We start from the raw sequence: 71,536 nt of genomic DNA, 5'->3' as shown, positions 1-71,536 counted from the left end.
CAGCTTCTGCTGTTTAACAAAAAGTAAGGAGTCATCGCCTACTTCTAAGCAGCGGTACCTGTGCGCGGGGAGAATATTGGATATCATGGGGCATTTGACCTTGCCACCAACATGACAAGATGCAAAAGTGGAAACAGAAGTTACAGAAACTGTTTTTAAGTAAAATGCAGTTTCCCACTACTGAAAACTGCTAAACCTTGAGACTAGTGGGCTTGAAGTGTTTAAGGCAAAATTTGCTTTCTTAAAAGAACAAAAAATGGTTCTGCTGTAGCTCTTAGGAGAAACTATTTGATCTGTGGATAGAACAGTACAGCTGAAGATAAACATAGGCAAAGGGTGTTTACCTGCTTTGAGACAACATAAAATGTCTTCTTCGTGGTCCGACTTGGAACACCCAGCAATTTAGATGGACTCATATTTGAGAGGGTATGGGGAAAGAAGGAGGATGCTTATGTAAGTGAGAGAAATGCATTGCCAGCCTCAGCATCCACAGACCAAAGTCTTCCTCTAACTACTCTGTGAATCCGGGGCCTTTTCTTGTCTCCTTTTATGACCCTTGTAGTTCAACATTAAGAAAATATTTATGCCTCAGACTTCTGGCATTGGACAGGTACTTGCAATATCAAGAGTAATTCTCACACCTTGGTGATATAATTCAGCTTCTGGTCTTGCCTTATGCCAGTATGGTTTTCCCCTTGGCTACACCAAAGATTTTGCAATGCTAGGGATGAGGTGCTGAAGAGGTGGTCAAAATTTTCAGGAGCAATGCTGAGATCTCATAGGTGGTAGCTGGTGTCTGTTCTTTTCATGATCAGGATCGCACTGATCACCAGTTTCAGATCTGAGAAAGAATTTAACCCCAGATCAGATTATCAGGGACAATGAGGGAATTCTTACTGGGGGGGATTACCCAGCTGCATTTCAGCCAGTTTCTCTAGCCAATAGTGCTACCTTGCTATGACCTATTCTCTGCCTACACTTAATATTTGGGGAACAAGAAAGGGCAGAGCAGAGGGAAACAACTGTAGAGAGTTTTAAATAGGTTACAATCTCTGGTCTTATCACAGGTAATTTGTAGTATTTAATAGCCCTGATATACAGGAGGTCACATGAAATCGTTTAGAAGTCCTGCCTGGATTCAGTTTCTAAGAATGTATTAATCTCTGCCTGGCATGGGAAAGATAATGGCATTTCCTTCAGTAGAACCTCAGTCAGTGCCAAGAGCAGAGGTCTGACTGTCATCAGATCAGCCAGTGAAAACAAGAGGGGTATTTGGTTGTTTATTTATTGAGTCATTCCAGCTTGATATTGGCATTATGCCAATGCATATAAGTTCCGAGATAAAGAGTTACTCCTAACGATACCAGCACAATCCGTTTCTCCCTATTACGGCACAGAAATCTAGTGCTAAATTAAATCCAATGCCAGATATGCAGGTAACCTGAACCTTGACTTTCAAAGGGAGAAAAGGTTCAGGAGACAAGCTGGGACAAATCCAGAGAAGGGTCATAAAAGTGCAATGAGCCAGATCCCTGCATAAAAGTTTTGCTGTCTTTCAACAGCCCAGCACAGATTTGAACTTGGAAAGGGCCAAAGGAAACTATTTAAACCCAGGTCCCAGAATGCAGAGTGAGCCAGTGGGATTGCTCAGGAGCCTGAAGTGGCATTTTTTTTATAGAGCAAACAACATAAAGTAAATAAGGGAGACTGACAACCCTCTGTGTACTCTAAAAGAAATCTAAAGTCCCACCGGTGTGCTCTGCTTGTCAGAGAATACAGGAGCAAAATGCAAGTGTGTTAAAAGGCTCTAGTCTGGAAGAACTTTTTTTCTTATTTAAAGTAATGAAATGGTTCAACAACCTTCTGAGAAGGTGAAAAATCTTGCCTGTCTACATTTGTAAGAGAAGCCTGAATTACCTGCCTTTCCCTTTAAGCATTTTCAGATACAAATCAAACACAGATGGCCCATTATGTTTATGACCTCACTGTCAATTGCTCTAGATAGTGCATGCATTAATTATTGAAATATTTTCATAGTATACTTCTTAGTGTTCACATTGTCACAGATAATTTCAACTTTCTGATTAGGAGATATAAACAGTGTTATTTATGAGAATTAATCTCTTGAACGCCACAAATATACTAGTCTTTTTTTAATATAATGGATCTAGCCTAAAAAAACAAGAAAAAAACAATCAAAAAAACCTGGCCTCAGTCCTGAAAGTCAACATTATGTTAACATTCCCTGCAATACATAAACGATGCCAAAACCTATTACAATTGCAGTAAATTTTGATTACCGGAGTTGTTTGTTATTTATGTCTAGAAGATAAAGATAATATTGGGAATAGCCCTCCTCTTTTCTGTGTATAAATTGCATCCATAAAATACTGTGTTTTTTAAACAGTAAAAAAAAACTTGATTGAGGTTTTCGAATTGTTGCAGCTATTCTGCTTCAAGAAAACCACCTTTAGGAAGTGAGCAGACAGTAGCATTTCTTTAATTCTCATTTACTTTCATTAGTTAAAACTCAGCAACTCTAGCCCAAGTCCAGAAAAGTCCACAGAGTGGCAAACGGCTCCTAGGGGTGATAAAGTAATCATTTTCAGAATAGGGTCATCAAAAACACCAGTTTCCCCAGAAACAGCCTGTTGAGTGAAAGTTAAGGCATTCTCCTAGAGGTAACATTTTAAGTTTACACTCTCATGAGCAAAGAGGAGAAACAAATCCAAACCTCCACTTCCTTGGGGATATAGAGGATAAAAGGTGGGGAAGGGTCTTTCTGCCAGATGTGTTTTGGGGAGTACCTTAAGAGCATTAATCAACGGCAGATCCCTTGACATCAAACCAGGATGCCCCTCGTGAAAAGCACTGGCCCCAGGCACAAGCTCTGCACTGCCCACTCATCGCTGGATCCACATGCTGGATTCCTTTAAAAAAAGTTTAACCTTGAGTTCCTATACTATTTTTTTTCCTCCCAGAAAATTAGATTCATGTTGTAAGAAACTCTTCCAGGTAGGGTCTGCCTTTCTCCAGCAGAAAAGCATAGAAATTTTTATTTCACTTGCTAGTCATTAAAAAAGCCAGCAGATCACTTGATGATTAAGGTTGCAAGAGGTATACCTGTTTTAAAAAAAAGCTGCATCTTATTTTACTTATACTTTTATTGCCTTAACATTTCTGCAAGACAAAACTAGAAAGGGAAGGCCAAATTTATGGGGTGAAGAATTAGAAGAGTTAATCCTTCCTAGAATATTCCAGATGAACAAACCAAAAACATGCCTTTTTAATATTACTATTTTCAGCAAACCCCTCCAATAAGCTGATACCATCCAAAACAGCAAAGGTAGAAGAAGGAGGGGGGGGTAAGAAGAGAAAGAAACATCTCATGGAAGTAGCCCAAGGGAGAAATAAGTTCATGACTAGCACATTTACACCTTTCTTGATTTATTTAAGGTACAAGAATAGTGTAATATGACCTGTTTGCTTCCTTAACAAGCATTTATATTTGCAGCAGATCAAGTCCAGACCCACTTCTCATGGCACAGACACCTTTCACAGCCCTACAGAAGACCAAGAGCAGAGACGTGGGTTCTCTACAGTTTCCCATAAGCATGGGGGAAAAAAAAAAAAAAAAACCCAAACACACCCCTGCTAAAACAGAACAAAAAATTAAAAACACCACTATTTTTAGCTAAATTTTGTAGTGAAACATCACTATCACCTTTAACCAAGGTCCCCACTTCCACACACAACCAGTAGGTAAATGGTGGTCTGGCTTCTTATAGAGCCCAGATTTGTTCTCCCCACCCCCAGGAAGAACCACACCAAACAGGGCAGTCGTTTTTGGGTACATCCATGAAAACCTCTCAAACAAAGATTTCCCATCCCCTTATGTTACTCTTCTCAAAGGCTCAACATTTGCTGCAGATGCTCCAGTAGCTGAAATAACTGAAAAAGAGAAACAGCTGGTAAATAAAAGCCAAAAATTTCCAGGACACCCCTTGTCTCATGAGATGAAAAATTTTAAGTCCTCCAAGGTCCCAGCATTCCTTTGGGCCATTTTACATGCCAGGTCCCAACTGGCTATAAATTCATTGCAGCCCCAGGGCTGTTCCCCCAGTGTGTCCTCTTCCTTGGTGGGGGTGGTCTTATGTGCTGCTTGGTGGGTGTTGAAAAGGAAAAGTTTTTTCTTTATCTAGGAAGGAAAAATGGTTTTGTGTAGGCTTTCTGTGGTACTGTTTCTATGTATAACTGCTCTTAATCCACCCTGTTTATTTTATTTTTTCTGAAATTTTTAGTGTTATGTATTGCTAGACCTGAGAAATAAAAGTAGGAAAATGAGGCTTCTTACTTTATTAGGGGGGTGGGGGGTGTTCTGTGGAAGGTCTTTAAGCTTTTTCTATAGCTTGAAGGGCTAAAGCTCACACTTCTGATCATTTCAGATGGGTGGTCTCTGTCAACTTTTCAAGGACTAGTACTTATGAGAGACAGTAAATATTAACTCTTCCTTTTTGTTTTTTCTTTTTATCTGTTTCTAAATAGAAAGTAGAGGCCAGCTTAAGCTTCTGTCCTCCTAGATAACTAGGAAGTGTACTGCTTAACTACAGCAGACCTTTGCTACTTTTTTCCTATGTATTGTGAAGAAAAGTGGATGTTCAGGAAAGGGCATACCCTCCTGAAACATGTTTGGGGCTAGTGGAGGCGGGCTGGCTGTGCAAACAGATCTTTAGGGATTTATGATGATCAGTTTTTCAAGCATTAGGAAAGCCTGAGAGCACATTATTTTTAAATGAGTTATATATTTAGCACTATGCCCACCATTCTTTCAGTTCTAATTTTAGAGGGCAGGGGACAACTCTGGCACTATTGTAGCCTTGTCTAAATTTAATATAGTTGAGCAGCTGATGATTATCGGAGAGATTGCCTTTTTGCTCCTTCAGGAATTTTTCACTCAAGAAAAAAAGTTGCTGTGTAGTACTCTGCTTAGGGTAGTGTACAAGCTGTTGTAGCACATGAGAAAAAGTGTGCTCTGAAGTAGTTTTTTAAGCTCCACCTCTTACTTCAAGTATGGACTTCAGTGACAGGAGAAGTCAATGAGGCTGGTTTGAACAATATTTTTATTTGCCTTCTATAGAAAGAGTAGTAACTTGTGCTGGTATATGCCAGTAGACCAGCCCTATCCCCTTTCTTGTTGAGTGCAGATGCCACTAGATAAAGAGCACAGCTAAGGGTCTTCCAGTTCACCAGTTGCCTTGTGGAAGAGGTGAAAAGTACTGTTCCCATCTGCTTGCCCAATGCCAAGGGTCAGGTGGTCCATCCAGAGCCATGGTTTGAAGACCAGAAGAGGAACCCTTCCAGTCCTGCGGTCTCTTACAAGATAAAGCCCCCCAGTTGGTTTCCCCAGTTACAGGCCTGGGTAAGTGTGGCCTTTAACTCTTACACAGGCTTCAAGATAGTCTAGACCTCATGTGTTGTTTTTCTTGCTGTGGCCATAGTGAGCAATATAGTCTTCAGCAGTGTGTCTCTGAATTTGTCAAAATATATGCTATTCATGTTTCATGGAAGCAGGGAGGATTTTTAAGTGTTCATAAGTGGTTAAAGGCAACATACACAAACACTTCAGCATCAGAGGCAAGCTTAATCTGCATAACACTACAGTGTCAAAGACTCATTTTAGACAAAGGGTCTTTAATGAAAAACGCTCTAAAAAGAGGCCTTGCAACTTCCTATAAATATTGGGCTTTCTGCCTTCCTTCTGAGATACAGTAACAGCCTCAAGAGGGATTATTGATGCTGGCAAGTTTAAGCAGTCCTCAGAAGTTCCTGACACTGTGTACAGCATTAGATTTTTGCATATGGTTCCCCCCACACGCACTTAAGTGTTTTGAGGTTGGGGTGACTGCAGGGCTCTGAGAAAGCAAGATTGATAAAGCAAAGCAATCGGAGTTATTTCCTATGCATGAAATTGATTAAATGCTTCACTAAATGGCTTATAAATTTGGCTCTCATATTTCTGTCACCCACTGCAAAGATTACAGAAACTCCGTCTATAACCATGTTGTATACAATACCAAATTACAAAAGGTTGTAAAAACTAATGTTTTGTTTAAAGTTTTGAGCAGGACCATATGCCTTTGGTGACCTTGGGTAAGCTATTTTAATTCAAAACATTTTAAAGAGTAGAAGAGAAGGAGAAAAAAAAATCCATCTGCATAACAAAACCGAACTAACACAATTTAATACTTAGTATGCTGCATATCACTTTTACTTATTGCCAGAAATGCTGAATCCCCTTCTACCAGAGTATTCTAATTGTATAGGTGCTAAGTGTATGTGGCATGAAACCTAGAAGCTCAGGTTTTCCCGGATTGAATTTGCTTTTCTTATTTTATGAACTTTGTTATCAAATCTACCTGGGAACTTAAGTGGTCCCCTTTACTCTAGAATCCATGTGCATCAGGCACTAGTGGTTTTGACCTTATCAGACCCTTTAAAGTGAAACTTTATTGATTTCTGCCTTAGCATAGAGTTTCATCACCTCCCAAAACAGGATGAGAAACTGAGGCACAGAGACAATGAAGAACTCAAGATGCCAAAAGCAGGTATGAGCCCAGATCTGCTTGCTTCCCTCTCACATGGGACAGCCAAAGGTCTTCCTGCAGCTTGGACGTTGAGGTATAGCTGTATGAGCCCAGTCAGCTCCTGGAGATCTACTGGGACAGTATTAATTTCCTGACCATGCCTGGTCACATGCAGTGTCCTGCACGCATTTGATAACAGCTGCTCGTTACACCATTATGCTCTCTGTCCACAGCAGGATAAACTTTTGGCCAGCTGAGTCTTCTGTTATTTTAAAATCTTGTGTTGGCTTATGCCTTGGCTGTCCTGGTGTAAACATCTGATTTGGAAACTTGAGCTCAACCAAAGCTATCTGATTGTAGGGAAGGACATTACTTGTAAAGCCACAGATATATAGTTAACCACACTAAAATAGGTAGATTGCTTTATAAATCCAATGAAGACTTTTCTCCTGACAGTCATAAATAAAATTGTACAGGACCTTTTTAGATGCAGCTCCATTTTACAGATGGGAAAACTAAGGTTCAACAAGCAAACAGGCTAAATTCTCTGGCAAAGCTTGAGGCTGAGCTCTGGCTCTTCTGCTCCTCAGTGCTTTAAGAACTCAACCATACTCTCCTTAGCTATACAAATAAAGACCTTAAACCATTAAATGTATGTACTGAAGTGAAGCTCACAGCAAGCAAGAGTGAATTGGCATGAAATGTAAATGTAAGCATGTGAAAATAATCCCTGTGTTTTACCCATAAATGCCTGTTTTCTACAGGAAAAGCTATGTTCTACTATAACATTTACAAGCCATCTTGTCCCCAGCAAGGATTAACATTTGGCATCGAAGTACAGGTCTGGCAAAGAGCTGCCAGTAATGTAATCTTTTTTACAACCAATGACATGCTTAAAGTCTTGATGGACTTGACCTCTGCCCATTGCTAATCCCTAACTTTCTTGCCCATTCAGATGTACATCTTTAAAGAGATGGCACTGAATGCATAGCAAACAGCTAAACTTTGACTGCAGGTGAAATAAGAGCTTCCCAGACAAAAACACTGGGCAAAGGGAAGTCTGAGTGTCCCTTACCCAGCCTCATGCTGGGGCTTTTGACATCGTCGTGTGGGGGAAGAGGTGCCTGCTCAGTTATACATGTGCAGTGACTTTGTTCCTGCCCAAATGAGAGAACACACCTTTTGCATGAGAGGATGTACTGTATTTGCTTGGATTACAGGAGCACTGAAAAGCCCTACCTATAATCAGATTATTTATGCTCAGACTGTCTGAACAGTCCTTGATCCCAAAGGATAAAGCTAAACAAAGTAGATGAAGCTTGCATGGAAAAATGAGGTATAAGGAGACCTTATATTCTGCTGAATTGGTTTCTTAACTCCTAGTTCAGGCATTTGGTTGAAAATCCAAAGTGATAGATTTACACTATGTTCAAAGAAAATATCAGTCAATCTGAAAAGATTCCAGCTGTTGGTTTTTTATTTGTGTGACAACCAGTCCTGGGACACATGCCAGTTCCTCAGATATTGCTGCTCTACAGCCTAGTTATTCTAACTTCTGGCAACTGGTTATTTGACCTCTTGGTGGCTTGTCATTTTAATATCGCTTGCTCTGTGGATAATCTAGCGAGAATCCCTCCTTTATAATGCAATAGTCTATACATGGTAATTGGCCAGAACACTGAAGTATTGTGCTGTTAAGTCCAGTCTTGAGCTACAGCTGAGGAGTACTTATTGTGGTTGGGAAGCACAAAAATATGGTTTTGTCTCTTGTTCATGAATTAGAGGTCCCCAGGCACTGGGAGAAAAGTCTAATCTTTTCTATGCCATGTGTTATATACTGGGTTTGGATCACTCTCTAAAGCCATGTGATAGCAATCTCCTCCCAGATGAGCACAGTGCTGGCTCCAAAGGACTTACAAAGAGATCAGCTGAGTAGCATCAGCCCTCACAGCTTTCACTGGCTTGTGGGTGATGAGTTACATCACTTCTGTGTGAGAAACCAGTCAGGTGTAAGAATATTATCTATATTCCTCTGCCCCATTACCAGTAATTACAAAGAAGCATAAAAGCCAGCAGAGTGCTCTATATCCCATTGAGATCCTCCAGTGAGTAGCCAGCACTGCTGTATAAGGGTTGCTCTTCATTAGTTTCCAAAGCAGCCTAAAAGCATCTCAGAAGAGCCTGGTGTCTCTACACAGTCTAATCTTCAGGTGCTGTACTCAGTGGAAAAAGCAGGCAAGCAATCCGAACAGGAGAGGCAGCCATACATCTTTAATTTAAGGCGATATTCCACTGTAAGCCCTTTGTCCACCTTGAGCAGTCAGAGCACAGCCACAGATTTTTCCAGCAGCCTGGGAATCGGATCTTAGAAAATGGTGTACTCAGTCTGACATGGACTTAAATAGGTTTCAGAATAATCCATTATGCATCAAGTGTTTAATCGACATAATTAATATTTTTAAGGGGAGCCATTTACACTGTAAGTTCTATACACATTATTTACAATTTCAACAGTAACAGTTAATGCTCTGTGACAAACTATATTGTTTCCAGCTTGTTATCCATTCATAACAAGGTCAATCTATTACCATTATTTTTGTGAATGTAGCTGTTACCTTGAGGCAAAAAGTTAATTATAAATTACAGAGGAGGAATTATTGAGTTGGTTTTTTAACTGTATTCACTGTAATGTATGGCAATGGTGCTATTTTATGAAACATTTACGTTTAAAAGCACTTTGTTATTCATATCAGACATGCTGGACAAATTCATTTCCAAACTTTTCAAGAACTTACTCAGTGGGAAAGGAAGAGCCATTTGAAAGTATCCAGCTGAACACTTCATAACCATTGCAGTTAAAACCAGATGCAGTCTCATCTATTTTTCCGCTTTGTCTGAGACTGGTCCCTCTCCCATTACTGTCCAACACAACTCTGAGAAGCAGGAGCAGGTTTGATTGTAATTTAGAGTAGCACTTTAGCCCTTAGATCACAAAAGTAATCTGTAAGAGATGCAACTTGAGATTTTACTCAGCCCCTGATACACAGTAAGTTCACACGTGCCAGTCTGGTGTCTGAACTCTTCTACCTCCCTACTTTTGCACAATTTTTACTGCATTGGCTGATGCCCTGGCAGACCAAGTTAAATTTTACATTTATGCACTGCCTTGTTTGCTCCCACCTGACTGAAAGTCAAAGGGTATGTGGCATCGCTGCTTCCCAGATCACATTAACAGTTGTCGTTCATAGCCACACAGAAAAGGATGGAGAACAATCATAAAACATATAAAAACATGAAAATCATAAAACAATCATAAAATCAGTCTTTCCCACATTTTAATGATGCACCTCAGGGCAAACCCCGTGAGCTTTCCATTAGATCATGGACTTGTCCATCTTAACAGACAATGGAGAATTGACACCATTTAACTTCAGTCTAGACAACCCTTCTGCTATGCCCACAGATACAGCAGGTCTGTCTGCCGCGTGGATGTCCACCTTAGTTGTCTTGTGTATATGTAGTTTGAATTAGATGACTTTGTAAACTGCATTTTACTATGGCTTCGATTGTAACACTGGCATTGAATCTTCACAATCACTTCCAGAATAACAGAAGACAAACCCATAAGCACTGAATCCTTTGAGCTGACTAAAGGAAGCAAGAGGGTGATCAATGATCAGACGCAGAAATGCATTTCCAGTAGCACATAAATACTAAAGGTATGGTAGCATTTTATTTTCCTTTCTTTACTGCAGAATAGCTAGGTGAGAGCTGTTGGGATATTTGCCTAAACATCCTGTAAAAGATATTTTCTAACTTCTCAGTCGTGAGGTTTGTGTAGTACACTAGGAACATTTGGGTGAAAAGAAATTTATTTCCTCTGAAATTTTATGGAGCACAATTTAAATTCGTTAGACTCCATTGTTCCAACACCCAGCTGATCACTTGAAAAAAAAACTATTCTTCCCCAAGTCCTAATGAAAAAGAAATTTGTCAGGCTTATGTCTTCTGTTTCTTCCAAATCTTCCAGGATTTCTTTTGCCGCCTGCTCTCAGAAACTTCTAGGCATTGTCAGGTATGAGCATATCTAGCTTGCGAAGGGTTAAGTAACACTATTTCTACGGCCTCCCGTTGCTGGTAGCGTGTTCAAAGTGCACAAAGCTCAAGACGTGCATTCTTCGTCCAATAACTTGTCCAGTAATTGGTATATTGATTGCTAATGTCATCATGTTTTAGTATATATAAACCCTCTCACTCTATCATACAGCCGCCAACAATCCAAGAAGTCATTGTTTATTCATTGTAACTCCCAAACTGGCCGTGTCAGATTCTGCTTGAGGCCTTGCTGATAAAAATCAGCAGATGATTGGGCACACACATTCTTGACATGGCTGACCCATGACATCTTAGGGCCAGCGGGGAGCCTGTCATTATGTGTACAATACTCTTCTTTCTTTCCCCTTATCTATTCCCAGATGACTTTGAGATTTTTATTAACTCATTAATGACTGAAGATGTCATTAAAGAAAGTGGGGAGGAGGAGGAAGAAGGATATTTTGTTTGTTTGTTTAAAAATGGGGAGCACCAAGCCATTGGCTCCGCACAGGGAAAGGCGGAGGAAGCTTAGACAAAGCTGAAGTCTATCCAGAGGAAAAGACCACTGGCTCGTGAGGATGGCTAAAGCTAAGCTTTGAAGGGAGAAAAAAAATATTAGGCCGTATTAGAAACACAACTGAGGAAGGAGGGATGATTTCTCTGCAAAAAGAAATAGAAAAAAAACCAGACTGGTCAGGTTTATGTAGTACAGCCAGTAGTCTTTACAAGCACAGACGGGTATCTTCCTGGCACTACCTAGGTGTTCAAATACTTAAGTATTCACTCAGAATGAGTTCTGTGTTCAGGGTTAGCACTTTATCACATCTTTAAAAGTGTAGTGTTTTATATAGGGAAATAGTATCTGCTTTTTTAATTTTTCTTGTAAATATGTCAATTGAACAGCTACTGAACAACATTATATAGCAATCACACCTGCAGTTCTTTTCCATTTTGGGTTTTTTTTTGCATCTTAAGTTTGTGAATTCCATCTGTAAATGTTGCAAACTACTGAATATAACTTTTCAGACTTCTACTATATGGTCAGGACCTGATTGCATTAAAATATACATTTGGAGCAGAATTATCATGAGTGTGCTCACAGTCTGCTTCTGATTCTACAGCAGTCAGTCACTAAACTTCCCCTGAATTCAGGATACACAGCTCATTCCACCTTATAGGCTTTTCTCCCATTTTAAAAACTTGTCTATATTTCTTAATTTTTTTGAAACAATCTCACAGCCAATATTTTTATTGGAAGCTGGATTCGTGTGACAAAGTTGTCTTTTTCCTCAAATTTGGGTGTTTCCTATCATTTAGAGGTCTGTTGGTTTAGAACCAAGGACTTAACATTTTAAAGATTGCAATTATTTTATTTTAATGATTGCCATTTGTGCATTGACTGAGGAACAGTGAATGCTTTTCTGTCTTAGGCAGCTGCCCTCCATATGGTTGTTGATCTCAACCTAGAAATCTCTGACGTGATTGTAGTGGTGCTGGATGTTAAAGTGACATCGAGCTAGATGTCATCTGCATGGGCTAGCCTTTAATAATCTTTGTTTCAATGTCTTTCTTTTTGATGAGGTGAATGGGAGAAAGATGAGCCTGTTCCCCTGAGGGGCCTGCGCATCTTGGTATAAAATAATAGAATAAGCTCCCTGGATGGAACCTGTGAATTACTAAAACTCAAACAGAAATCTACTTCTTCCATCACATAAACTGCAGATAATGGCCCAGCAATCAGATATATCAACCTGACCTTATAGGCTGACTATAGTAAGTTTTAGAACTCCTAACAGGAGTTTGAAAAAAAAATTAATTATGGCATATTGTTTCTGACAACTCTCTGTTCTCTCCACTCAATAGATGATCCAGATCACCTGGGTCATAGAGCAAACATTTATTCTCAGGAATAATGACAGTATTTGCTGTGTCCTGAATCCTTGCAAAGGCAGTGGACATTTTCTGCAATATTAGAAGTTGTGGTTTACTGCTTTGAGAGATTTCTTTTCTTCTTTTTGTCTCCTGATAATTAACAGAACATCATTTGTACTGCAGTGGGAGTTGGGGTTCTCCGTCAAAGGTCAGGGCCTTGTACAAGGTGCTGTCTGGGGCTTTAAAAAAACTACATATATATAGAACACCGATGTTTTTGAAGAATTAAAAAAAAAGCAAGAACACATTAGTACGTGCTGGCCTAATCAGCTATGCCCTGTTTAATCAAGGTATGTCATTTACCTAATGCACCTCTTTGAGAGGAAGCTTTCCTTTCTCCTCACTTTCTCACACTCAAACTCTCTTCCATTGAGTCCTGAAGTGGGAACCTGTGATGAATCTTTGGATAATGGACTGTTGCTTTGACAAACTACTCCTCTAGTGAAACACGTGCCTGTCTTGGCAACAATAATAGCAAAGTGCAGATTTTGTAGAAGAAATAGAGTCTTTGAGGGCTGCAGCACCAGACTCTGAGTCTATAAATTGCTGGACTGGGATGTTAGATGCCTTTTAATATTTTCAAACATCCAGTAGAGTAATGAAAGAAATGTAGGACTATCCTGATGTAAGACCTCAGGAGAGTTGTTTTCAGAGATCATGGGAGCTCACAACTTGTTTAAGAACATGAAGTCCTATCCAAGTAATAGCTGGAAATAAGTTGCGTGATTTTTCTATCCCTAAAGACAAATTCTTGTAATAGCAAAAGTGTAAAACCCAACAAAGAGAGGCTTGATACTTTCAGATACTCCAGCCACTTCATAGCGGGGAAAAAAGACATACTGACAGTGAAACTATTTGGGGTAAATAATGAGGACAGACTTCTCAGAAATAAACTGGCATGGATTTGGCCATGAGATGTCAGATTCGTAACTTGGGAAATGAAAGCCTCTATATACTAGAGAGCAGGCCCTAGCCCAGCAGTGGCAATTCAGCCTTCTGAGCCACAGGGATTTCTTTATAAGCAGTGGTATATTAAATGTGGAATCGGGTAGGCCAAAGGGACAGCAGTAAAACAGAGACAACGTGCAGTGACCAAAAATGAGCTAAAGCCAGACACTAATTACTTTGCTGTAATTTTGTTTTGCTTTAGAATTGACTAATATCTCTTGCCGCTGGAAGGTAAACACTTTTCCTATCACTTAGGGTTTACATCTAGTATTTTTTTTTTATTTTCAGTTTAAGTGAAGCTGGAGAGAAAGCAGTTTTTGCCTATTTATCCAATTTAGTACTTTTATCAGTGAAAGATGGGGGGTGGATTTTTATACCGTGCACATAGCTGGAGTGGACTGAGGAAGAGCCTTTTTAGACAGGCCTAGGTCAACAAAACAGATTCATCCATCACATCTGCCAGAATGGAAAGATAGTTGTCTCAATGCTCGGTCAACCCGAGACCTTTCTGCTGAGTCAACTGACAAGATTGTAGATATGTGTGACAATGAGGACACTTATCCGGTAGTAAGCGGCCTGAAGACCACCTACACATTTGGCAGTGGGTCTTCAGCTTAAGAAGCTCTAAACTCTTGAACACTAGCATATTGCTATTTGCAGTCCTCTTCTTGAGAATCATTACCAAAAACTAAACCAGAATAAGATGAAATAACAAAAGGATGTGATTCTGAGGTGATAATGGTGGAAGGTGTGAGTCAGTAGAAAGTACAGTAAAGAAACCCATGACAAGTCATGATAAATGGGTCGTTATAAAATTCATGTTTAGGCTGCACCAGTCTGGGGATAATGCCATTCGTCATGGCAACACTGGGGCACTAATGAGCCCTCATTGCATATTCATGGCTTTGGCGCCTCTCTTCTCTCTCTGCCTCCCTCCCACCCCGAACCAATGCCTGGTAAATATCTCCACCTCAAGCTGAAACTCAACTTAGGCTGCTTTTTTTTTTTATTTGTTATGTTGCAGCAATTACACTGTAAAAGTGCTGCACAAGATTGATTGCTCTGATCTGTAGTTCAATTGTAAATTAGAATACACATCCCCCTGGGGACACACGGCCCCTATTTGTGATTAAGAAAAAAGCCCCATAATAGACTAATAGCTAAAGTTCTCTCTCTTTTACTTTCAGGCAATTAGCTTGATGAAATGGCCTCTTTTTGTGTACCCTGGAAGTGTAAACCGATATCATAATGAAGTATATGATGTTTATTCTATTATTTTCACCTTGCCATGTATGCAGGAATGCATAAATAATGGCTGCTTTGTCTAGTACATTTACTGATTCAGAAGTAAACTATGTCTTAAAGATGCAGCATATGATCCTGCAGCCTATGTTAAGCTAGGCACCATGACTAGTCCCTAAAAAACTAATGTTCTGCCTAAAGAAGCTGGCGTCCATTTTTAGTCAGGTGATTAAATACTGTTAGCAAGACACTTTCATTTCTAAAGAACCTTAATTGGAAAAATCCTCCTAATAACCTTGTGAGAAAAATAAGGTATCTCTGTTTTACAGAAAGGAAAACTGATGGGAGATGCTGAACACATTACACAAGCCCACACAGGACCTCGGTAAGTGCTGAAGAAATCTTAGTTCCCTGAACTTGGTTCAGGAAATTAGAAGCTCCACTTTCTCTCTTGTAAAGTGTTATTAGTGCTCTCCTGGATGGTTCATGGAGTAGCTTTGACCATAACTTGCCTCAAAGATGTAAAACTCTGTGGTGTCACAGTTGCCTTCATTCCTATGTGACACATATGGTTAAAGCTCTTCCACATGAATCCAAGGTGGATAGGGTCATGCTCATATTCGGTATCAGTGTTGGATGTTGGCTTTCCCAAGGCTCAGTTTAAACTGTCAGTCTGAACAAATGAGTCATGTTGTGCAATAGCTTTATAACACCATGATGGTGTTCATGCAGTTGAGCTCAAGATAAATATCTGGGAAGAAGACTGCAATATTTTGATGGCTCTTGGCATACCTGCTTTGTGACAAAAGGTGCTTCTACATCAGCATTTCACTCTGGCCCAGGAGAGTGCACTTTTGATGTGAATCTTCCAAATGACCCTGCTTACCCTGCCCCACAAGGTGAGGCAGTCTTGCAGCACGCAAACGGAGTTCTTTTGTGTGAAATTGAACTAGATGATGTGGCCTGGGAGCTCCAGCAGCTAACGGAAATTCAGTCCACAGGAGCATGCTAGAGCTAGTCCAAGTAAACCTCTGACATGCAGTGACCTGAGGCCAGTCCCTGCTCTTCAGTGCACAGTCTAGACCTACCTTTATTTGCTTATTTGCTAAGCGAAGCAGGGTTCCTGTCCAAGGCGTTATTATGAGAAGCTCAGACAGCGTGGCAGGGAGGACATGTGAAATGGCCTGAAAAACCTGTGTGAGGAAACGCACTGGTTTATGTACAACTCATCAGCTTATCTGCAACAGAAATATTTTCATTTAGTTTAACTTCTGTGTGAGAGAAGTTCTGCAGGGGAATATAACAGTCCAGAAATGTTTTGCTAAGAAGCTCTACCAGTGCAAACCTTTAAAAGGTAACACTGTACATGGCTACAATACCATATTCTGTTTAAACTTGTTCATCATTGTCTTCTTGCATGACAGCCCTGGCATTTAAAATATGTTAGGGGTGACACAATACTTTCACCTGGTGCAGACATATATCACTGGAAGGATGTTCTCATAAACAAAGTGCTGCAGGCTATGATCTTATCATTCTCCTCTTCCTTCTTCTCAGTTCAGTTCAATGACAAACACGTATTTCTCTTCTTTGCTCCAGTTTCTGGCCTAGAGAAGCCTGGTGTCGGAGCAACAGGTGGTGTTGCACATCAGGAATAACAAGTGGTAGTGGTGGTCTGGTGGGGGGAAAGCAATGGAGAGGGCAGCAAACATGCATCGAATTTTATCATGCTTTGGCTGGTGTACCAATTCCACACAGTGCTGCAATTTTATAGCGTCAGCAAAAGTTTACTCCTGTGCATGCCTGCACACGTACATTTTTGAGAAAGACATAAAGCAAATTAGAGTGTTCACATGTAATTAGCTGACTATTAGTGTGGTTCAGCTGAGGCAATAGACAGACAGTAAACTTCAAGATAGCTCACAGATAAAAGGACTGAGGGTGTTCTGGAGAAAGCTGGAGGTAATAGTTCAGAAGAGAAATTCCTGACAAATTGAGTAGGCATCTAAAGATGTTCTTGCCCTACGCCATTAGCATGGCACGGTGTAGCTATAGAGGTCTTCCCTCTCCCCCCTGCAAAGCTTAACCCTTCCTGACATCCAGGGCTCTTTCTCCTTGGATACCCCACTTTTAAATTATTAGAGAATTAATCATAATTTGCAGTTTAAACACATTAGTTTAGACTAAAACTCTAAAATTACTTGCTCATGCTTCCTGCCCTCCTCCTTGTAACAGCATATGAAACAGACGTTATAACCCTTGCAGAGGCTGGAAAACCTCCAGTTATTTATCTTAGGAGTATAGATGACCAGGTCTAGTAAAAACGTTATCACTTACCATAAGTAAGCATCACACTTAGAAAGCAATGCAAAGTGTGTCTGAGTTCAAATCTTTGCAACATCTAAGAAAATGGAGGTATTTTAGCAAATCTTTGTGCTAAATGAAAATGTAGTTATATTTTTCCCTCATTTCATAGCTAGCAGGGAAGTGCTTTTTTCTGTCCTTTGGGAGTTTCCAAGATTTTGGGTTTTTTCCAACTAATTCTCTAGCTAACAAATAAGCTGCTTAAAAAAAAAAATCACTGAGCCATTTGCTTCTGTAATTTCAAAATATTTCATTTTTTTCTTGCATTTGTAAATTAAAAATTAGAACCAAAACATATTTTAAAGCAAATGCTCATTTAGAAAAATATCTACTGGGACACTTGCAATGATTTTGAAATGTCTTTAACGTCTTTTTTTCAGTTGATAAGTCTCATGAAAGCCACCTTCCAAGCCTGTTTGCCTGTTTGGCATTTTCCAATACAAAGTTTTCATGGAAAACCCCATACATAATTCACTTGTATCATCAGTTCAGTATCTCAGGGTATTCTTGTTTGGGATGGCTTCTGAGGAGAGCTAATTGAGAACTTCATGCTCTGAGTTGATCCAGCACTGGAAATTTCAAATACTGCTGAAATTATCCACACTTCTGAGCATATGTTAATGTTAAAGCTTACATTTCTCAAGGCCTGTATGCCCACAGCCTCTTGTCCCTCCCACTACTCTCAAACGGGACTGATCTAAAGTCTGTTGAAGTAAAAATTTGTCATAGGTTATGCACAACTTGCACACCATTTCTTTGCCAGTGCGTGAACTCCGCAACAAGTCTAATAGGACTCCATCCTGCAAGGAAAAGGCACACTTGATAGAGGAAATTTTCTTCGGTTCTGTCACACCAGGCAGAATTCACCAAAAAGGCAGAAGAACTAGCACTGTTGGGGTGGGTAAAGCCATAGTCACTAAAGAACACGCTATTTTTTGCAGGCAAGGAATCATTTCTCTGCATACAGCTAGCAACATTTGGTACATAGGAAGACTTTAACTCCCAAAGAAAATTATCACTTCAAGTTTTAACGCTTGTTTGTTCGAGGCTTATGTAGCCATTTGTCATGAATAAAAGTTGGAGTAAATTCTCTGCAGAAGCTTTGAATCAAGAGTGCAAGACTGTGTGGATGTTTCGGTGCATCTGGAAGGAGGGAACCTTCTGCTGTAGATCTGAAGTGATGCTCAAGGGGAAGAACAGCACGTACGAGGAGGAGAGCCAGCATGCCGGTGGCCAAGAGCCTACCACTAGAGATAAAGACTGGGAACTGTGTCAAGGTAAGGGCCCTCACAAGCCACTCAGCAAATGCTTTCTTCCCAGCTCTTGCTCCCTGCTTACCTTCTTCCCAAGGCGCGTCCTGTTTGTTGTCCTCATCCCACTCTGCAAAATGGCAGGAAATCTGAGTTCCTCTTTTCTTAAAAAAAAAATCTGAGAAACTGGAGAAAGGAGCAAGCTTTCAAACAACTGTTTTTCTTGCCTAGAGGTAGCTGTGCTGGGTTAGACTAAAGGTCCAGCTAACCCCTTACCACATCTGTGGCAGACATCACTAGCAGATAGACAGAAAATACCAGAAGTCAAACACAAACTAATTCTTCTCCTGAGGTCTTTTCCTTGTTCCTGTCACTCAGTGCATTACAGTGACTGACAGCAGAAGTTACATAAAACAAGAATGTTTAATGGTATCAGAGGAACTACCTTTCATGAACTTCTAGTTCTTTTTTAATCTGATTATATTTTTGGTGTTCTGTGGCAGAAAGTCCTGCAGTTTAATTGTGCTGCATGACAAACATAAAATTTTGTTCACTTTAAACCTCTTTTGCAACTTGTACTAACATAGTGAGTAAATACTCCCTTCTTCAGAACATTCTTCATAACATTTATCATCATATAAACCTCGGCCATCTCCTTCCAAGGATTTCTAAATTTACCTACTTTTTCCTTGTGTGGAAGCAAATACGTACAATTACCCACAAGACAACCCCTATCAAACTGAACCGTTGTTACTGAGACTGAAACTCTTCCAAAAATTAATTATTTAAAATAATCCAAACAGTGCAAATATCTGAAGATCAGGCAGATCTATAAAACCTGCCCGCGGCAAAATCATGCAATTAGAATCATGCTCGTAAGTGTTGGAGTCTTAAAACATTAATAGATCATTTTAATGGAAGGAGTTATTAAAATTGTATTTGATTTGCTTTATTACAACACTGAATGCACTATGGAAAACTGAGTTCATGAGGGAAGTTCGGTACTAAACAGATTCTTATTATCTGAGAGGAACTTTAAAATAGACAGTGCTTTACAGTTCTGTCTGAATTTTTTTTTTTTTTTCTCTCCTAAATTGATAAGAACTCCTGTTTTCATATTAGAAACTGAAAATCAGGAGGATAAGAAAGTAGCTGGAGAGTGAAATAAATCTTCAGAAAAGTAACTTGAGGAGCAAAAAATCCTTCCCAAACTAATCTTCATCATATATTATGTGTGTTGTTCTGATCATAACCACTATCAAAGTCCCATGAATTGCAAGGTTACTGTAGATAATTTAGGAAAAGGTTGCCCCAAATGTGGAAGCAATTATACAGAAATTCATTCATGACTCATTAGTAGGCATTCCTTGTTTTATTTCTGTTACAAGTAGACTGTAATTTCTAGATCTCTGACATCTCTTTATTGGGCACTTACCCTCCCTGATGTGTTTATAAAATTCCCTATTTCATTAGTGGGACATCACCAGCAAAACTCTGATGTAAAGCAGAGTTTGTTGGGGTCAACGGAATCATTTCCAGCATTTCCAGCAGACTCAGGCATAAACCTGCAAGGGTTAAACATGTGTGTGTGTATATATATATATATATATATATATATATATAAATGACTATAATCACAAAGTGGAGGAAGGAATACAGTGAATTTGTTCCGTAATTGAGATATTTTTAGTTTTGTATTCTTTAGAATCCCTGTAAATGTATGTCATTCATGCCTAGTTGTCGAAAACAGTGTTTAGGTGTTTAGACTTGAGTTGATTTAATCCAGTACAGAAGTATGCTCTAAATTTTTCAGAGCAGTACAAATGTACAAAAATGGTGTCTTCATGTTGAAAAGCTCTGTATCACTTAGAAGAACTGTGCCAATAAATTAAGCAGAGGAGAGTATTTCTATTCAAAATAGCAAGTGTCCTGTAAAAAAAAAAATCTCTGTCTTCTGAACTTAAAATATAGTTTAAAATGCAGTGATCAGATCCTTAGCAGGTGTAAATCATCACAGAAATGATGCTGCAACACTTTACATGATATTACCAAATTGTCTTGCTGGTAATTAAGAATATCCTCTGTGGAACAAGGACCAATGACAGGAGAAGGAATAAGCTGATATTGTCTCAGCACACGTAAGTGGTAGACAGAAATATTCATGTGCATAATCTTACACCTTGCCTGCATGATACCCAGTGGGCTAAAGTAATAACATACAGAATTATCTTGGAAAAGGCAATTCTCAACAGAAACTAAACATCTTATGAGTTGTCTGTAAGTTTCTCATAATTATATGTGGCAAAAATGGAAATAAAACTAATAGGCATGTACTGGGAAAATGTTTCCTTAAACTTTCTTTAAAAATCCAGGGCATATTATAGTCAATTGTTTTTCAAGACCATTTTTTCTGTATTTCATTCCAAGGAAATCAGTATCTCTTTCCCCATTTCTTTTCATGGGTTTATTATGTCTATATTCTACAGCCCAGGGAAAGAAATGTAATTCTTATTACTCAGGAAAGTAATGAAGTCATTCTGATGAAACATGACAAACTTCTGCTCTGAATTTCTGGTGTAAATTTCAGCGGAAAAAAAGACGCCTCAATTCAATAGCCACTTCCATGAAGAGCCATATTAGCCACCCTGTCTTCTACAGCACAGTTCTTTTAACATACAAACATAATGAGTTTTTTCCAGAATCAAACTTTTTTTAAAAAAAAGCAAGTGCTTCTCTTCTTCAGTATTAGAAGTGCATCTTTTCTGATCCTTGTGGAAATTATTTTTAGCTTCCTTAAGGAGATGTTCATTTTGAGCAGCATAGTCTCAGGGCTGGGATCTCAGATGTTCACGAAACATTCTGACCCATGTGTTCTGTTAATGGCTTTCCCCAGTAGGCTATGGGGTCTTGAAATCGCTTGGGTTTAATTCAAATTGAGTCACTATGTGGATGGTAGGTCTAAATTCCATGTAACAAAACATACAGCTGATGACTAAATTTTGGATATTAAGATCAGTTTTGGTTCCACTACCCAAAAAAACTTTAGAAATAGTCAGCTGAGGTAGGAAAACTACAGTGCACAGTGGTGAATGATGATTGGATGCATGTGTTCAAAATGTCCTATAAGTCCAGAATAAGCAGAATCATGATGTCATAACCAGATGACATTAAAGGACCAAATATTTACCATACATAAAGACAAAAAAAGTCTGTATAGTTTATTCATGGGAATTTTTGTTGCAGATACCAAAGGCTATTATAGATTAGCAGAAATCAAGAATTAGGGGGGGGTGTATATATATATATATATATATATATGTTAATCTTTGATCTCATGTAAAACATGGAAGGCAGAAAATATTTTGTTTTAGATGTCCCTGAGCAGGAACCATTATCTAGGCATCAAGTGCAAACACATTACAATCAGAAGACTTTTTCAGAGGTATGAAAAAAATTCCACTAAGAGCAGGAAGTAGAAATATTTGAACACTTGGAGCCCTCAAAACTAAATCTGGATGCCTCTGTGTAAGGCAGGCTCCAGCAGCAGCGTCCCTCCAGGAGCTCTGATCAAGCAGTCTCATGGTCTCAATACCTGTCCAAGCAGGGACACACACTGAACATTAGCATCTTTCTGAAGCTGCTTAATGTATTGGGCTCTTTTTTTAACCTGTTGGTAACCTGACTTCTCTTGTATCATGTAACATGGAGTAGTCTAGCCTTTTTCCTTATTAATATAAAATATACAAGTATCCACTTATGAAGACTAGCAAAATGCTGCCTGCCTGTTGTAAAACAGCAAATATTTTGTACAGAGGGAAAATTCTGACCTGCCTACTAAATAAGAAGCACAAACAGTTTCTTATGTATGGCCCCCAGTGAACTCATCCCATTTTGTGTGTATTGGAGCTTTGCAAATCTCCAGAGTTTTGTGTTTAGCAAAGCAGATGTGCAAATGGAGATCCTGGTGACCTCACCTCTGAGAATCAGGCCTTTGACATACATTACTCTCCTGCTGACAGCAAGAGAAGTGCGGATCAGTTGGCATTTCACACCTGCAACTAATGTAGAAGTTGTAACGATATAAGTGAGCATTAGGAATAGAAGTGATGCTTTGGACACGAACCAGCTATATTTAACAGGAAAGGTGCAAATCCACATTACGACTCAAGATGTGTATTAGCTGCAGCCCTTCTTTAACCTGGAAAGAAAGAATTATATCCAAGGGAACTTACCTCAAAGAGTTTCTCTTTCCTTTGGCAGAAGTGATGATTAGGCTAAAACTGGCCATTTGTTTTATCTGTAGTTGGGGAATATATGGTTTAGTATGTACAGCTTCAGCTGGTAGGCCAGTCTTTTTTCAAGGTCCTGATCTACTACAAATACCTCTTCACCATCAATAGAGCAATGAACCTGGAGCAGAGCCGAGGACCTTGCCCAGCTCCTTTGGTCTGGACTGAGCTGGCCTGGAACATCTCAGGGAGAATGAGACCTTGCTGAGCATCCCAAGTTTTCAATCCCCCCTGTGCCTTGGGAGGTCTGCACTTTCAGACAGGCTCCTGGGGCCAGGAATTACAACAGCTTTTCACCCACTATTTTCTTGTTGGTAACATGCTCTGCACTGCTCCTTTGGCCTTTTGGACTTCTGATGCTGCAGTGTGTATTTTCATCTAATATTCATCACTGATGGATTCACTGAAGCAGATCTATCATCTGCAGAGTATTTGGGGTTGGGCACATGCAGGACAACTGGAGGATCGAGCTCAGCCAGCATGGGGTTATGAAAGGCAGGTCTTGCTTGACTGACCTGATCTCCTTCTGTGACAAGGTGACCCACTTAGTGGCTGAGGGAAAGGTTGTAGATGTTTTCTACCAGATTTTAGTAAAGCCTTTGACACCGTCTCCCACAGCATCTCCTGCAGACACAGGCTGCTTGTGGCTGGGCCAGGGGTGCTCTGCCCAGGGCTAAAGGCTGGCCGGCCGGGCGAGCCCAGAGAGCGGTGGGGATGGAGTCACATCCCGCTGGTGCCGGGCACACGGAGTGTCCCCAGGGCTCAGCGCTGGGGCTGGCTCTGGTTCATATCTTTATCAACGATCTGGATGAGGGGATGGAGTGCACCCTCAGTACGTTGCAGATGGCACCAAGTTGGGTGGGAGTGTTGATCTGCTGGGGGGCAGGAGGCTCTGCAGAGGGGTCTGGGCAGGCTGGACCCACAGGCTGAGGCCAGTTGTGTGAGGTTCAACCAGGCTCAGTGCTGGGTCCTGCCTGTGGGTCACACCAGCCCCACACAGCGCTGCAGTCTGGGGTGGAGCTGCTGGGAACTGCCCAGTGGGAAAAGACCTGGGGATGCTGGCTGATGGCCAGTTGAACATGAGCCAGCAGTGTGCCCAGGTGGCCAAGGAGGCCAATGGCATCCTCGCTTGTATCCAAAATATTGTGGCCAGCAGGACCAGGGCAGTGATCATCCCCCTGTACTCAGCAATGGTGAGACCACATCTTGAATACTGGAAAGTAGGAAAGATTTTCTTATCCAGAATAACATAAGCTATAGATGAGGTATGTGTGAATACTTTTGTGTAACATGATTGTATATACTCTGCAAAATGTGTTTTGGATGTAGTTGAGAATAGTAGTGTATGTGACTCAAATCAGGTACATTAAAACATGTAGGAAGGTATAGATAAAGGCAAGAAAAGAGGAAAGAAAACAGATGTGGAGACAGCTAAAAAGATGACAGGTGTGACAGGCAGGATCAGGTAGGACAAATCCAAAGAGTTTATAAGAAGATGAAAAATGACTGTCTGGAATTGTACCTTTTGTATTTCACCACGATGAAGTTATAGTGCTTTTTCTGCTCGTGATGCAAACGAAGCACTGAAGTTCTGATTCCCCCCCCTCCCTGTGTAAGATGTCCTTTACACTGTGATGAGATCACTGGTGTATTAGTTCATGTTAATCTTTTCAGAAAGAAGCCAGGAACTGCAGTGAGGTCATGACTGCAGTAATGTCTAAAAGGATGGGTTTATGGAGGAAAGGAGAAATTTTCCTCTCATTTAGCAAAACTGTAACAGAATTTGCCATTCTCAAATGTGTTGGACAAGTTTGTCTTTTTTTGTCTGTTGCATGTTTTTGCTAAAGACAACCTGCTTCATACTGTCTTTTTTTTTTTTAAGTGTTGCAAAAGCCAACACAGCTTGCAGACAAAGCACCATGCTAGAGCAGTGCTCCATTTGAACACATGATTTAGAAGCATCTTTACCCGTGGTACCTGCCCAGCCACACAGTCAAGATAGAGGGGTAAAAAAAATCAGACTCTTGTGATGACCTGAATGTCCTCACATTAGACCTTCTGTATCATTCAGGAGGCAAATGCCTTACTGAGAGCATCCTTGTTCCCATCTCTTTCAAGGAGAAAAAACCTTGGGGCACCCCCCAGGGCCATGGTACCACTGTTTAATATGACATATTTGTGCCTCATTGATCAATGGAGTAGTGTCAGGCATGAATTTGGACTGTGACATTTCAGGCAATGGTGGTGATTTGGAAGTGCTGAACTTTCACTGTTAGTCTGATTTTTACCTTTTCCACTCTCTGTTTGCTAAGTGAAGTGACAAGACAATGATATAATTCTGAAAGGTCTTTAGATGGATTTAGTACTGGAAAGAAATATGTAGACAGATGGAATCATATGCCTCACTTTACCATGGCCAATGTATTGTATTTTAATGTCTTCTAATGAACTTTAAAATTACTCCCCAGTGTGCTTGCTGCCTGGGTCAGAGGGGTTATTCTGAGTTTGCTGTCTTCCTGGATTCTTAAGGTAATTCCCTCCGGATTTGTTGGGTCAACAACAAAGTGGTGATAACAAATACACTGCTGCTTTAATCCAGTGCTATGCTTTCTCTCTCTTTGCAATGTGGATTTGTGCGTACTAACTGTTACACTGCTCCTAGTTTAACAACTTCAGGGCATTAGTAACATGCAGCATAAAACCGGTTCCCCTTTCCTATCTAGAGACCAAATGTCCTGGATGATCTGTGTGACACAGCGGATGCTGCGCATTTAGTTTTGCTCAAAATGTTTAAGAGCTTTAGTTGCCCAGAGAGGAGCGAGAGATTAATGGCGTTCATTGATAGTGATGGGGAACTGTGTGCTCTAAATCCCATCGCAAGCAAAGAGCCCACCTCTACATACTACTCATATACATAACTACAGAAAGCCTTGCTATTTAAAAAGACTAATTAATAATGCTTAGTGGTCTAGATTTCTAAGTATGAATTGTCAGGGATTTCAGCAGGCTTAGGGAGGTGGGGAAATGGGTTAACATTACATTGTTTAAAATTACAGGGTTTACCATTGTTTAAAATGATAAGCAGATAGGGTTTCCACACCAGATTGGAGACATTTGTTCTCTTTTATTTGTACTAAAATTTCGGCTTGAACTCACATTGTCATTCTACCCAGACTGCTTCGCAGACGAGCTAATTTGTCTACCTGTGTTCCATTTTAGGCCTTGGTTTTAATTTGAGGATGATTCCTGCTAATACCAAAGACTGGATAGGACATCCATTAAAAGTCTACACAGCAATTGAAATGGAAAATTCCAAAAGAAACCCTATTAGAGTTTTTCTCCATCAAATCAACATTACAGACTTCTTATGCATTTCTTAATTAGACATTGATATTAACTGGACTGTTGCATGATTTAAATCTAGCTCTTAATCTCAGCTATTCTATGCTGCTGTAGTTTTTATGACATCCAACTAGCGACTGCTTTATGCATTAATCTATCTGGAAAACCACCTTCACATTTTTTTTGTCTTTTTTTAGAAGAATAAAGGCCCCAAGAAGGAAATGAAAGCTTTTGGGTTCAGCCATTAGTAATTTTCTGCTTAGTATTTGAAAAATTGCTTATTTTAATTGCTTCATAGAAGAAAAAGATATCAAAGCTAACGTTCTTTCTCTCCAAACTTTGTAATTATTTCTCTCAGACTCTTATTTGAAATGCCTTGAAAGGATTTTCATTGAAATGTAGATTTCTTCTCTTTCAAAAGTACTTTTATTCCCCCGTGCTTCTTTCTCTTTTTTTCCTAGTGACTTCCTCACTAGATTTAGAGCAAAATACATAGACACCAATCTCTGGACACTGTAGTGTGTGTCACACAGATGTCCCTTAAGTGCCATCTTCTTTAAACCTAACCTTCCCATGGCCTGGAGACTGTGCTGACAATTGGCCACGGGTCTTAGGCAACCTGGTATCCTTGGGCTTCCTCCACAGACAGTGAAGAAGTCATAGGTGTTAAAAAGGTTTGCTGTATCGGTCATGCTCATTCTGAAAATTCCTGTGTGATTTACTTTATTAATATCACTACCAAAATCAGGGGAGCCTAATGGAAAAGTTTTATAAATGTTAGTGAGCATGTCAGCCAACTGAAGTGCGGGGTGTGTGATAAAGTCTGAAGACAGGTAAGCCTTGTACAGTTTCAGGTTGTGTTTCCTGCATTTATCCCAAATATCCTAATCCAGGAAGGAATTTGCTAACCAAACCCTGTAGTTAGTTCTGCATTGTATTTAAACATCAGTAGCACAAAGCTTTGGGATCATGTTGGCATCATCAGTAATCCTTGATACAAATACAGCAATAGTAGCAAGAAGTTCTTTATTTCACCTACACATTTTCAGGGAACATTATTTACTAATAGATTATGATCTGGTCAAAATGATCTATACATTCATTACATCTAGAGTGGGCTTCCATAACTCACAGTATCTAAGAATGAGGCAAAACTCACATTTGTTTATAGTGCAGCAATTCTGCTCAGCAAAAAAAAGGTGCAGAGAAAATACTGTCCTAAGCACCTTGTGATCTGCTCTGAGTCCCAGGTGATTTCTCATGCCAGCTCAAAAACATTTTTAAGAGCCGCCGAAGAGTGGGGACCTGGCTGCCTCAGAGACTCCTTCAAAATATAGCTGTTCTCTCTGCAAATAAGTGGCCCCGCCAGCCTAGAGCGGTCACGGCTAAGGTTATCTTGTAGGGGGAATCTTCACAGTGGAACAAAACATTTTGAGAAAAGAAGATTGAAATGAAGCTAAAAGCATTCTCAGTATCAGATTTTACATGCGTTTTTTTACAATAACACAAAAGGAAGAAAAAGAACAAGAAAATGAGTTAGAGGAAGATGGAGAGAGAGATGGTCTATTAAGCAAAGCTACTTTTTTACTCTCTGAATTTACAGTCCTGATAGACATCTTTATTCAAAATTACTCATTTTTTATATTCAGATACTACAGTTTTCAATACTAGGTCCTAGATTTGTCTGGACAGATTACCCTCTTATTCCCACAATGAAACTTAATTATCCTTTTTATGTCTTCAGATACTTTCAGTCATTTCCTGAACTGTTTCTGGGGAACAGAGAGCAGCTGATGGGTCAGTCAGTAAAGCAAGTACTGTGCATCCCTGTTGGCCACACATTTTTGAAGGCAGAAGCCCTTTGGCCCCAGGTGTCCTTAGAAAGATTTTAAGCACTAGTACCTGTAATTTGCTCCGATCTACTTTTCTGAGCTTTTTTTTTTTTTTTTTACTAGGCAGAGAGTCATCATTTTCTCAGCACCTTTCTGTGTATTACTTGGAAGCATCCAAATCTGAGTAACTCACCTGGAATCTGTAGATGGGCATTTTAATGATTCATCTCCGAGACAAGAATAACCCCTCAAGAAAGCCAGGATGTCAATGAATGCATGGTTTAAAACACACCTTGCTGTATCACTGCTGTTGCAGCAGGAAGGAGTGAGTCTGAATAATTAGTCCAAATGACTAAACAAATTGGTTCAAAGCAACAGTAGTAGCACAGAGGGTCGTATAAATTGCTGGTATTGAGTGGTTACTAGACTTCAGGACAGTTCATTGGTTTCATCTGTAAAGAAACCTATAACACACATTATCCATTTTCACTACCTTCTGTGTCTGAGCAGAACTAACAAAGAGTAGTTAACACAGAAAGGTTGCATAAGATAACCCAAGCCTTGCAAGTACTAAAGAGAAAATTATAATGATTATCTGTTCAGTCTTTGAGAGCTATTTTTTAGCTCTTATTATTTTTGTCTCACTTATTCAAATAAGAATGTAAAAAAATGTTACAATAAATGAAAATATAAATAGGCTTAAGAAAATCACCCAGTTCATCAGAAAGTAGAGAGATAGCAGCACAACTGGTGTGTGTTATACAATCCTTTATGAATGAAATGCTAAATCCCAAAGTGCTGACCTGGTTAAATTATTTTAATATATAAATAAAGCAGGTGTTGCTGTGGTACACAGGTATGCTTTATTGGATTGAACAAGTAGTGGTCACATACAGTTTCACAACCAGGCTAGGATAAACAACAGACCTTGTATGGACTTTATACATTGTGTAAAACCCAAATTAAACAAATAATTCACTTACCCTGGAATAGTATTCATATTCCAGTCATATCTCTGCATGGAAGTTGCTTCTTCCAAACCCAGCTTGTGACCCCAGCCTGAAAGCAGGGAACAGGATGGTGCAGTATCACTGAGACCACATAGTCTGTCATACCAAAACCAGAGATTAAGACAGCACTGTGGAATAAAACACAAGTTTCTCCGTCACACCCAACCTACATTTTTTCCTGATGAGTTTATCACTCTTAATAATTTCCACTAGCCTGAGAGAACAGATAATCTGTTTTCTATAAATACAATAAATAGTGCTTCAAAGGACATGGCACTTATTCAATTCATTGTTTCAGCGATTCAAAATAAACATGAAAAGATGTCTAAGTAGCAGGATCCCGGGGTAGAGGGTCTCAGGCCGAGTCCCCATTTTTGCTGCTGCTGAGTTCTGTCACCTTAGACCTGTCGCTTCAACCTTCAGCCTGGGTGCATTTGCCTGCCTCCATAAAGCAGACAGTTAACACCTTTTATAGGGCTCTTACAGTACAGCTTACTGTACAATCTGTACAGTGCATGGCAATAAACTAGGTCCCGATCTCATCTGTGCCCTCGCTCTGTGTGACTGGAAAATGAGTGATAAAAAATAATAATAAGCTCTGAATAATTATGTATTGTCTTTATAGTGAAGCAGGCCTTGAGCACTGTGAGCTCTCCACTGGGAGAAGTCCCATTTAAAAAATCTCCCTGGCATAAAAATGAATCGGATCCTGTCACATGAATGGCCTGCATTTACTATTCTTTTCACTTACCTTCTAGTCGTTCATTTTCTGAGCTGACTTGTGCCTGTTCCCTGGTTGTCAGCAGGAACTGGGTAACAACAACTTGCTGGCAATAGAGTATTAAATAAACAAACAAACAAACAAAGGAAGAACTGCTGACTCAGCAGCTGCACTATTACAACCATTATGTAAAACAATCAAACAACAAATGCAACTTCTGAACATCATGTGATCCACATCACAAACAGCGAGGGAGAAAAGTGACGGAGGATTTTGACCAGTGCTAATGAATTTGGAACAATAGTGGCTTTTGTGATTGTAAGAAATTCAGGATGGGCCCAGGTTGAATTCTTGGTCTGTCTGAGCAGCAGACGTTCTCCTTCCTGTAACCATTGCAGCATTAAGCACTGGTTCCATCACCTGTAAAAAGGCAACCCTTGGACTAGCTCAATAGTAAGGACCACCCAACTATAGCCAAGAAAAACAGTCAGCATCTCAGGTCTAGGACATTGAAAAAGTCGGGAAGTTCAGGAGGGTGCTTCACACAGCTCTAAGTGTGATACCAGGGCTCCTTGTTTCATCTGGGAGATGAGGAAGGCACGTGCTGCCTAGACTCAGCAGCTCTTAAAAAATGTGACAGTTCATACCAGCTGCACCGGGTTTGCCCCAGGTGTGGGGCATCTCCCCCAGGACGATGGAGCAAAACAGAACAGGGCAGAAGCAGAAACACCACGAGTAACTTAATGAATGCTTTGGTGGGAAGAAGGAGAGATTAATTGTAGGGAAAATCTACTAGCCATTAAGTGTCCTGGAGCAACTATTGCGACACAGAAGCAAGTGAGTTTCTGTGTGGCTTTAAGACATCTGCCCTAAGGAAGCATTTGCAATTGAAACTGCATCCTCTTTTTCTTAACTCTCCGATTCACACAGGCCAGCAGTCGCCTTGCTAAATGAAATGCTTCTTTAGGGAGACCAGCTGGCCCCAGGGACTGGTAATGCAATATAGTGCCTTTCATCTCTCAGCCATGAACCCAAGTCAAACAGAGTTTGGTAAATGGCCAATAACCCTTACCATCCTAGGGGCTGTTTGGTGACCTGTGCGAAATGAGGAGGGTCATCTCTGTGTCTGTTTACTAGAAGGCAAGTGTCAACTACACCATAAAAAGGGACACAGTTACTACTCATTATCACCCAATTTAACATTCTGAAGCCAAAAGAATGAGCCCAGAAAATTCAGCCATTTTCTTACCCAACAATGGCGGTCCCAGTACATCAAGGTTTGAAGAACATTAATGAGGACAGTTGCATTGTAGCAAACCAGGCTGTGCCTCTCCTGCGGACAAGAAATCCAAATCTGATCTACTCACAGTGGCATGTGATTGCAGTACATCCCAGATCTACTTGGAAATCCCCAGGAAGAATGGTTTGGGTTTTCGGTGCAGCAGGCACTGAAGCATGGCCGTGAAGTTACAGAAAGCTGCAGACTTCGGCAAATCTGCACTTAGGGTCTTAAATAGACACAGGCAACCTGCATAGGGCCACAGCATCCAGCACTGACAGAGTTAATGTGCTGAGAACTCCGTCACTGGAAGGCTCTGTTCCCTCACCCATCATGAATATACTGTTCTGGTTACTAAAATAGCTGTATTTGGAAGGGTTGAAGGCCAGAAGCGCACCGCGGTACCCATTCTTGCCCTATGCACTGCTTGTTTTAAGGTCAGACCTTCAGCATCAGGAACCTGTTAGAAGAAAGAGGAATCACTTTAAAAGTTGTTGCCACTCTGGGAGTTACCCTGGAAGGTCCAAGAGGGGAAAGGGAAAGGCAGGGGCAGATAAACACTTAGCCACATGAAAAATCAGCTGCCCCTAATTGCAATAGATCTGCATAAAGCTCTGAAAGCCACCCAAAACTCCAGCCAGCTCATTCTTACTCATAGTGTTTCCAGTCACCACTACCATTTTGTAGCCCTGCTATGCCATAGCAATGATAAGGTCATTGTTGTTGTCAACTGTGAGTTACTGTTTAATCCCTACTATCTTGATTAATTGCATTAAATTGATATACCTATGTTAATTAAACAGAAGATGGCAGAGGCAGCTTTTACCTCTTATTCTTTTGTGTAGATCATTTCTCAGGGCTTCACAGGTTGTGGAAAAATAACAATACAGACACACCACACATCATATTTCAGCTCGGCTGATAAAGCTATTTTACTCACAGTGGTCCATGATTTTTTTTCTCATATCACAATATAGGCTTAATTACCAGGCTGCTGCTGCGTGGCAGCTCCCCTTGCATTATTTTTTTTTTATTTGTATTATTTGCAAGTTGTAATCATGTTTTTCTGTCATCCCCAAGCAATGTGCGTGCGTGCGTACAGGCAAATGCCAAGCCTGGAAAGGAAATTTGATGCGTGTCCATGAATTGGAGTTTTCAAACTTTGGCTGAAGATTAGTACATGTAAACATAGCTCTGCCCCCTTCATCTTGGATAATTGGTCACAAATGCTACTTGACACTTCTCAAATCAGACACTTTACATACTTCTGAGCATAGCTGAACTTTTTTGGCAGGAATTAATTTGCTTTGCAACTCAGCCGCTCATTCCTGGCTTGATCCCTACTCCAGTGATTTCAGTGCAATGTTCTGCCAGTGCGAGAAGCACAGAGGCAGGACCAGATCTGTTTGCTAGCGTTGACAAGCCTGGCTTTGTTGAATCCCTCAGAAATACAATTACTGCAGCTAATGTTCTGCCCTTTGCCAGCCTTGATTAACAATGGGATTTTTACTTTCGGGTCCCTCTTTCTATTCCAATTACTGTACAAGTTACATTGCATCAGGGGACGTCTCAGAAAAATGAAGAAGTCAATGTAGCATCACCAGAAAATGCAACTTCTGACACACCAGGACCCTTCCACAGCAGCATCAGCTTTATGGCAGATGCCTACAGACACCATCCGCTCCCAAAGAGATTGTCTCAGTTTTCTCCTGCCTCTCCTGCTAATGGTGCATGCTCCAGCAGAGAAGGAGAATCCATATCTGAAGTACCGATGAGGTTTGAAGTAGCCACGGAATTTCATGCTATTAAACTGCCTCCTGTTTACTCTGACATTGCTGTGTGTTTGCTCACCATGCACTGGTACTACAAGAGCTGAGCAGACCATATGCTCACTTAGAAGGGCTGCCAGGTCTCAGGGAGCATTACTGTGCCTATTCCAGGAGGGGTTTGGGACAAGAACACATTCCATAAAGGTTTCCACTAGGAATATTGTATTTTAGCTGGTGATCTGTTTCTGTCCAGCCTCTGAACTGAATGGCAGTTTATCAGCCTATCCATGTACATCTATGAATAATCAATGGAAAATATCATTCACCCTTTATTGTACTGGGATGTTGATAAGCTGCAGCATATTAAAACTGTTTGTTGGTTTGTTCTTTTCAGCTATTAAGCGGGATGTGCACCAGCATGCCCTCCTCATGCTGGTTGCTTCATCCAGAAAATGGAGACAAAATGATGGAACAATGTCAGTTCTAAAAGAGGGCGAAGGTTCACATGAGTTATTTTAGCATTATTGTCTTGCTCATCACTAACACTAAATCTGTAAATTAGATTGAGCTCCTACCTGCAGAAGTAAAGGATGAAACTTTGTGCTGTGCCTCTGGTATAGGCCATGAGAGGAGAAAATACCTGGTCATACCATCATGTTGCCTTGGTTCTCAGGGCTTCATATAACTCAAAGCACTGATGAGCAGAGGACAGGAACAGTCCACACAATGTTTCTCCAGCCTCTGGTAGCTTGCAGTGAGTGAGGGCTGAACCACCACCCAGTGACAGTCAGGGAACCAGCTGCATCAGCCATAGCTCTGTGTGCTTGGTCCCCACACTTTCCAATCATGGTCTCGTGATGGTTCATCCCTGGAAAGAAAGGTAGCTGGTGTTACAAGAGAGGTGGCAGATTCACTGTGGAGAGGCAAATGCCCTTATTGCCCCTGAATTTGCCATGGAATAATGCAACAGAAGACATTTCATGCTAGTACAGCTTGATTCTTACCTTAAATTAAAGAGGTGGAGACGTGTCTTGCTTCCTTCTATTTAACTCTGATACTGGAACCATTATGGGAGTGGTAGGTATAATATGTATAGGTGAACAAGGCACCAATTTGCAGAGATGCAACATAGATCTAAAGCCTGAGCTAAGGAGGAAGCTTAGTTTCCATTACTATTATGTATCACTATATAAATTTAGCTTTCAGGTCCTAAACATTTTAAAATAACGTGTCTAGTGTTAAAATCAAAGAGTATCAGAAAAAGTGAATTACAGGTTACAGGCCTCTAGTATTTGCAGTAAAAGACCTACTATCATAATTACACCTATAGAGTACTCATTTATGTTGTTATTAGGGGAAAAAATGGTAGAATTAGGATGTATGAAAAGAAAATATTGCAGAAGGGGAGCCAAATAATTTAGCTGGGACAAAGAACTATGATGGCTACTCAACACACTTCTGTTTTCAACACATGAGCTCACCGTGTGTGTGTGTGGACCTGCAATGCCCAGGGATTTAGGGAAAACCACTATAGGTCACTGATGCCTAGTACAACTGGGAACAAACCACAGCCCACAGAAAGGCCTGACCTCACACAGAAACCTCCAGCTTGGGAGCTGGATGCCTTTTTGTACCATAGTCTTTGCTAGGTGAGAATAGAAATTGCCCAAATGATTCCATGAGCTTGGTACTTTACAGACAAAAATCCTTCCCCACTGCCAATAAGATCAAACCTAGACTCTTGAACATTTGAAATGAGATTAAAACAAGATAAAAACATCTTTTTTTCAGGGGAAAGATGAATCTCCATTTTGGCTCATTATTTTGTGGTTGGGGCTAAGTGGCCATTATTAGTCCATAGGTACCCACTGCTGTAAATCCACTGCATTGCCTCCTGGATGTCATTCCCGAAAGTAAGTGAACTGTTGCTTCAGTGGCTGAAGATTTACTTGTTTAATGCCTGGTGTCATCAACAAATTCAGGCTGCAACGACATCCTACTTGTTTAAGCTAATACACAGCTTTGCACTCTCCTTGTTTTTCTCCCCATTCAAACTAATGGCTTAGTGTTAATGTCTACCATGAACACACAGTTTCCATGCAGATAATTAGAAGTCCGGCTGAGTAGATCACATTATTTAATGTATCATCATTATGTTTGTATTTTTAAAAGCATCTAAACAACATTATTTCTCCTGTAACTCCATCTCTTCAGTGCTCTGACACCAGGGATGAATTGTGCTATGCGTTTTGGTAAAGGTTTGTTTTCTAAAAAATGATGGAACCACTTGGAGTTTAAACCATTGCTGTAATGAGTTAGTAAGTTGTCCCTACTTGAGAAAATTCTTGTGCAGGAGTAAAATTCCTTGTTTGGCTGTGCTACAAGAAACAGGATGATATTTAATTATGACAATTCAAACTCATCTGGTTTCTCCAAGTGCAGACTATTATTGATTTACAGTACTAATATAGAAAAAGCGGAATTAAAAACCTGGTTTATTTAGAAACTTACTTATTCCTAAAAATGTCTGTTCAGCTCATTTTTAAATTTGATTTCTTATCCCAGGTGAATTATACTGCATTTCTGAATCTCAAGAACTGCTTGCGCCTGATAACAGCTGATCGAAGTACCAGCATAGGTCGGTCATTTTGATTGTAAGATTTTTGTTTGTTGCTTTATTGGACAGTGATGTTTGCAAAAGAGAGATTAAGAGCACCAGAGACAGAATTAGAGACCATGGTTAGTGCATGAGACTTAAGGTTAGTATAGGACCTTGGTCTGCAAGATCACTGGCAAATGAAACCATCTTGCAGGCAGAATCAATGGCTCGTTCTGAAAAAAAAAAATAAGGAAAATCCGTGCCAGTGTTTCAGCATGACAAATGAACTTAGGCAAGTTGAAGATAATCATGATTATTTAATATTCCACAGCTTTACAACTCGATACTCTGTGGACAAAAGATCAGAAGGCTGCTGAGTCCAAAGTTTTGAATCTTTGGGTCAATATGCTTCTCATGTCTTCAGCATTTAGTTTAATTTAGGAGGAAACAGTTCTGAGCTAAGATAAGATCTCAAACAAAATTGACGTGGACTCACAACATGGCCTAACATAACAATTTAATCTATCCTGTGCTCCCCCTGAAAGAAGGCTTAATAACTGTGGTATGATTTCACCTGCTGCTTCTAACATTTGCTCATTCTTTTTTCCTGAGCAAATTTGGATTATCAGATGGCAAGCATCTTTGTTCATGGTAGACAAACTTGAATTCATTTAGGATTAATAACAATGGGCTCAATACTGGATTCAATGGCAGTCTTAATGAATGGAGTCTTTAGAAGGCAAATATTTGTTTGTGTTAAAGAGAAATAATTAATTCTCAGTTTGCCTGGGTATGAGGTGATTTACAGCACATATCACAAAACAGTTTCCCTATGTATCCAGCCTTGGATGTACAAACTGCAGGAACATTCCCCAAGCCGTGGCACTGCAGATACAGGTCATTTTGACCTTGGTGTTTCAAAATCTGAAGTTTCACAATGAATTATTTGATGTGAGGAAAAATGTGTCTCTTACTCACAGCGTTATCTCAGGCCCTCTTGGTGATCTGACGCTGAGGAGTGAGGAGAGAGGAAGGTCCGCGTCGCTGCAATCCATTAGCACTCGTAGGTCAAGACAGGACTACTCAGATGGAGGAATCCAGGCTGGATCTCGATTTTGACCCAATCCTTAACATTGTCTTAGACATGGGCATCTTCCAAATTCCTGTGGGAAATCCCGCATTCTTTACTATTTTCCCTGTCTCTTGGGAAGCAACCAGGGCACACGCCACCGCCGTGCCCTGCCACGGAGAAGCTGGCTGAGCTGCCAGGCTGGGCTGCGCTGCCCAAAACCGAGTACCCACTGACCTCGCTAAAAATTAGCAGACTTCAGTAAATTTACCCTGCAGGAAATTTTACCCTGGAAAAACATCACCCACATTGCTAGAGTTTAGGACAACAAATTAGAGCTTTTCATATGCACTGGAAGCTTTTTTCCTTTTTTTTTCCTACCCCCCACCCCTCCTCCTCCCCCAGTAACATCCATTTGCTTAATTCCATTTGAAATCACCCAGGGTAGGCACCTAAATACCTAAATAATCTTGTCCTTCATGCCTGTCAACATCTTGAGGCACCTAACCACCTTTAGAGATGTGGTGTGAAAGCTTGTGAACGATGCAATCGAGGAGGGAAACAAAAGACAAGTATCCCTATTTGCTGCCCAAGAATCCACAAAGAATGCTGCTTCAGCTCTGCTCTGATTTCTAATTAGATTATGAGTGATGTAGGACTCTGAAGCCAAGCTGGAGTTTGTGCTAGCACTTTGCATGTATGAATGACAAAGGGACACCACTTTCATATTGATTTAAGCAAGCCAGTGGAAGAATGTTTAAACATCAAGTGCTTGATGCCCCAGTTTTCCAGAGCACCTGGAAATGTCAAATTAATTCCAGGTGTTCTGCCATTTAGACAGCTTTTACAGCCACACACACAAAATGTGGCTCCCAGTTCCACAAATAAAAACTGAGTGGTTTCTGCTCCTAATGCCTTGATAACTCTGACATATTGCAAGTTCTGGAAAGAATTTTAATCTACATAGTTTTTTAAATGGGGAGGGGAGTGAGGGGGGAGGGATTTTAAATATGCTGCATACAATTTGTGATGGTCATCTCTAAAATGCAGCTCCATTATCCTTTTCCATTTGGAATGAATGAGGCTAATTAATTTCAGGCCATACTTGATGAGGTCAGCACCATACGAAGGGTGCGTGCTAGACATTGCTAATCTCTTTCAGCTGAGAGTGATGAATTAAAGATGAAGCATTCCTTTGCAGGCCTAATTTAGAATGTATATCAAAAACCTACAGCAAATAATACTATACCCTACAACAAAGGAAAACTTGTTCTCTCAGGCTCCCATGTAGGGTTGATTTTAAAGGCATTTTCATTTCACTTTGGAATTCCAGCTGTGGATGGGTGAAACAGTTCAGAAAATTCAAGCTTTCTCTCTTTCTATTGCTTTTATGGACAAAAGTAGGCAAGGGGGGGCTAAGGGGAGAGCGAAACTAGTCAGTGTTTGATCCTGTATATACTGTGATTCTGACTGTATGCTCAACATTTAGGAAAGCTGCCAGGGTCTTGTGCTCCCCAAGTGCCTGTGACATGACACCCCCTCACACAGTGCACACTGAAATTTTCCTCTTGGGTTACTTTAAGTCTGAGGGGAAAGCTATCAAGTGTTCCATTTTGTTCAGCATCATCTCAAGGATGTTTTGTTGGACGTTGCAGGCTTTCCCCAGGAAGCAGGACGGGTCCGGCAGTTCTGCTGGGTCACCCAACAAGGACACAAGAGCTTCCAAGCCAACACGGAGCTCTATTTCTCCTTAAGGAAAAACACTTCCCTGTGCAAAAACGTCCCATCATGTCTAGGAGCGCAAGTAGCAAAATTTAACAGAAAAAGTCACCGCGAAAGCAACCACACCAGGTCTGGAAGCAGTAAAAATTGCTTTGGGGCTCTCAAATGTGCTGGTCTTGGGGCTCAGCCAAGCTTTGCCACCTTTCCCTTAGGCAAAGCCCCCCGTAAAGTCCGTAGGGGTTTCCCCCGAGTGAGGGACTGCAGGATTTGGCCCCATAGGCAGCAAGAAATTAACCTTAATTTTCATTTCAGTAAAACGGGGACTATGAAATCCTAATCCAGCCTCGGAAGGAGGCTGAAAACAATAGACCACTGGCTTCCCCACCACTTTGCTGTCTAATACCTGGCAGTTTCTTCAAATCCTTGACAGGTTGCTGCAGCGAGTCGAAGTTCCCAACTGGTGGCCATAAGCGGCTGCCGTCTTTGTATCCCAGTAGTCCTCATTAGAACAAAGCTGCTTCGAATTAAACCCAATCTACATGCCGAATCAATCTTTCAACCCTTTGATTGCTTCTGAAAATATTTATATTTCTTAATAATGCACATTTTGTCCCAGAGCCTGTGATTAAACCCAGACAAGGTCCGGAGAAGCCTGAAGTATATGTGGAAGGGGTTATTTTGGAGAGGAAAAGAAAGATAAAGAACACAGGTTTTTCCTATTGTGAAACCATTAGAGTGTATAAATCTAGCAATTGCAGTTGTATAAGCATCAGAGTAGGGTTGTAATAAATACAGATTGGAGTATTATAGTAACCAAATGGAGTTTATGGATTATGTTCACTAGTTCATATTTCTCAGCTACTACAATCTAACTAGCATCGTGCTGCACTCAGCTTTATTAATATTCCCTATTAATATTCTCTTTACATGTTTGTGGGGAAAAAAATGTTAGGAATCAGCTGCTGCTCTGTGTAAAACAAACATGTTTAAAGAATCATGCCCTCCAAAGAAAAAAACAAACAAGGGGATGCTGTAAAGTGACTGTGTTAGAAGGGCACGGGCTGTAGCTGGCTGTAATCGGCTCTGTTCTGCTTAAACTTAATAATTTCCATGTGAGTGAGAATCTGGCCCTAATGCAGGGCATTTGCTGCATTAAAATTAGGATGTAAAAATTAAGACAGTAACTGCTACTATCCTTTACCCAGGTAAATTTTTAAGGCGCTAAATAATAAGCTTTGGCTGGAGATGAGAAACACACAAAGGCTTTGAAGCTGTGCTTTGTGGTAAATAGCGTACTATTCCCTCCTCAAAAAGTAGCATACATCACAGGTAAGATAGATGGAGATGAAGGGAAGGATACATTCCTTGGCTGAGAAGTAGCCCAGATAGGGCCTGATCCTCCAGAGTGGGAATTTGCCGTCGATTAAGAAGGTGGCTGTGGCTGAGGACACAGATCAGATAAAGGCACTGTACCTGTCTCCCTCCCTAAACATAAATGACTGCCCTTGTCTATAATAAAACGGAAAAATTGACTTCAGAAAACATGCCCCGATAAATCTCCTTGGATAAAGTAATAAAATGCCTGGGTGGGAGGCAAAGAAATCCTAGAAACTAAAAATATATAACACTTATTTAATATCATTGTCATCATCAGCATCACACAGTAAATACAGCTAATACACTTTAGCAGTGGGCTGGTAAATGCTTGTGATAATTTTGCTTGTGACAGTTTCCCCGTTTATAAAGGCGAGAAGGAAATATTCTCAGTTAAAATATTATTAATTGATTCTTTCATTACATATTTCATTATATTAAGCTGTAATTTCCTAAATATGTTGAGAGGGTGGTATTATTATTATAGATATATCCTGAGTCTTGACAGCTATTTTGCATTAATATATGATTTGGATGCTCAGTCTCTAAGGTAGAGAGAAGGGGGTTTTTATCATCACCAAAAATAAGGGGAGAGGAGTGATGAAAAAAAGCGCTCATAAATAAGGACGGATCCAAAATCTAATGACATGTATGAAAATCCATCTTGGATCAGGCCCCCAGCAGAACCTTATATCGTACAACCAGTATTTTCTGAATATCTTCTATTGTTTGACAGCCTTGATTTCACACTAAACTTGAAGTTCATTTCCGAACAGAAGCTTTTTGTACAGAAACTTTAAATCATATCCCTGCGTGAACACACACATACCATAGAGGATATTGTCTTATTAAAGAGTTTAAGCCTAAAGGTGCATGCCTATTTTTAAAAGAAATTTTCTGATTGTAGATAACTGCTCAATTTGATTTAGTGTCCAATGATAGTGATGGGGTTGATAACTGAGCATTCATCGGTAATTCATCTTGTGCTAGTAGAAATTTACAGCAAAGCAGTGCTTTCCCAACACTGACAAGTCCTATTAATCTTCTTCAGACACATTTCAATAGGTGTCTCCATCTGTGCCCAACATCTAAACACTCTGGCATCACTAGGGACTTGGAGACACCTTCATTTCAGGTTACACTAGTGAAAATGTGATACTAGATTGTACTCTATTTTTAACCTAATTCTCTCTTTTCATTCAATTAGCCTTTCTTGCCTGCATTTTTCTACTCATGTGTAACATCCTTTTCCCAAGAAGAGCTTAAAAACGAGATTTAGTTACTTAAAGAGACAGAATTTGCCAGGGCAAGAGCAACCAAGAGCTTAATACATAAAAGCAGAATAATAAAGCTTACACATACAATTCAGAGACCGAAGCGCCAGCCACAAAACAGGTCCTGTGTAGCACGCCCACAATATTCCCCTCCTGATGCACCTCTTGCAGGCATTGTTTGGTTAGGACAGGTCTGACACTAAACACCGCATCTCCAGCTTCCCAAGTTTTAAAACAATTGCAGAGTATTTGGGGGTTGAAATCCAGCATGTACCAAAACATCTCTGTTTGTTCAGGCTGTACAGGGATCACCACCATACATCCCCACTTCGCTTTACATATACGGCTAATGCATGAACAAACACAGCGCAGCCAAATTACAGCAATAACATTTATGGGTGGATTATGTTCCAACTTCCTCACTTATTATTAAAAGCAAGTAAATTGCAAAGCACATGGAAGAGGTAGGGTGCAAATGCAGGCGAATTTCCACTCGGAACCAAATGTTGTTTTTTCACTTTCAAAGCTGCGATGAGTTTGCTAGCAGACGCAGCACAGCTTTAAAGCTTACACATTCAAAAATGTGTGTTTGGGTTCTTTTTTTTCCTCCTTACTCCATTTACGTTTGCCTTTCAAAGCAGAGCAGATGCACACCATTTGGATTTGGGTGGCTTCTACTTGCTCTGAACTTTCTTCTGAAAAGAGCAAACCGTGAGCCGTGCGTCTGCTCCGCAACTCGGAGGCAGTTTCAAACTTTGTTTCTGGCTTTATGAAGTTCTCTTGCGAGTCGTATTATAGATCTAAATGACCTTATTGTAGGTGGCAAGTTTAAATATGCCATATTAATAACTTGTTATCCAAGACAAATTAAGTCCTTATGTGTCAAAAGCACTCTGCTCTGGATTACCTACAAGACAAGTATTTATTGAATAAACGTAGGATCCAATTTCATTTTAATGTGACTGACTGTATGCTTCAACCCCTTAGAATGAGATAAAAACTCTCAAACCTATAACTGTGTTGCAACATTACACCTAACTTGTCTATTTCTATTATTGTCTTTTTAATGTGGGATATCAAAAGTGTTTGGGGTTTAGAAGGATTGTTATTATTATTATTGATATTGTTGTTGTTGTTATTATTATTATTGTTGTTGTTATTATTATTATTATTATTATTAAGAAAAAGGAGAGAGATAGAAAAAAAGACTGGCATTCAGCCTAAAGAGAAATCATTGAAACAAATTAATCCTATGCCGTTTAAATTGACATGGTAATCCATCATCAGCAAAGGGAAACTCTGAAAGCAATCTAGAATTTGCAGTGTTCTTTCACTGGCCCTCAGGCACAAAGACAGATAGTAAAAGAGGAAGAGGGGGGGAAAAAAATCATAAAAGTTAGCAGCACCTTAGCAAAGGGAAGGGCTAGAGAGAGCAGCTTTCACTTTTTCCTGCTTTCAACCACCCAGTTCAGAAAGCAACGCTGATTAACGCTCAGCCATTGCCTACTAACATTTACTTCTGTGTGTCAAATCATCTTCAGCTGCTGAGATATGAGCAATTTCAAATAGTGCAGAGCCCCCATCCTGTATAAACTCTACCATTGAAAACTCTGCCAAGCATCAGCTGGGGCATTTCTGCTTACAGAAGGCCTTTTATTAGCCTAAACTTGATCGTTCCAAATGGACAATAAATTCTATCTTCACAGCCCTGGAGAAAAGAGTTGTGCTATCCTTGGGAGTTGAATAGCCAGGATTTTCATAGAGCTAGCATGAAATAACTGGGGAGGGGGGTTTATTTGGGTTTGGGGTAGTTGGTTTTTTTTTTCTATCCCCTGCCTTCTCAGCAGGGCTGTCCACTATAATGTATGTTTCCCAAGGGTTTTTTCAATCTAGTTTTAAATATCTAAAGCGATGAGACTTTGTGCACCTTTAAAATTTTATTATACTTATGGTCAGAAGAAAACATAAACCTCTTGGGCTTTGAAAGCCCATTGCAATACAGCCATTATCCCCATAATGTCAACAGAGCTACAAAATTCTCTAGAAATAAACCTTTTAAGAACAGCTTTCCCTGCCTTATGTTTTCTTTTAAGGTCAGTGGTGCATCACTTTTTGGAAAGTGTTTCCCCTCTCTGGCCAGGTTTAGCAATCTGAAATAGAATGTATATTACTAAATGAACAGGTTTAATTTTAGACGCTGAAAAAATAAATAGAGAAGAGAGCGAGGCAGGAATAATACCTTCCAGTTAGAAACAGACATAGTAGAAAGAAAAAGTCAGAACTTTAGTGCCAGGGGCAAAGGGGTGAAAGGCTGGCTAATATGAACCATATCCAACATCTGCCCTATTTTAATTTAGCAGGGATAAAGTTTCTTCTTTTTTATTATTAAGAAAACTTTATGTGGCAGAGAAACCCATGAGCTATGTTATCAAAACTGTTTCATTGTCACACTGAAACTTAGAACTATTAAGAACTGGCTGGGCAAAGAGATAAAAACTCCCCTTCTCTCTCCTTTTATACTCTGTGACAAGCCTGGGCTCGGGTCCTGCTGTCTGGGATGTCCTTTTCATGTCTTTATGAAGTACTGCACTTGGGGCTGTGATATAAAGGGGAGGTTAATTGTTCAGGATGGGTCCAAATGATTGATTCCCCAGGTAAAATAAATAATTAAATAAATAAATAGATAGATAGATACCTAGATAAAGAAATAAAAATCCAGGGATTTAAAACAAAATAATGCTGCAAGGATGTTCGAGGTAGTCACCCTCAGAGATGAGCAGTGGTGGTGGTGTACAACAAGTGTGAAGAAGGGCTGGATGGGGGAGCTGTATGAGAAACAGCCCAAATTGCCAGGCTGGAACATGATCTTGCTCCATTGAAAAGTTTTCCACCTCGACAGTGCAAATTCTACCATAAAACAACAAAAGTATACTAAAACACATGTGAGTAGCTGTAGGAGCAAGAGAGCAAATTGGTTTCTGACAAAAGAAGGATGAATACCTTTGGATAATCTAAAGTTAGGATTTGATTGAAAGCATAACATTCCTTTAAGCATCAATATGCTTAGGATCCAAAATATGGTTATTTTATTACCAGCTAATGCTCAGATCAAAGCAAAACACTGTAGCTGGAAGGGACATTCTCTCTGGAAATAAAGTTCCATGTAATTATTTCCTATTAAAAACTAAAACTGGTCTTAGATTTAAAAATTTGGGCTTCCTTACATGTGATATAATGCAAGCTTGCCCAGAGAGAGCAAACGTGCTATTTTTCACTGTTTGCTGGTATTCCTTTGCTTTAAAGTTTTCAGTTTAGCTTTAACCCTTTGAATGTGAAAAATTCTCATCCAATTTATGTCAGTCAAACACAGGGGATTGTTTTGGATAATACTGACTAATTTCTTATAAACAGAAATTAGAATTTGATATAAACTAACACCATTTTTAATAAAAGTCTCCAGATGTCAGTAGGTGAAATATAAAGAAAATGATAGTGATTGATAGGCAGTTGAAACTTAAATATAAAATTGTAAACAAGTGGTTTACTTTTGGGTACAACAGCTCATCTTAATTCAGCTTGGGACACAGAGTTTGAAATATGCACCACCAAAATATTTCCGAGAAAGCTGCAACCTTTCGGAGGAGAGACATAAGAATGTATTTTAATTATGAGGTTATAAATATGCAATCTATTTATGTTTTTTTACCATCCCCTAATGTGGTACGTAACATCGTTCAGATACAGTTACATATCTATCTGTCTGTCTCTATTCCTGTCCAGGGTTTTGGGTTTTTTTTCTTTTTTTCTTTTTTTTTTTTCCTCCTGATAGTTCAATCTCTATTTATGTCATCTCTGAGGCAGGCGCTGGAAAAAAAGAACCTATCTATCTGTATTTATAAACAGAATAAATAGGGAATGGTTCCTTTTTACAAGGGGCTAGTATTATAAGTAGCAATATGAAATATTTAGACACATTATTTCAAGTTTTCCATCTGCTTCTGATTCTGCTAATAATTTTTGATCTGTCACTCAGAAATAAGAAAAAAACTTTAAAGAGTTCATTAGGACTGCAGAAAGGAAGAAGAGTCAGATATAAGGCAGCAATTATAATTTGGTTTTAACTTTTTTTTTTGCTGACTTCTCAGCTATATTGTTTAGTAGAAGGATGGCTGCAATATAATTCTATATTAAAAGCTTGTTAAATAGGGAAGGAGCTGAGACATTCAGCTGGGATATTGTTTGCTAGCTCAATTAGTATCCCAAGAATTTGAAAGTAAAATAAATCTATCTGAAGATCATATCTAAACATACTTACCAAAAAGTACCCACCTCTCTCAGCAGTTCACATATTTCTGCCTTCTGACTGGGAGGGAAAATAAAAAAAGGAAAAAAAAAAAAAAACAGGTCGGATGTATAGGTTAAGATTGGCGTATGGCAAGGTTTGTGTGAAATACAAAGAAACCTATATTTCACTCAACAATTCCATTGCTTAAACATATAGTTTAGAAGCATCTTTTCCTTAAACATGTGCTTCAATAGCATTTTCTTCAAAGGAACAATTCAATGTGTTAAAAGATTTAAGAACAAAGAATGTGCTGCAAAATGCAAATTCTTACAGTGTTATACTGTGTATGCAATTATGTATGTAGGCAGATAGATATAATTTGAGAGTTATTAACTTTCAACATCAATGATGTACCCTGAATCAATATAATGTAACTACCTATTAAAATATGAACCAGGTGTGTTACCAGGCAAATACAGTCTGAGAAGCTTTTCTAGATTTTTTTTTCTTTAAAGATTACAGCTTTACTATGGACAAGAAGCTCAAGAGATTGCTGCTGGTCCTAAAGATGGAGATCGTTTTGCTTTTTGCAATATCTGACATTTCTAGAATGTTTCATTTCCTCCACGTTTGGGAAAAAAAATATAAAAAAAAAAACCACAAAAAAACTCTGAAATAGTGTAAAGGGAAAGAATTGTCTCACAAAAGTCCATACTATTGTGCACCTCCCGGTTCATGGGAAAGAAAAAAGTTCCCTTTCCATTTTTCCTTTGGTTCAGGGGAAGGGAATGAAGGGAGCAGAAATCATTTTAAGCCTTGCCCGCCTTCCCTCCCTCCCTCCCTCCCCCCCCCCCCCCCCCCCGCCTTCCCTACCCCGGTCGGATCGACCCCTCTTGCTTGCAAATCCCTTTCTTCTGCCCTCCCTCCCTCCCCCAAACACACAGCCCAGCGCAGTTAACCTTGGAGCAGCGCTGGGGAGGGAAGGGTTAATGAAACCAAGCTCTTTACGACCTCCAGGGTCAGACTCTTCCTATCTGCAATCTAAGGAATTAGGTAAGGAGGTTATAAGATTATAGTGAAAGGAGTTATAGGCCCTCGTAGCCTCACACCTGAACATATTGGGCTAATCCATTGGGATTCTTAAAAATCGCTTCAGCTATGGAAAACTGTTAATTAGGCTGAGTCTTATCCCGAGGTTTCCTGTTGCATTAGTGATCCAGCCGAGCTGCCTGCACTCTATAGGCTCGCATGAAGTGCTCTTAATATGCCTATTTCTCTACACACACACACACACACACCCTTCTCCACAACTAAAAACAGTATCAGCCACTGATTTCGGGAGAAAGCAAAGTTTGGGTGGAATTCAGATTCAGACCGGGAGATGAACAAAAGTCACCCATCCCTCCCTCCCTCCCTCCACACCCCCCCCACCCCCGGCCCGGTCCCTGAGCCCTGGGTGCCTGGCAGGCTATTTGCAGCTGTTTCTAACTTCAGTGTTTGTTTACAGTAGCAAAATTAGCACTTGGAGGAGAAGTGAAAAGCTGTTTTCACATCAGTTTTACTCCTCGGTTCCTAGCTTTAGATGCCTTTCCTCCCTCCCAGCAATCAGCATCATTTAAAGTCCGGCTCAAACTTTCTCTCGCTCCCTTGACTTAGTTTTCTGCAGTCGCATCCTACTTTCTGCTAAAGAAAAATATACAGAGAGAAGGTAGCGTCTGAACACGGCCCAAACATCAGGATTCGGGGGGGGGGGGGGGGGGGGGCGGGAAGGAAAAAAAAAACAGGAGCATCCCCTAAAGCACGTATTTTAACGTCGCTTGGCAGAGCCCCTGCCCTGCTCCCAGCTTTCTGCCCTTTGGCACTCAGACATTTGCTTGTCTCCAGCACTTAATCCGTCGAGCCACCCCGGGCTGTACCTGAGCCACGGCTGAGCTGCTCCCTGCGCCCGATAAAATCCTGCAGCAGCAACTCCCTAACTTCAACACGTAAAGCACGGGCTGGTTTTAGCCTTTTTGTCATTTGCAGAAATACTGATTTTATTTTATTTTTTCTTTTATGCCACTTGTGGTCACTCTCGAATGGCAGTAATCTGTAGATTACATATTACGAGCCTTGTCATTACGTGGCTAAGATGAGGTGGTTAAACGCTAAAATCCATTTTACTCACCACATTTGCTTGAGGGGGGGGAAGGAGAGGGGAGAACAAACTTGGAGGAGAAGGATTTAAACCCCTGGCATCTGAGCTGGACGTGCCCTCGCTCCTGCTGCTAGAGGGCTGCCTGCCTGGTGGGCACGGGGGCTGGAGACCCCTCAACTTCACCTCCAAGTCAGGCGCCCGCTTGCTCCAGCCCTCGCCTTCCCCTCGCTCCTGAGCCTTTTGTCCCCGTTTTCGTGGTGTCTCAGCATTGCTCCACAGAGACGACTTTTCTCTGCCTCTCCTGGATTTGCTCTGTAGCATTTCTAGGCTCCCACTCGCCAGCTCTCCCCCCGTTTGCCTCCTCCATGTGTGTCCCTGATCCCTCTCCAGCTGATGTGATTCTTTAGAAATGTGGGTCTTATCCCGTCCCTACCTTTGCCGGGTCTGATTAGATATTATTTTTTCATTGGCTCTGCTACAATGGGTTCCTCCCTTTAATCTCTCGATATATTTTCCCCCTCCCGGTATAACCAAATCCATGAAATTCACAGCCTCTCTCTTTGACACGACTGGCTCGTCTAATCACTCCATATCGATTTCCCTAACTCTTTTCATCCAGCTGAAGACACATCTTAAAACACTCCAAGCCAGAGTGTGCTCTTTGCTTTATACACACTAATAAAATGATTTACCCTTCTCTCTCTGCTCTCCTCACAGGAGAAAATCGTTCAAGTCGCGGCTATTTGTGTGTGATCAGTAAATATTTAGTGTGGCGACATCTTCAGCTCCTCTCCTGATCAATACGCAACCCAACAGGAGGTGGACTATTGTCCGGGTAGTGACTTGCTGAGATCTTCTTCAGATGAATTCTTTGCCCCCCATACAGTCTGTTATGAGTTATCCTCGAAGGTAACCAGTGAAGAGAAATTGAGGCTTTAAAACCGTCTGTTTCTAACCTGTTTACCGTGACATTAAAGCGCCTAAGCACGGAATGGTTTATTCTTCCCCGTCTCCCACCTCCCTTTGGTGGGCTAACACATCCCAGGCGCTGCTGGAAAATGAGGATCAACCCGGGCAGCCGTCGCAAGGATGCTCCGCATCCCTGTACCCCTCCCATCCCCTCTCCCCCGACCCCTCCAGCAAAAAAACGTCCTGTCTCTGCGGTGCAATGTCACAATAAAGGGGCGAATCCCCCGTCCCACCCTGCAGCATCTCAAGGCTCTGGACTCGCTCCCACAGCTCTGCCTCGGCGGGTGGGTAACGAAGTGCCCAGGGATGGAGGGTGCCCCAGCAACTTCCAGCCCACCTCCCTCCTCCTCCTCCTCCTCCTCCCTCTCGCATCCCGCAGCTCTGCCTGCCCCAGGATCAGGCTGAGGCAGGGCTGGGGGCTGATTGCTTTTTTTGCTTGTTTGCCTGTTTAGGGGGTTTGGGGGGTTGTTGATTTGTAGAGGTTTTGGTTTGGTGTTTTTTGGTTGTTGGGTTTTTTTTTTTCTTTGAACTACACGGAAAAGCTGCAGTGAAGAAAAAAAAATAATAATAATGGAAATGGAGAAGAGCTTAAAGCCCGGTTCCTGTGGTTAACCATACACGAGAGCTTTCCCAGGGTGATAAAAGGGACAGAAAGAGAAGTTCGTGTGTGTATGTGTATGTTTTATCCTGATCTGTTATTTCACTCCTGGGAAAGCCTATGCCTCGAATAGGAAATATTTCCACTTGTAATTACCCCAGGACTGTGCTGTGTGTCCGCTGATCTCTGGCTAGCTGTCTGTGCAGCACACCCAGGCGAGACAGCTACGCCTGGTGTGCGTGTGTCTGCCTTTGATGCAGGGCTGGGTGCCTATACACAATAGATACACAGTTATATATCTGTGATGTGTGTGTGTTTACTCACATCATGTCCTGTAGCCTACAGAAGTGCCCAGCTATTTATTTTATTTCCGTGTGCGTGCATTTGCGCACAAGCTACAGGGCGAGGGCATTTGTCCCTGTAAGTGTACATTGCATGCATACGTGCTGCATAAATATATGGCTGTATATTACAGATGTGCGACTGTTATTCAAATCTAAAACCAGGTACATCCACCTGTTAACTTTGTTTAGAAACCACTTTCACTAATGGCTTTTCGCTAACTTATTCAGTCCCTTACTCGAGTATAGGAGGCAATGGAGGGGAAAAATCCATATGAAACCCTGCTTACAGCCTCTCTTCGAGAGGACACTTTACACACCTTGCCTAGACAGGGCTGCTATAGAGCGCTTATCTCTCGAATATATCTTTATACTAATGCATACTTAATTGGTCTGTCCTGACTGTCCATATAAAACAATTTAATTAGGGTGCTTTCTGCTTTGGAAAGAAAGGGAAAAAATCTGCCCAGCATTTATTGTATTTAGCACCAATACAGGCAGAAAATGTTGCACAAGTTTTTGGTTGAAAGAGCACCTATGTGTCCATTGAAGGGCGTTGATCCGAAAAGACAGAGAGGACAAGTAAAATCGATTTGAAGCAACCCTCTCTGTCCCTTTCACACCATTCAGACACTCCATTCCTTCTAAGACAAAGACCCAGCGCCTTGGGAATGCTTGGCAAAGGGGGGAAAAAGGAGGGAAAAAAAGGGGGGGGGAGAAAAAAAAAAGGCTTCAATCCCCCCAAGCAAAAGAGAGAGCTCTGAAATTCCTTCATATTGCTGTTATTTACCCCCCAAGATATGTTCGACTCCAGGATTTTCTTCAATTCGGCGTCTAACACTGCTGCTGCGAGGAATGTCCCTGGAAGGGGAGGAGGTAATTATGGCTATTAGTGCTGCGAGCCCGGCCTCAACCTTGGTCACTCGCAGGCTTTTAGGGTTAAAATAGCCCTCACCTCTGACCCCTCCGGAGCAAAGTTGTAGCTATCGCCACAAGTTGGGCCAAAGTTTTCAAATCCAGGGCTGGGCAACACCGGAGGGGGGAAACTTCTCCCTGGAATTATTTTTGGTTGGGATTTAAATCATCTTTAGTCTATTTAATTGCCTTTCCCTCCTCCTTTTGCCAAACAATCCCTTCCGGAAAGGTGGGGGGGGGATCTCCAGATGCCCTGCTTCCACTACCTTTCCATTTAGGTTTAATTTGGCAGATTGTTTTCAAGCATGAAAATGGTTATCATCAAACTGAATTACTAGGTCATCCTTTCATCCACGGATCTCAAGAATAAATGGGGGGTGGGGGGTGGGGGGGTGTACTCCCCCCTTTAGGCTTTCCCCACCATGACCCCTTCAGCTTTGCAGAAAAGGAGCGTTTGGAAAAGGGGAGAAAGGACGAAAAGCTTGAATTTGCCTCCCGTGCTTCCTGCGCACCTTCCCGATCCTCCTCTGCAAGGGGGGATTTTGGAGCTCGGGGCGGGGGGGCTGCAAAGCGAGGAGAGGAGGGAGCCCACAGATGCAATTGCCCCTCTGGCAATAATAAAAATTCATTCAAGTGGGCTATGTCTCCATCTTCCATGTACTGATTAGACTTAACAAGAGTGGAAACTTGTGTAGACCATATTTATGGTATTAACGAGCAGTTAAAAGATTTATCCTTCTTCTGATCAATATTGTTCGTGCCCGGCCCCCCCCCCGCCCGCCCGCCCCGGCCCTCCCCGAAGGCTGCAATGACAATCGCCTTCATACTTTTCCATCACCGATCGAGGTGGCAAAACCCTTTTGTAATTTTCATTAGCCCAGTAAACATGCAATTAACATGCAGCACTGTGGTTAACTTAATTCCTGTTTTAAGGCAAGGACAAGCAAGAAATGGAAGAGCGTTTGTTCCATTTGTCAAGTATGACACACTTCTTACCCTAACAGTTTCTTAAAATAAAAGCTCGGCTCCCCACCACCACGACCACCACCCCTCTTTCCAGAAACCCCCCACACTGATACACACACACACACAAAAAGGAGCAGGAATCCATTAGTTGGAGAGTATTCTCCTGCCAAAGGCGGTATAATGTATTCCAAATTTTCCCAAGCCCTCACTGTACTGGGGTCCCGTTCCCCCACCCACACCCCCCTGGAAGGGGGCTGACGAGCTGATATTTCTCGTGGGTGAAAGATTCAGCCTCCTCCTAACCGTGGCGTTGTGTTTTGTTTTTTTTTTAATAAAATAAAACTAAACGTGCTTCCCATGTCTAAAAGTTGCCATGTTTGTGAAGGGGGTGGGGAAAAATGTCTCCAAGGGTTTCAATTAGCAACAAATGATTATTGCAACGGATTTTTGGTAATGAAAAAATGTGGAGTACCTCTTTGGAGCTGGGATCTCAGGGGCAGTGAAAGAGAGAGAGAGGGGGAGAGGGAGAGAAGGAGAGAGAGAGAAAGAGATTGCTGATTAGCTCGGATTCTTTCCCAACTTGCTTTAGCGTGTGCTTGCGTTCCCTGCCGACCCTACACAGGACACTATATATTTTTTCCCCTTCGGTGCATGTGTTGATAGTTCAGCCTGTAGTTGTTTGCGGTTGGCTTTTTTTTTTTTTTTCTTTTTTTTTTTTCCCTCTGCCGGGGAGGGGGGGAGCTGGGGGAGGGGGGGGGGGCGCTGAAACCGGTCGCATCCATCCTACCCCCACAGTCATTAAGTTAGGAGATTTCCCTCTCTTGGTTTTTTTTTTTTCTCCCCAATTGGAAGGGTGGGTTGTGAATATTTTTCCTTTTTTTTTTTTTTTTTTTTTAAGTCTCGCCTTTCCAGCTCCAAACAAGGTGTAGCGAGACGCTCTTCCTTCTAAGGAATGAAATGAGAGACAAGGATCACTCAAAGACATCTCCTACCTTGGGCTTGGGGATTTTTTCTTAAAGGCGAGGCGCACATTCCTAAGCAGCAATGTACAAAGCCCCCCCTGAAATCTTGTCTGTGTAAAGTTAGAGTGTGTTCAGGATTTTTTTTTTCCTGTCTCCCAAGGCTGATCGCTAATAATACATCGAAAGCACTTCCCTTTAGGTTGTGGGAAATCTATTCCCTTCACCTTGCCTCCTTTTTTCCCCCCCTGAAGGCTGTAACTTTACTTTTTTTTTTTTCCTCTCTCTCTCTCTTTTTTTTTTTTTTTTAATCAGTTTGCACAATCGCTTAGATAAACACCAAGAAGGAGACTTCTCTTTAATTACCCAACGCACATCTTTCTGGGGGGCAAACAGCGGTCTGATTTTTTTTTTGTTTGTTTGTTTCACCTGCCAAACTAAAGGAGAGGTAGAAAAAGGAAGATGCAAGCGATTTGGGACCTTGAACAAGGCAAATATGGTTTTGGTATGTTTACTTATAGTTTTTTTTCTTCTTCTTTGACACTTTTTTTCGGGCAATGTGTTGTGATTCTTGTGTTTCTCTTTTAAGGAAAACAAAAAATCCAAAAAAGCAAATGTTAGCTAACGTACGTCTTAAACGATCGTTTCTAAGGTTACGTGGGTTGCTCTAAGGAGGGGAAGAGGGGAGGGGGGCAGACCCAAGTATGTGTAATTGCAGCACCATCAGTTAGCACATCCTTTAGCTAAATAAAGCAAGCAGCAAACAAACAAACAAGCGACCAAACCCAACGACCGGAATCGGCTTCCAGGTCCGAGGCAAAGCGCCTCAAAGTCATTTCCAAAGCAGCGTCCCGGAGACAGAGCCCGGTGGCAGCCGCCCCTGCCTGGGCTCCGGGCTGCTCGGGGGGAGCGGCGGACTGACCTGCTCGGGAGGGTGGGGAGGGGAGGACGAGTCTCTTAACTTAAGTGATAGGTATTAAACTGCACGGAATTGTGTCGCCGCGTGCAGCTGGCAGCATTTATTTAAGGAAGGGGGGAAGGAAAAAAAAAAAAAAAAAGGTCGGTGGTGAAGGTATAGCGCCGAGATCCCCTCTCCCCCTCCGGTCCCTTCTCCGGCTAAGCAAGTACAATGGAAAGAAGCTGGAATATACTCACCATCCGAAGGTGTGGTTGGCAGTTCGGCTGAGGCTTTAAGGCAATTATTTATCCTTTTTTTTTTTTTTTTTTTTTAAAGTATTACTGCAAAAGACGTAGATCTGACTTTAAGCAGCAAAAGTGTTTTGCTCTGACAACAGCATGCGAGGCACGGTTCCTCGTTTAAAAAAAAATAATCACAAAACAGGATTCTCTCCCCCCCCCCCCCCCCAATCCCTTACCACTGTCCCTTAAAAATACCTATTCAGTACAGCGCCCGCAGAAACCCTGATGCAGAAATCTTATAGTCCGGTCTAGGAGCGCCCAAGCCAATTAATTTTAAATCCTTAGGAATTAATCAGATTAAAATGTACAGAAGTTTCATTCTCGTATGCATACGTGAGCCAAAAGTCGTTTCCCTTTAAGAGATCCTTTTCTTTTAAAGTTGGATTTTAGGCAGATGAGGGACTTACACTAGGGGGCAGCCGGATACTGTACTTGCTCCAATCTTCAGCAATTTTTTTTCCTCTCTCCCAGCATATGCTCTGATTTAGCACTGTAAATTTTTCAGAGGACCCAACTCTGACAGCCCCTGGTGATTTTCAAAGTACCACAAGCCAGTGGTTAAAAATTGCATTGACTTGGAAGTTCAGAGGCACACAATAGGAGCCACTTTCCCTATTCATGGAACTTCAGTGTGGTGGAAGAGAAAAACACACACATACTACATTGAGGGAGAAGAGGAATTCATTGAATTCTGTTAGACGTAACTGCTTTCCACTGAGTTCAGAGCGAAACTCGGTATTTGTTCGATGCTGTATTCATATTGCGATTTAATCTAGAAAGAATTAGATGACTGTTAGGCAGCTTTCTGCCAGGAAAGCAGCTTCCCCCTCCTTCCTCCTCTTTTTTTAAAACCTAAAGATTTACACGGGTTCTATCCCCAACTCTATTTTAGCAAAATAAATCCTTCCACTCCCTCTCATTAAAATAAATTTACATCTGCAGTAAAATGGCAGGAGGGATACATCTGTTTATTTGGAAAACCAATACGGTCTTACTTTTAAAACAGAGCATTCCTATTGTCATTAGGCTCGGGGAAGGACAGTTGAAAATATCCCCCTTCTTTGCGAGGCGCTCAGGTTTCCAGCATTATTTAGCGAAATTAGCTGCAGTTCATTTTTACATTCATCTGTTCTGCCTCAACCCACTCGCACGGGTGTTTTCAAATAAATAGCAAAGCATCTAATGGTGCTAATAGATGTTATATTGCTGCATCCCTCGAAGAGCAAATAGTTAATCTGGGGCATTCTTCATTAATGCTTGAGCAATCAGCGTATACGGCGGCTTTTAAGCGTATATCAATGGCTTTTCATTTTTACGATCGTACGTTCAAACTATTAATATTGCACGTCCTGTTAAAACCGCTTTCTCTTCTGATTTCTGCATTTGTTAAGACGGCATTAATGTTTTTTCATATGGTGAATTAATCTTGTTTACTTTGTCAGGTTCGAGACAGGAAAGGTTAGTGTTGGGTTGGTTTTGTTTTGCTGGGGGTTTTGGTCGGTTGTTTTTTTGGGGTTGTGGGGGTTTTGGTGGGGTCTTTCCCCCCTCAGGAAATTCAACATCAGCAGCCATCTATGACCGTTCTGCATTTTGAACCCCTACCTTCTCCCACCCTCCCCGAAAGGTGACCTGATCGGCTCTGGGTTATTTGGAAATCGGGAGGCAGTTGCCCACATTTTAACGGGGAAGGATTCCTTTCCCCCCTTCCGTCTTCCCAGTCTCTCCTGGTCCCTGGTTTCGGGGGAAGGTTATATTTGCTCCGTCAGGATCAATGGGAATGCCGCAGCCTTGTCTTTGAAATTGAGCCGCAGCACATCTTCGCTCGTGGGGTCTCCACACCCCGAGTTTCCAGGCAGGACACTGACAAGTCTGGGTGCTTTGTACAACTTTCCCATCACCCCAGCACCTGCGGCTTTAGCCACATATATTATTTCTGCGGCAGAAGGGGGTGTGCATGTGGCAACATGAAAAACTGTGTGTGAGGAGGTGAGGGGCAATTAATCCTCCGCAGAGTCGCGCACAGGTCTGTGTCCCCACGGCCCCGCTCGATGACCGGCTCGACCGTGAGCTGCACGCTGTGCTGGCGCAGGAGCACCGGCCGGGCGCCCCGCTGGCTCTTTAACGTGTTTTCCTTTGTATGTGTCCGTGCCCCCGCCTGCTCGGGTGTCCTTTGGCCATTTCACCGGGAGATGAACTCCAAGCCCCGGTGCCGCTGCCCGGTGGCTGTATTCAGCGGGAAATAAACAACTATCCCCGCGTACTTAGATCGGTTACCTATTCAGCGGTGCTCCCACTACAGCACTGAGGTTGTGTTACCGTGTCACGGTACGTGTGATCTAAAAAAAAAATAAAATAAAAACCCGAATCCCCAAAATAAAGTTACGGGGGCTGAGGTGAGCCGCGCCGGCGCGATGCCGCGGAGGCTGCGAGGGCAGAGACACGGGTGTCACGGTGCCGGCAGGCGTTGCGGGTCGGTTCCACGGCCGTGCCCGGGGGAAGGGGTAGACGGTGTCCGCTGTGAAGCCGCGGGAGAGGAGGCGCCGGCGCGGCGGGCGCAGGTCGGGAGGAGCGGCCGTGCCCCGCTGCCGCGCCAGGGCCGGGCGAGTGGCCGGTCCCGGGGCGCGGGGGGACGCTCCGCACTCCGCGGAGCGCCCGGGGCGAGCGCAGGTGCCGCGGCCCAACGGCCCCCTCCGCAGCGAGGCCGAGGGGGGTTCGGGCACCGCCGCCCCCGGCCGCAGCGCCCGGCGGGACACCCCGTACTTGCGCAGCCCTGCCCCTCACGGGGAGACGGCGGCCACCCCCCTCCCCCAGGCGGCGGCGGTCGCTCGGGTTTGGTTTATTCAGTGGAGTTTTACCTCGGTTTAGCGTCAGTTTTCTGATTTTCACCCGCCGCCGCCCCCCTTCACGACCCGCCGGGGCCGTGCCCCGGCAGGCGGCCCCCCAGGTGAGGCGGCGGCGCTGCGCTCCGCTCGCCGGGATGGCCGTAACCCTTCGCCCCGGCGGGGTGGGGAGCGCGGCGAGGGGACGCGGGGTGAGGAGCGGAGAGAGCGAGGAGCGCGGCGCGGGGTGCGCGGGGGGACGCCCCGGCCCCGGCCCCCGTGGCGGCGGCCAGCGGCGGGGCAGCGCCTGCCTCTAGGACCGCGCGGGCGGCGGCGGCGGCCATGGCAGGCCGCGCAGGGCGTCGCGGCCCAATGAGGGCCGAGGGGCGGGGCGCGAGCTTTTGACCAGTCAAACGCCGGTCGGGTTGCCTTATAAGGCGCGCGGTCGCCATGGCAACGTGCGCTAAGTTGCAGCAGTCGTGTCAAAGTTCACTCTCCCGCCAGCGGGGCGAGCGGCCGGCGGGGAGCGCGCTCGCCACTCGGCCCACACGCCGCCCGCCCGCGCCGCCGCGCCCCGCCCCGCCCCGCCCCTCCCGCCGCCGGGGGGCCGCTGCCTTTTTTTTTTTTTTTTTTTTTTTGGGGGGGGGGGGGGGGGAAGGGCTGGCGCTCTCCCCCCCGCTCTCCCCGCGGTGATTTTCCCCTCTCCCCCCCCGGCTGAGGAGCGATGCTGCGCGCTGGGTTATGATCCTTCCCTCTCTCCCTCCTCCTCCTCCTCTCCTCCTCCTCCTCCTCCTCCTCCTCCTCCTCCTCCCGCTCCCCTCTTTTATCATCCTGGCTGGCTGGGCGCTGCGCTGGCGAGTTGACTCCTTCCCTCCCCCCCGCCCCGCGGCCCCCCTCCCCCCGCCCGCGCCGTGAGCACCGGCGGCGCGGAGGCGAGAGCCCACTTGCGAGGCGGCAGAAGCAGCATAAGGCAGCGCGGCGGCGGCGGCGGCGGCGGCGGCGGCGGCGGCAGCACCCGAGCGGTGGCGGCGGCGGGAGCGGCGGCGGGAGCGGCGGCGGGGACACGGCGCGGCGGGAGCGGCGAACCGACTGAGCGGGGCAGAGCGGAGCGCAGCGCAGCGCGGCGGGGACGGAGAGGAGGAACAAATAAACAATCATAATAATAACAATTAATAATAATAACAATAATAATAATAATTAAAAAAAAGCGAGGAGAGGAGGAGGAGGAGGAAAAAAACCCAACAGCCAGCCCCCCCACCCCCGAGCCCAAAAGAGGGAGAGAGAGAGAGAAAGAGAGCAGCGCCCGGGCGGAGCGGCGGAGAGGAAGAATTAAAGCGAGCGAAGGAGGGAGGAGAGACAGAGCAGAGAGAGAGAGAGGAGGAAAGAGGAGGAGGAAAAAAAAAAAAAAAAAAAAAGCCCACAAAAACAAAGCGATCGCAGTTGATGTTGCTGCTGCAAGCTGGACTTCCAAAAACTACGGCGAGACCGTCCGCTCTCCGCGCCGAGAAAAGTCTCCTCAGCTGTGCGTGTTTTTTTCCTCTGTGTGTGTAATCTTTAACCTTTTATTCATTCTTATTTTGATGGCTTTCCTGAATGGCTGACTGCGAGCTTCCCTGGACCTGGCCCCCAGACACCCGCCTCTCCTCCTTCAACTACTCTGCTGCAGATCAGCTCTAAGAGAGAGAGAGGGAGATCTTTGAAGAGATTTTTTTTTTTTCCTCCTCTCTCTCTCTCTCTCTCCCCCTCTCTCCCCCACCCCCACCACCCCTTTACTTTGCTCTCCTGGAGCCCAGACAATCGACTCGCAACTCGCCCCCCCCGCACACACACCTCCATCGCCCCGTGCTTCTGCACCTTCGCCGGTACCGGGAGATCCCCCCCACCCCGACCCTCCTAAAAAAAAAAAAAAAAAGGGGGGGGGGGCAAAACAACAAAAGAGAGAGGGGGAAAGAGAGAGAGAGAGAGGGGAGGGGGGGGAAAAAAGACTGCTGCAAAGCTGATCTGAAAAGCAAAGCAAACAAACTTTGAAAATAAAGGGGGAACAGGAAGTTTGGCAACGGTGTCCAATAGATATGGCAATGGTAGTCGGTGCGTGGCGAGACCCCCAGGACGATGTGCCCGGAGCTCAGGGAACGCAGCCTTCGCAAGCCCCGCCGGTGCAGGGACCCCCGGCCGGGGCCCCGCACACCCCACAGACCCCGGGGCCCGGGGGCCCTCCCAGTACGCCAGCCCAGACCAACCCGCCAAGCCAGCAGAACCAAGGAGACAAACAGCAGCAGCAGCAGCACATTGAATGTGTGGTTTGTGGGGACAAGTCTAGTGGCAAACATTATGGCCAGTTTACCTGCGAGGGTTGCAAGAGTTTCTTCAAGCGGAGTGTAAGGAGGAATCTCAGCTACACTTGTCGTGCCAACAGGAACTGTCCCATTGACCAGCACCACCGCAATCAGTGTCAGTACTGCCGCCTCAAAAAATGCCTCAAAGTTGGCATGAGACGGGAAGGTATTGGGATTTCATTTGTTTTGCAATTTTTTCCACTCGCTGCGTTTTGGGTTTTGGTTTGGTTTTTTTTTGTTGTTGTTGTTGTTGTTTTGTTGTTTGGGGTTGTTTTTTTTTATTCTTCTTTTTATTTTTCACCTCCCTCCCCAAACCCCAACCAGAACCTTTCCTCGCCCCCCTCCTCCCACCCCCACCCCCGAATAAACAGACAGAAACTTTCTGGTAATGAAAGAAAGAGGTGTTGGAGAGGGTGGGCAGGGGAGGCAGGGGCTCTTGCATGCTCTCTCCTGCACTCGTAATTGATTTGTGTTTGTTTTGATTTTGCTGATGGAGGTTTATTGGAAGTGGATTTTTAGTTTCACGCTGCTTAGGAGCGAGATGATTATTCTGACGTGCGGTTACTTTTCCTTCATGTTTCCTCCTGCATGTTCAGCGTTAGCCCCCGTCCCCCGAGCAGCTCTGTCTCTGTGTGTGGTGTGTGTGTCCCTGTGCGTGTGTGTACACACACACGGAGCCTCACGAGATGCACACACACAGACAGACAGACAATATATATATATATCCTCCAGCACCCTGCCTTAGATTGCAATTTTACACAGGCGGTTCAAATTACTATTACAATGGGACTCACCCTACCGAGGCTCTACAGCACTCCACTGTGGATTCCCAGCCGGATTTTTCCTCCTTTAAAAATATATATACATACACACATCTCCGCGCGTGTGCATCTCTAGCTACACGTTGCCGTGTGCCTGCCTTTCCTGATTGTTATTATCTCACTTTTCTCTTCTTATTTTCGTGTCCCTCCGGGAGAGGCAGGAGGAGGTAGAAGGGACGGGTTGGGGGGGGGAAGGAGCAGCCCAGAAGTAAGTGTGGGGTGCTCGGGTCTCTGGAAGTCGAGTCTTTGTGATATAAAATTAGACGAGAAATGTGAGCCTGCAGTTTTCCAGTGCATGCTCTGTGTCTGGACGCTGCTATGTAGGTTAAGGGTTAGGGGGCTTGGGACTCGCTGGGCTCCTCTCTTTGTGTTTCTGCAAGAGTAACTAACCTTGTAATACATGCGATAACAAATATAAATCAAGCACATTTTTAGGCGTTCTCCCTTCTCGCCGTCTCTCTGCCTCTGAGCCCTTTTTCTCGCTCCTTTTTCTCTCGCTGTCACCGTGTAAATTTATTAACAAAATGAAAGGCCCACTTTCCATGGGCAGCTGAGGAAGGTGCCTTTGGATAATGCCCCCAGCCTCACCAGGGGACCTGCTGGGGATGTTGTGGGGTGATCTCGCCTCCTTTGATATTTTTTAAGAAGGGGGGTGGGGGTGGGGTGGTATATAATAGTAGCAGCAACAATATATTCAGGGGGTGAGAAACGCGTGTGGGACCAGTGCCGGGGATTTTGAACTGAAGTGTTTCTTCCCTCTCCCCCCTCCCTCCCCATCCCGCTCCCCCAGCCTCGAATCAATAAGCTGTTTTAGGTGTAATGAAGAAAAATACTCGGGCACACAAAGACGTATCCTGCATCTCTTGAAGGAGGGGTGGCGGTGGAGGTGGAGGGGGGAATAACTGAATTGTGGTATGTTTTGGGAAGTGAGGATCTCGGGCTCCTTCAGGCAGTGCTGGCCGAGCGGACAGCATTGCTCAGCTTTTATTGTTGCTTTTACTTGACCCGGGAACTGTGGAGCCTTAAAACAGGGGTACGGGCTGAACTCTGACTGGAAAAATGCATGTTCCCCCTTAAGCTGACTTGGTACGGTGTCACACACGCACGCAGAAGCACACAAAGCAGGCTGTATTTGAACGGATGGTTGCAATTCAGATATTAATAGCTGTAGTTTCTTCTTTATTTACTGCAGCGGTCCAGAGGGGCAGAATGCCACCCACACAGCCAACTCATGGTCAGTTCGCCTTGACAAACGGGGACCCTCTCAACTGCCATTCCTACCTATCCGGATATATCTCCCTTCTTCTGAGAGCAGAGCCCTACCCCACCTCCCGCTTTGGCAGTCAGTGCATGCAACCCAACAACATCATGGGCATCGAGAACATTTGTGAACTGGCAGCTAGGATGCTCTTCAGCGCGGTGGAGTGGGCCAGGAATATCCCCTTCTTCCCAGACCTCCAGATCACAGACCAGGTGGCCCTCCTGAGGCTGACCTGGAGCGAGTTATTTGTCCTCAACGCTGCCCAGTGCTCCATGCCCCTCCACGTAGCTCCGCTCCTGGCAGCTGCTGGCCTCCACGCTTCGCCAATGTCTGCTGACCGAGTGGTCGCCTTTATGGACCACATACGAATCTTCCAAGAGCAAGTAGAAAAACTGAAAGCATTGCATGTCGACTCTGCAGAATATAGCTGTTTAAAGGCCATAGTCCTCTTCACCTCAGGTAGGCAGCATTTCTTTGCTCTTCCTTTTTCCTTCCCTGGGCCCCCTGCCCCCTGCCTCCCTGAGAACTGTTTGCTCTTGCAAAGTGTTATTGCCTGCACCCCATCACTGCTCCCTAGCCCCCCTGAGAACCAGTGTGGTCTCTTTCCTTTTAGGAAACGGTGCCCTGTGGTCTCCCCTTCAGGGCCTCGGATCTGAGCATCCCATCTTCCAGGGAGTGCAAAATTAAAAAAAAAAAAAAAAAAAAAAAAAAAAGGAAATAAAATACACACACACACAAAAAGGCAACCAAAAAACACCCCAACCCTAGCTGAACAATGCTGGGGATGGGGGAAGAGGGTGCTCGGGGAGAGGCACCCATTCGCCACGAGAGACTGCGCTTTTCCCATTGAAAATAATATTTTATTTAACAGTATAGCTCTGGGTTGTTGCATTTAATGACACGCATCCGAACAGCAGCAAAATCTGTTTGATGTTGTTAAATACAAGTCGTCCTATCAGTGAAACCACTTTAAAAAGAGGATCATTTTATGGGCAGCCAGGAAGGGAAAAAAGCCCTGCAGGATTAAAAATTGAATTAAAAAAAAAAAGTTAAATGCGCAAAGCTGAGTTTAAAATATGTTCCCTGCCATCTCATAAAATAAAATAAATCAACTTTCCAAAGAGCTGTCTCTGATTTAAACAGAATGTGGCAGTGAGCAGTTCTGTGTCATTTAAGCTAAGGGGAAAAGTTTGCATTTGTACCCAGCAGGAACTGCATAGTCGAAAGCGAGTAGCGGGTGCGAAAAGATCATTACCATAAGTAGACAGGGATAGTATGAAAAAGTAAGAGGAGACTGAAGCTGCCGCTCTGCAGTGTAATTCCGGGGTGGCACAGCCATGCCTCTCCCGAGGAAAAGACCTCGAGGTGTTTCTTAGATAATCAAAGGGGGGTGGGGGGGGTGGGGGGGGATATGTGTCAACTTTTGCTGCCTAGAAATAGTGCATGAGTTATAAAGCAATAATTGAGTGCGTTGTGAAATCTAATTAGCTTGCACTAGAGTTTAACCTGGGTGAGTAATAATCCTGATATTAACTCTGGAGGCTAAATTTTTTTTTTTTTTTTGAGGAAAAAAAAACCTGCTTGCTAATTTGTGCAATACGTTATCTCAGATTGCTAACTTTAAGGCTGCATTGGCAAGGCAATGTGCTGGAGCCCTAGAAGTTTTGGGATTAAGTTTAAAAATACCTATATTTCTTCTATAACTCATTTGAAAGCTTGGGAAAGTGGCCACGCGATAAACATATGAATGGAAGCAGGACCTGTAAAATAATTACTCATCGGAGTTTTTTAAAGCCTGATATCAGGAAACAGGAAAAAAATGTAGTTTATGTGGGAAAAGAAGGGCTCACAATCCGTTCCTTGTTGTGTTAAAGGGGGTCTGGGGAACGAAGTCATTTTCTGGACTTTGTCCAGGTTCTGGGTCGTGACCTAAACTTCCTTTTATATATTATTGCTTTACACATAAAAAACTTCTCTTTTTTTTTTTTTCCTCCCCCCCCAAATTACTCATGCTAAAGTCCTAAGGTGATCAATGAGCAGGGTGCATCTAGCCACAGGGAGACAGAGATCCCGAGTGGGAAGGGGTGTACGGGGGGTGCTTATTTTATTTTTCCATCGTTTTCTTAGGATGTATTTTCCTCTCCCTCGTTCAAACACTCGGTAAGGATCCCACACACGCTCACATCCCTCCCCAGCCCCTGGCCAGATCACACCCACACCGAGGAGTTTATTTCCAATCCTGCCTTTTCTCCCAAATCACTTTTTTTTTATTATTTTTTTTATTTTTTAGCCTTCTGAGAAAACAATCGTCCGATCCTGTCGTAACTGTTTAATTTATTACTATTTTCAAAATGTGAGGCCTGGCGTGTAAATTGCCTCCCAACTAGATAAACGTTTCTTGTTATCTGATTCAGGGGAAGATAGCCGCATGCAAAAAAAAAAAAAATAAAATAAATAGGGTGATGCGTGCAGCTTCTGCAGCACCCCAATAACGCTCCCTGATGTAAAGCAGACGCACATAGATGCATATAATGTTTGCTGCAGCCTCTTTTAAGAGAAAAAAAAAAATCTGGGTTCTAATGACTCGCAGAATATGCATGTGTTAGCCCTGTGCCTAGGAAAGCCACAGGGAGGTCAGGTCACAACCTGTGCTCTTTCAGCACAGACGTCTCTGATTTAAAGGGAACTTATTGTATTTTAGCGTATCAGGAAAAAAAAGGAAAAAAAAATGTCCAGACCCTATCAGGGAGTTTTCTTCTTGTAAGGGCCTTTAGGTTTAAAAAGAAGAAGAAGAGGAAAAAAAAGAGGGGGGAGTGGAGGGGGGGGAAGAAAGAAAGAGAAAAGAAAAGAGGGGGGAAAAGAAACAGCTCAAATGAACAGAGAGATCACAGTTTGCATGGCTGCCTCTGAATAGGCTAAACTGACAAGATCAGTTTTAAAGGGCCACTTAAATCAGTTTCAAAGACTGAAGAAAAACGCGTTGTCTTCTTTGGGGGAGAATCTGTTGCTGGATCCGGGGCGCCATTATCTTTGGCTGGGCCAGTTTTTTATTATTATTATGATTTCTATCGCTATTATTAGTGTTTCTTCTCATCACATGGTTAAGTTCTCCCCAATTATTTTCCAAGGGGGGGGGGGGGAGGAGAAATAGTGGCTCCCTTTCCCCCCTTTTGAGTCAAGCCTTCCCTGCCCCCCCAGCCTTTCCCCCTAAAAATATAGATATACAAAATTATGCTTGGCCAGCACCTCCTTGTCAGTCCCTCAGGTCTGTCGGGCCATTAGAAATCTCGACTCTGGGAGCTGTGCTCTGTCCTAAAGGAGACCCTCCAGAAAAGAGAGAGAAATACAAACACACACACATGAGAGAGATTGTCCCTTTTGGTAAAACCTACTTAAACTCTGGGGGGCGAGGTGATGGCGCACGATCTACACTTAATTCTAGCAATAAAAAAGATCAAATTAAAAATTTTAAAAAACCAACAACAACTTTTTAATCTGATGATTGTTTTCTTTTTTTCTTTTCTTTCTTTTCTTTTTTTTTTTTTTTTTTTTAATACACTTTCTTCTAGATGCCTGTGGTCTCTCTGATGTAGCCCATGTTGAAAGTTTACAGGAGAAGTCACAGTGTGCTTTGGAAGAGTATGTTAGGAGCCAGTATCCCAACCAGCCAACACGATTCGGGAAGCTATTACTACGTCTCCCCTCCCTTCGCACTGTCTCCTCTTCTGTCATAGAGCAATTGTTTTTCGTCCGTTTGGTAGGTAAAACCCCCATAGAAACCCTAATCAGGGATATGTTACTGTCTGGCAGCAGTTTTAACTGGCCTTATATGTCCATTCAATAAAATATTCGAGAGAGAAAAAAAAAATTAAAAATTTAAAATTGAAAAGGGAGATGAAAGAGAGTGAAAGGAAAGCAAATGACATTTGGGTTCTGGTTGTTTCTTAAATTTCCTTCTGCTAAGAAAGGATGTAAAAGGATGTTACAAGTTTGCTAAGAGAAGACAGGAAAAAATTAATGGACTGTGAATTAAAAAAAGAGACTGTCAAATGAACTTTTACAGAATGCATTAAAAACTCCCGTGTTGTTCAGAAAAAAAAACTTGCTACTTATCATTTTTTGTAAAAAATAAAAGAGAGAAAGAAAAAAGAAAGAAAGAAAGAAAAAAGAGAAAGAAGAAGAAAAGAAACGATGGTGGGCTTTTTCTTTTTTTCTTTTTTCTTCTTTTTTTTCTTTTTTTGGGGTAAACTTTTTAAAAAAAATCTCGCTTAAAGTGCATTTAAAGGAAATTTGGAGAAAATTAGCAGAACGGAAGAAAGTAAGTCTTTTTTTTCCAAATTATTAATTGTCCTATGTGTCTATGTACCTATAGCTGTTCTTTTTTGTATTTTTCTGGTTTCAAACCAGTTTATTCTGTGGTTCTATAATAATTTTTGATATAACCTTGGCTTCTTTAAAAAAAAAAACACAACTGTGTATCCTTAAAATATATGTTCTGAAAGAATTAAAACTGAGTCCACGAAAGTATCATAGGAAGAAAGGAAAAGAGAAAAAAAAACCCTCAACAACACAATGATGGAAGCGCACTTAAGGTGGTGACCCAAAATCTAGCTTGAAGCTGAGAGAGCTATAATTATATAGACCCGAATGAACCACACGTGTCATATAACTACCCCCAAATCTAGGTTTTTTGATATTTTGGAGAGAAAATGAACTGTGGGGACTTATTATAGGTAGAAGGAATTTGTGTCCAAGACACACTACGGTTTTGATTTTAAAAACAAACAAACAAGCAAAGTGAACTTTTGTAATTTGAATTGGGTTCCACATAGTTCATCATGAATTGTTATTAAACTCCTCTATCTGTTTGTATATTTGCAAGCCCTTTGTATTATAATAATTGTTGATATTTTCCCTTTTTAAAAAATACCATTGAAATCAGCATGACAAAATAACACTGTTGGCACTTATAGATAACGTGATTGATTCAGTATCTTAGAGTTTACAGTTTTGTGTTTTAAAAAACTGAAGGTTTTTTTTTTTTAAGTGCAACATTTCTGTATACTGTAAAAGTTATAATAACTGAACTGTTTGGTCGAGTCTTTGTGTGTTATATTCCAAGGAAAATTGAAAGTATTCAGAAATTAAAATATTATTTGATATCTGAAACTTGTTTGGCTGTCATAAATGTCTTTCAGAAACCACATTACTTCTCTATAGTTTGCAGTCATTTAAGTCCATAGGCAATTGATTTGTTTACTTGTCACAGTAAGTTTGTAGCAGATGTATTGTAGTGTATTTACCTGTTTAATTCCGGGATGGGGGTGGAGGACTTAAGTTCGTGGTTTATCTCTGGTTTTAGGAAGTACTATGCTGAAATGGTAAACCATCAACCCCCATTCATCTAATCCTCCTGTTAATTAAAAATGGATTTTCTGGAAAAAAAAGGCCCTTATTTTTGTCACACTTAAGTGCCTGCGTAGGAAAGGTATTGTTGTGAAAAAGTATTAGAAATCTGGAGATCAGTATCTATTTTATGATCAGAATGGGGCGAAAAATCTTTTGTAAATGTCTGACATACGCGCACAAGATCATTCAAGCAAGGTAATAGCAGTATTGTAAATATAGGTCAGTTGTTTGCAATGAGTTTTCTTTAAGTATGTGTGATTTTTTATAATACTCCGTAGTTGCCATCTATCGTTGTCATTGAGAGGTCTTCAAATGGAGTGGCTTTAGCTTCTAGCACTGAGGAGTCGGTTTTTAATGTATATATACTCTCAAGTGGTTTTTTTTTTACCTTAGACTGTGAAAGCATGACCACAGGTCATCTCTATATTTTACATATGGGATATATGTCTGTATGTATACTTGCATACATACATGCGTAGGCGTCCATGCATCTCTCCCGTGTAGCTGCAGGGCCCTCTCCTGCAGCCCTCGCACCGGCACCGTTCCCACTGATGCGGCGGGGACCTGCCCGGGCGAGTGGCACAGGGTTGGACACACCATTTGTGAATTTAGTGCTATCCCGAGCAGGCAAAAAAAAAAAAAAAAAAAAAAAAAAAAGCTAAAAAGAAAAAAGGGACACCCCCCCCAACAAAACAAAAAACCACCCCAAATCTGAAGGAAGGCAAGATGATGTGGTTTTGCAAGGGGTTGATATTTTGTTTTGTGTGTGTGTGTGTCATTTATTTTTTTCTCTCTCCCCCCACCCCCCCCCACCCGCCCTCCCCTTGGTCTATAGCAGATGCTTTGTATGTGAAAGCTTGCAATTTTGTTCTTGTCTGAGGCTTCCCCCTCTCCCTTTTTACCACACGTAACTACACCATGTTGTGGTTTCACAAAAAGAGGGGGAGAGGGAGGGAGAGAGATCATTCTGCAAAGTCGATTAAACCCTGATCTTTAGTGTGTTCCAGTTAGACACATCTGTACTGGGGGCTGAGGGGCGTATGACTGTGAATTTGAGCAGAGTTTTACATCTGAATCGTGGCTCCTTTTCTATAAATATATAAATATATATAAATATATAAATATACTATTATTGCAGGGGATTGCTGACCTCTAGATTTAGCTTTTTCTATTGCAAGTGCTATCCATGTGAGTGTGTGTGTGTGAAGTTTTTATGCTTACTAAGAACACAGGATCCTGACTTGTTTGTTTTGTGTTAGTTTATTGTAAACAACCATTTGTTGTAAATTGTTATTGGCATTAAATTATAATTTATGATTTTCAAATCCAAAACATTCTCTGCTTTTTATGTTTTAAAGCCTGTAAGCTATCTCTGTATTTATAAGTTTCTTGCAGCGAGCTTTGGTTCACAGAGAATAATAGTAAACAGAAAATGCACCAGGGTTAAATAAAAACACACACACACACACACGCACACACACACACACACCAGCCCCATGTATATATGTTTGGAATGCTCAGAGGAGGATTTGTTTAGGGACTTCAGTTAGTTTTAAGTTTATAGCATTTAAAGAAAGTTTTTCTTTTCATGCTGAGTTAGAACAAAAGATCTATCCAAAGATTGAATTGGACAAAAGAGGAGGGTTGGGATCGAGAAGCTTGTTCTATGTGGAGTTGAGGAGATTTTTTTTTTTAAGGGGAAAAAAAAAAAAAAAAAGCTGCTAAACATGGCGACTCTTTCCCTTTAAGTCTCTAATTTATTTTTTTTCCTTGCGGTTCCCCCCCTTCCCAACCCTCCCTTTTATTTGTTGGTTGTGGTTTGGTTTTTTTTTTGTTGTTTTTTTTTTTCTTCTCTCTAATCTGATCTTAGTTCGCTGTATCCTTCCCCACCGCCCCTGCCACCGGCGCGGGGACTGGCGGGGAAAGACCCAAAGGCGACCCGGAACGACAGCGCGAGCTGCAGAGCCGCCCGCGGTGCAAACCACATCTCGGGAAAGGTCTTCTTCACCCCCACCCCTTCCTCCTCCTCCTCTTCCCTCCCCGCCGCCGCTCGCCCGAAGCAGCCCCGACCCCGCCGGGAGCGCGGCGGCGGGGCCCGGGGGGGCCGCCCGCGCGGTGCGTGCGCGGGGCGCGGAGGGGGCGCGGAGGGGAGGCGGCTCCCCCAGGTTCAGACAAAAGCGGAGGGCTGGGGCGAGAGGAGGCGCTTGGCGGGCGGTGCCAGCCCGCGTGTGGGGCTGGCGGGGCCGGGCAGCGCCCGCAGCCCGCGGGGCTCGCCCGTGGGGCCGCGCCGCCGGCGGCCGGGGAAGGGGCGGGTGGGCGGGCGGCGGGGAGGGCGGGGGGTGCGCGGAGCGCTGCGCGGCCGCGGGGGCAACGCGTGGGAAAGTCCGCCGCAGGGTCCGATGAGCTCAGCCAACATGGCGTCCCCGGCCCTGCTCGCTCCGCGCCGCGCGGAGCCGGGGCTGGGGGGGGGGGGGGCGTTCCGCCCTCCGCGCAGCGGCCCGCGGGGGGAAGCGGCCGGGCCGGCCGGCGGGAAGAGTTGCCGGGCCGGCGGCCGCGGCTGGCGGTGTAGCTGCTTCCCCCGGAGCTCGTATCCCATCTGCATGTAAATGACCTGTGGAAGCATCTCCCCCGTGCGAGCGCGGCTCAATGGCCATTGAAGCGGAGTCGACCTACCCCGGGGTGTTATATTTAGGGTCTGCGCCTGCAGAGACAGCGGGATCCTCGGGAAGGTGCCTTAAAAAAAAGGGGGGGGGGGGGGGGAAGGGGAGTGGGGAAGAGAGAAGGCAAAGGGAAGGAGAAAGGGGGGATGTTTCGAGGCGCTCCGTAACCGCCGCCGCTGATAACGAGCGGGATGTGGAAATAGAGATGGATTTTATTTTTATTTCTTTTTTTTTTTTTTAATTAAAACTTTAGTGGGTCCTGGGGATCGCGCTCGCTTCGCTTTGCTTTGTAGAATGGAAAGAGATACACGGAGAAACGCAGGCCTTGTCAGGATTTATTGAAGTTGGGTTTAAAAAACGTGCTTCAGATGATTTTTCCCATTTTCTCAGATTTCAAAGGCTCCCCGCAGTGCGGCTGCCTAATTAATGGTGAAATTCAACTAAATCTAATTATGCAGTAATTTTAAAGCAGTTAGTCCTGGGCGCTGCTTTGTAATAGGAACCCAGTTTTTAAAGTTTGCTTAATGTGTTGGTTTAGGGAGCTGGGGAGGAGAGGGGTGTAAAGCAGGGCTGTGGGGTGGGGTGTTTTTGGTCTCGTCTTCCCCCCACCCCCTTCCCCCCACCCCCCCTTTTGTAAAGCAAAAAAATGCAAAATATAAACCCAAAATACCCAGCAAACGGCAAGGAGAGGGGCTGTGTTATCCATCGTATGTGATACGGGTATTGAGTGAGAAGCACCAGCGAAAGTGTAAATAACACAGTAGTTAATAGGGACCATAAAGGTATTCCTGGCCTGTGGATTTCCAAGTGCCAAGCTGTTTTAGAGAGGATCTTGAATCCTGCGGTAATAAAGGGGCAACGGAGACACACAGCGTCTCTTCTTGGAAAATAGAAACCAGATTTCTGCTATTGAACATCTATTGTCATTAAGAGGAGAGGCTTGTGCTCACGAAGTTATAAATCTTATCACCCTTTTGATAACACAGTTGTAATCAGTTAGCATCGCATTCAAACCCAATTGTAAAACTGCCTAATTTAATGTCATACATGTCATTAAAACTTTATTTTTCCCTCTTCTCTTTTTTTTTTTTTTCTTTTTCCTTCCCCTCTCTCTACCCATCCCATCCCCCCCTCTCCTACCCCCCACCCCCCCCCCCCAAGTAAAATGTCAACAGATCTGGCGTGGTAACGTGCAGCAGGGAGAGCTCGGGGTGGCTGTGCGGCTCCGGGGGCGAGCCCGGTGCTGCGCTGAAGAGGGTTTGCCTTCTTCCCGTCTAGGTAATCGGAAGCGTTTATATCATCTGAGAAGAAGCTTAGGGAAAAAAATAATAAAAATAGAGAGGGGAGGTGGGAGACAAGGGAGAGGAAAACGCAATCCTTCTCCTTCCTTCACAATTGCAATCGCTCAATGAAGTTCTTTGAAAGAAACTTGTCTTATGATTAGCTAAGCAAACACATCTGCTTTCCTAGTTTGGGCTTAGCTAATTATCAAAACAAAGGGGCCGTTTCTTCTTCTACCTTGCTGCAAAGAAGATGTTGTTTCAGGAGTCCTGCCCCTCATCCACACACACGCAGCCCCTATCCCAGCCCTTCCCAGCGAAGCACCACGCTCGTTTTATTGGGATTACCGATGGGGAAATGAGTTTGCGCACTTCTCTTCCTTAATGTTAAGCTTTATCATTACCTTCCTTGGAACAATATTTTTCCAACCAAATGTCCCTGTGGCAGGGTGGAGGTGGGGTGGGAAGGGAGGAGGGGGAAGGTGGTTTTGAATTGCGGACCAACTTCGCAGCTATTTGAATCAAGCCTGCACTCGGTTGATTTTAGTTGACAGAGCGTGTGTTGAAGCTGAACTCTATAATTTGCACTTCTGTTCTTTTATTAGAGTTGGACAACGAACTAATGAGCTTTCCCCCAGCACAGTGTCACTTGTATTTATTTTCTTTTGGAAACTTTTAGATAGAAGAAGTGTTCTTGAGAAAGGGCAGAGGTGGGGAGAACGTTTTGCGTGGTTGGTTTGTGGTTTGGTGCGGTTTTTTTTCTTTCCCTTGAGGTGCAGGGATCAAGTCTGTGTTTGTGTGGATGTGCGCGTGTTTCCCTGTCCCCCGCGAAAGGCGACCCACGGGGTATTACAGGAGGTTAAGCTCCGAGCTTGGTGTGAAATCCGGGCGACACTGTCCTTGGCAGGACTCGGATGGTGGGAAGATAACGCAGAGGTGATCCTCGCAAGACACCCGAACCCCCCCCCCAAATAAATCCTTGCTCCTGCGGCGGAGGGTGCGCGGTGCGGGCGCGCTGCGGTGCGGAGCGGGGGCTGGATGAGCGGATTTGATCAGATCTCTGTGCAGGAGCGGGTTAACTTTATAAAAGCAAGAGGTGGCTTTAAACGTGTACCTGAGAGACAGTGGAAGAAGGGATTTTTAAAAAGCTAAATAGAAAGGTTTCTAAAAAGGAAAGACAGAAGGAGAAAAAGCCCAAAGGAAGGATTTCCACACACACAGAAAGCAGGGCGAAATGTTTGTCACTACGTGCCCACCAACGCATGACACTGCTCACACTGCTCGGAGCCTGCTCCATCCGTCTGAGTCGCGAGATATTTTGAATTTTGATTCCAGTGTGTTTTCTTTGAACTGGGCCTTTCGGTTTATTAAGGCAGGAAGAGGAACTCAGCAATCCTCTTTGAAACACGCTTGGTTTAACTATTTTACACAAGTTTGCCCAGGTCCCTGGAGATTCTCCAGTTGAAGAAGATTGAAATTAGAGTTAAAAGCTGGCGGGGGGGTGGGGGGTGGCGGGGTAAGGGGGTGGAGGGCGAGTGTGAAAGAGGGTGATGAATCTATTGTAAATGCTCTCCTGTATTCTTATGTGTTGGTGAACGGAACAGAAATGCGCGTCGCCTTGTTTGATCCATACGCACGCATCTGCATGTATGAGGGTGTATGTCATATACCCTCTATATGTATACATGTACACACATATATAGGCCACGATTAATATTCTGAGAAATGCAGGAGAAAAAACTGGTATTTAGCGGCCATACAGAACGGCGCACTCTGTCTCCCAGCAGCTTTACTCCCAAACTTTGCCTTTTCTTTTGTTTTCTTTTCTTTATTCTTTTTTCCCCCCTTCTTGTAAATTGCTGTTAACGTGTGTCTTTATGTTCTA

General features: G+C 42.8%; 1 protein-coding gene and 1 long non-coding RNA gene across 9 annotated transcripts; one reads left to right on the top strand and one right to left on the bottom strand.

The window, feature by feature from the left end:
• Nucleotides 1–20,729: 20,729 nt before the first annotated feature.
• On the bottom strand, nt 20,730–56,596 carry LOC114015232 (uncharacterized). Of its 5 annotated transcripts, none has more exons than XR_008733053.1 (4): nt 53,021–56,514; nt 36,235–36,419; nt 30,859–35,489; nt 20,730–30,029 (listed from the first exon to the last, which is right to left on the bottom strand). It is a non-coding gene; the product is annotated as an uncharacterized LOC114015232 (long non-coding RNA). The 5 variants fall into 5 exon arrangements; XR_003559034.2 differs by adding an exon at nt 45,011–45,058 and having other exon boundaries at nt 20,731–35,489; nt 53,021–56,596; XR_003559036.2 differs by adding an exon at nt 45,025–45,058 and having other exon boundaries at nt 20,731–35,489; nt 53,021–56,596.
• Nucleotides 51,828–65,471, top strand: NR2F2 (nuclear receptor subfamily 2 group F member 2). 4 transcript variants are annotated; one of them, XM_005436630.3, is made up of 3 exons: nt 51,828–52,370; nt 60,234–60,761; nt 63,872–65,471. In XM_005436630.3, the coding sequence occupies exons 1-3, from the start codon at nt 52,328–52,330 to the stop codon at nt 64,144–64,146; spliced, it is 846 nt and encodes a 281-aa protein (XP_005436687.1). In that variant the 5' UTR covers nt 51,828–52,327; the 3' UTR covers nt 64,147–65,471. The 4 variants fall into 4 exon arrangements, with proteins under 4 accessions (XP_005436687.1, XP_005436686.1, XP_005436683.1 ...); XM_005436629.3 differs by lacking the exon at nt 51,828–52,370 and adding an exon at nt 57,110–57,406; XM_005436626.3 differs by lacking the exon at nt 51,828–52,370 and adding an exon at nt 57,110–58,386.
• Nucleotides 65,472–71,536: the final 6,065 nt, after the last annotated feature.

Source organism: Falco cherrug, chromosome 7, assembly GCF_023634085.1.
Source record: "Falco cherrug isolate bFalChe1 chromosome 7, bFalChe1.pri, whole genome shotgun sequence".
Lineage (NCBI taxonomy): Eukaryota > Metazoa > Chordata > Aves > Falconiformes > Falconidae > Falco > Falco cherrug.
The sequence above is the reverse complement of the archived record's forward strand: the minus strand, read 5'-3'. Positions and strand labels throughout refer to the sequence as shown.

Coding starts and splice junctions, on each gene's coding strand:
- NR2F2 (XM_005436625.3), top strand. CDS start 57,957: ATGGCAATGGTAGTCGGTGCGTGGCGAGACCCCCAGGACGATGTGCCC. Junction 58,387..60,212: donor AGTTGGCATGAGACGGGAAG/GTATTGGGATTT, acceptor TAATAGCTGTAG/TTTCTTCTTTATTTACTGCA. Junction 60,762..63,871: donor CATAGTCCTCTTCACCTCAG/GTAGGCAGCATT, acceptor ACTTTCTTCTAG/ATGCCTGTGGTCTCTCTGAT.